At 52.1% G+C, this 63,137-nt stretch overlaps 1 protein-coding gene across 1 annotated transcript; it reads left to right on the forward strand.

Moving 5' to 3' along the window:
• The first annotated feature begins 6,830 nt into the window (after positions 1-6,830).
• TKT (transketolase) lies at positions 6,831-36,902 on the forward strand. The gene is made up of 14 exons (XM_003894290.3): positions 6,831-7,104; positions 20,429-20,546; positions 21,427-21,540; positions 22,325-22,422; positions 27,598-27,789; positions 29,424-29,542; positions 31,151-31,344; positions 32,051-32,215; positions 33,214-33,370; positions 33,505-33,635; positions 34,282-34,365; positions 34,492-34,585; positions 35,738-35,860; positions 36,619-36,902. Exons 1-14 carry the CDS (start codon positions 6,998-7,000, stop codon positions 36,792-36,794), a joined length of 1,872 nt encoding a protein of 623 aa, XP_003894339.2. The 5' UTR covers positions 6,831-6,997; the 3' UTR covers positions 36,795-36,902.
• Positions 36,903-63,137: the final 26,235 nt, after the last annotated feature.

Consider the following 63,137-nt stretch of genomic DNA (forward strand, 5'->3'; position numbering starts at 1 on the left):
TAGCTGGGCACGGTGGTGTGTGCCTGTAATCCCAGCTACTTGGGAGGCTGAGGCAGGGGAACTGCTTGAACTCGGGAGGCTGAGGTTGCAGTGAGTTGAGATCGTGCCACTGCACTCCAGCCTAGGCGACAGAGCAAGACTCTGTCTCAAAAAAAAAAAAAAAAAAAAAAAATTAGCTGGGCCCGGTGGCGCACGCCTGTATGCCCAGCTACTCAGGAGACTGAAGCACAAAAATTGCTTGAACCCGGGAAGCGGAAGTTACAGTGAGCTGAGATTGCGCCACTGCACTCTAGCCCGCAGGACAGAGCTAGGCTCTGTCTCACAAAAAAAAAAAAAAAAAAGAAGAAGAAGAAAAAGAAGAAGAGGAGGAGGAGGAGGAGGAAGAAGAAATTGAATGTTTTTAAAAAACAAAAATAAATTGAGTACAAGAGAAATCAGACATTCTGTGAATGAGTTGAACAATTTGTGTTCTCAAATGGCAGCTACATTATCAATAGAGGCATTTCCCTAAAAATGCCTCCAGAAGGAAATTTCAGGTATTGGGAGGAGAGATAGATGTATTAAAACTCAGTCAACCTACATGCCTCTTTTGGGTACTCAAGAGCAAGGCTGTCTACTCGGCACAGGAGGGCAGGAGCTGGACACTCACTCCACGAGGACTCCTCCCAGGCCCCTGCAGGCGGCCAGCCTTGGATACGAGTCAAAAACAGTGTCCTGAGGACCCAGAGCTGATGTTGGCTCCATTGCAAGCCCTGTGCTGACTTGGGGCTCCCAGACGCTGGCCCAAGCATGTTCCAGGAGCACACACGTGGGCCCAGGCCTGCCAAAGCGATGTCCAGTGCTGTCACTCAGGAATGCAGCTGCCCAGGGCCCATTCATGCCTCGTCAGTGCCTGCTCGGTGAACGTGCAGGAGCACATCAGGATGGCATTGCCCTAAGTTTTATGTGGATAGCAAAGTAAGGACAGGAGTGGCACCATCAAGCTCCCACTGCCTGGGGGTTTGTTCCCAACCCAAAAACATCCAGGGCAGCAGCCTGACTTATGAAACATGGGAGCAGCTTTACATAATCATAGGAAACCAAGAGAAAATGTGTGCTCACAAAAATGCAACCTGCCCCTAACTTCACTAGCTATTTTTTCAAGATAGAATTTTATTTTGCTTTTTTTCTTTTTCTTGTGTGTGTGTGTGTGTGTGTGTGTGTGTGTTTTGTTGTTGTTGTTTTGATATGGAGTTTAGCTTTGTCTCCCAGGCTGGAGCACCGTGGAGTGATTTAGGCTTACTGTAACCTTCACCTCCCAGGTTCAAGTGATTCTCCTGCCTCAGCCTCCCGAGTAGCTGGGACTACAGGCTCCCGTCAACATGCCCAGCTAATTTTTGTATTTTTAGTAGAGACAGGGTTTCACCATATTGGTCAGGCTGGTCTGTAACTCCTGACCTTAAGTGATCCACCTGCCTTGGCCTCCCAAAGTGCTGGGAGTACAGGTGTGCGTGCCTGGCCTATTTTGCTTTTTTTCTCATTAAAAAGTCAACCATTGGCCAGGTGTAGTGGCTCACGCCTGTAGTAGCAGCACTTTGGGAGGCTAAGATGGGCAGATCACCTACAGCCATGAGTTCGAGACCAGCCTGGCCAACATGGAGAAACCCTGTCTCTACTAAAAATACAAAAAGTAGCTGGATGTGGTGGCAGGCACCTGTTATCCCAGCTATTCGGGAAGCTGAGACAGAAGAATTGCTTGAACCCAGGAAGCTGGGGTTGCAGTGAGCTGAGATCGTGCCACTGCACTCTAGCCTGGGTGACAGAGAGAGACTTTGTCTCAAAAAAAAAAAAAAAAAGTCAACCATGTACATTGCCAATAAATTCCAACAAAAGAGAAAAGGGTAAATAAAAAACTGAAAGTCCGCCCAATTCTCACTCTCCAAGCCTCCCACGGTTTGTGAACCTGTCCCTGCAGACTCTCTGAGTGCCCATGTAAACTTACACACACCTACAAGCGTGCGCACAAGTGCACAAAGGCACATGTGTGCTTTTATTTATTTTTGACAGAAATAGGATCACCCTCTATCTGCTGTTCTCTACCTTGCTTTTACCCCATTAACAACGTATCACGGGCCTGGTGCAGTGGCTCATGCCTGTAATCCCAGCACTTTGGGTGGCTGAGGCAAGAGGATCACTTGAGCCCAGAAGTTCCAGCCTGGGCAACATAGTGAGACCTTATCTCTTAACAACAACAAACGTGAGAGGGTGTGTGAGCATCATCTGTGAGTGTGAGTGTGTGTGTGTCAAACAGTTCCTGCAATCTGGGATTCCTCATGCTTGGCCCAAGTGCAGCCCCCTCTGGGTCCCCAAAATACAGGGGACATGAAGAGGTGGGACATGACTTCCCGACACTGCCAGTCTCTTATGCCAGGTGACCCTGCCCAGTATGGTTAGACCAGTCCTGGCATTTCAGGCTGAAGGGCAATTCAGAACTCTGCTCCACATTCCACTCTAGGCAGCCACTAGAATCCATCAGCACTGTCTTGGTGATCAAAGCCATCGCCCAGTAACAATACTGGGTGGTATGGCACCCCTCAGGACCCCAACCCCCCTCAGGTCCCTTTTAGTGATCCTGGAGATCCCTGGGGAGTGGCTGTGGGGGACTCTTACGTGGGGACTCAGACTGTCCTGGCTCCTCTAAGGGTGACCTTCTCCCTAGTGCTGCACAGGTCCTGGGGGACAGCTCAGATTCCAGCATGTGGCTCTGCTCTCAGGTCACTGTGGCCTCTGCTGGCACCTGATGCCGGCCGTAGGACATTTCTGCCACTTCTTACCCTCCAACAGAGCACCTTTGTGTCTCGGTTTCTGGAAAGGTCGGAATGAAGGACACCAGTCTGAGTGGCCAGATTCCCTCCCCTGAGGCCTCCCTGATGCCTTCTCTGCTTGGGGGCAGCCCTAGCACTTGCTGGCTCTGTGTCCTCGGGCACATCACTTGACATTCATGCTTTCATTCTGCAGGCATTCATTGAGCACCTATTGTATATGAGACACAGTTGTAGTCCCTGGGGATAGAGCCAGGGACAAAAGATCGTATCCTGGCTCTCCTGGAGCTGACAAAAGATCATGCAGATAGGCAGAGACCCCTGCAGAGACCAAGACAGGCAGTGTGATGGGAAGCATGGCTCTAGACCCAGGCCATGTGAGGAGCCTCAAGAAGGGCTCTGCTGGCTCAGGGAGCAGCCTGTGCAAAACCTCTAGGAGGGAGAGGGCTTGGTGTTTTTTAAGGAATTCGAGGTCAGTGTGGCTGAGATGGGTGGGCCTGTGGGACCTGATTTTTATCGAAAGGGTGGAGGAAGGACAACATGGGAGTTAAACTGGGGAGGAAGAGTTCTCTGGCAGCCATGGGGAAGGTGAACAGGAGGCTGAGAGAGGATGGGGCGTGAGGGCAGCAGGGAGCCAGATTTAGCCGGAAGCCAGACAGGTTTCCAGGACTTTCTTCCAAGTGCCATGTGACTTCAGAGGTGTGAGGGTTTGAATAAAGACCCTGGGACCTGGGGACAAGGGAACCACCCTGGACAAACTGGGTGCTAGCAACACCCCCAGCTAGCCTAGGATTCTGTTTCTGAAGCTGGCCTTTGGGAAGACCAAGAACTCTTGAAATAAGGCTGAACTCTTGGGCCCTGTGAAAGGCAAAACACTCAAACTCTGTTTTTCCTCTGTTCTCACACCACAACAATTAACACAAAAGACTTCTGTGATCAAATGTGTGGGGGTTTCTCCCCATGCACCAAGCAAGCAAGCAATTCTGCAGCGACACCAGCTGGGTGTCCTCCAGCTCTATTCCATTCTGATGCTAATTACCTGGAGATAGCCTCAGAAACCACAGGTTGAGGATTTAGTCCTCCAAAACCACCTCCTCCTTCCCGTGAGTCCCACGATCCGGACTGACCAGCTTCAAGTTGGGGTTCCCACCACTCCCTCTTTGGGTTCAATTAATTTGCTAGAGCAGCTCTCAAAACTCAGGAAAGCACATTTATCGGTTAGTTACAAAGGATATTTTAAAGGAGACAAACAGCTAGGCAAAGAGATACATAGACGGAGGCCTGGCAAGGTCCCTAGTGAAGGAGCAGTTGTCTCCATGGAGCTGGAATGTGCCACCCTTCCAGCACGTGGATGAGTTCTTGTTCACCTTCCTGTGAACTTCCTTGTGTTCCGCTGTCCAGAAGCTCCTGAACCCCGTCCTCTTGAGCCTTTCATGGACATTTCATTGGATACACATGATTGACAGCCTTGTGGAAATGTGATTAGACCAAAAGTATATGATCTAATGCTAATTGACTGAGTGGGGAAACCCAGCAAGACCTGTGTGTCCTTACTCTTCTTGGCGTCTCTGTGAAGCTCATTGTCTGCTGAAAGGGCAGACCCTTGAAACCCTTTGAAAGCTCTGCGCCTTCCAACTCTGTGGCCCTTAGGACAGAGGCTCCCTAAGGGAGCGGCCTCAATTTCCCCATCTGCCTAACGGGACTCATCCTTATCACTCTGCACCCACTCTGATCTTCCCTTCTCATGGGTATGGGACAGAACCCCTTCTCATGGGGGTCTAATGACCTACAATTACACGAGGTTGGTGAGAGAGCTTATTTATGGCCAGCTCCAAGACAGACCAGCAGGAGAAGATTCTGCCAGGGGAGAGAAAGGAGCAGGTGAAAGGAGGGTAGGAGAAGGCCTGAGAGACTGTTTCTGGGCTCTGTTCCTGAGGCCTAAAGCACCCCAATGGTATAACAAGGGTTTGGGGGAGTTCTAAGTCAGGGACCCATATATGCGTATCATAATATCACAGGCCCCATTCATGTGGAACCTCAAGAGGAGAGGAAGCTGCCCTGAGGTCCCTGGAGCCCCAGGTGGTGGAGAGGGGCAATTTTATTTCCATTACTCCTAGATCCCCAGAGCCATGGTGAGTTCTGTGCCATCGTCAGAGACCAGAGTGGGTGCAGAGTGATAAGGATGAGTCCTGTTAGGCAGATCAAGAAATTGAGGCCACTCGCTTAGGAAGCCACTGTCCTAAGGGCCACAGAGTTGGAAGGCACAGAGCTTTCAAAGGGTTTCAAGGGTCTGCCCTTTTTCCAGACAGTGAGCAGCCTGAGGGTAGAGGTGGCACCTGCCAGGCCTCTGAGGGTGGCACACTCTGGGGACCCCCTCCAATCCTAGCCCGTAGTCCTCACCAGCCAGACACCATAGGGCCAGCCTCTGCGGGCTGGGCCAGCGGGAGCCAGGTGCTATGGGATGCCATACTTAGGGTCAGATTGGGCATCTGGGGGTCAGGCCAGCAGAGGAGCACCTGGAGGTGAGCTGGGGGACTCACTCAAATTCAGTCCATTGCCTCATGACTCAGAGCTCTCTGAGTATGGGCAATGCAGGGAGGACATAGAGGACACAGGGCGGCCACTGGTGTCTCTTGGCCGTCTCAGGGTTTTAGCTCCCTGCCCAGACACCCATTTGAGGGTCTTGCCTTTATCTTTCCTCTGTCAAATGGAGCTTCTTCCTCTGTAAAATAGGCATTGTAGGCAGTATGTACCTCACTGGCCAAGTGTGGTGGGCGGATTGAATGAAACAGTGTCTGTGATGAAAGTCCCTCCCTAATCCCACTCTGGAGAGCCTCATCCCTCTGGGGACCATGGGTTCTGATAACAGTAGTGGTGGGTGCCCCTGTCCCTACAGACCTGGAAGCAAACCCAATAATCTCCTTAAGAGTCGGCAGTGTTTCTAGGCCCTAATAATTTGTAAAGGGTCTTCCCCTAGTAATTTCTCAGTTATCATCACCTGGCACTGTCATGGCTACCACTATCCTACTCTCATTTTCAATAATCCCCCTCCCCTGTGCAGGGCTCTAAAGCCCTGAGTGTTTGGGCATGGTGGCTTATGCCTGTAATCCAGCACTTTGGGAGGCAGAGGAGGGCAGATGGCTTGAGCCTAGGAGTTTCAGACCTGCCTGGGTAAAGTGGTAAAACCCCATCTCTACAAAACATACAAAAATTAGCCGGGGTAGTGTGTACCTATGGTCTCAGCTACTTTTGAGGCTGAGGCAGAAGGATCACTTGAGCCCAGGAGGCTGAGACTGCAGGGAGCTGTAATCACTCCACTGTACTCCAGCCTGGGTGACTGTGGGTGACCCAGTCTCAAAGAAAAAACATTTTTTAATTATTAAAAAAAAATAGGGCCGGGTGCGGTGGCTCACGCCTGTAACCCCAGCACTTTGGGAGGCCAAGGTGGGAGGATCACCTGAGGTCGGGAGTTCGAGACCAGCCTGACCAACATGGAGAAACCCCATCTCTACTAAAAATACAAAATTAGTTAGGCGTGGTGGCCCATGCTTGTAATCCCAGCTACTCGGGAGGCTGAGGCAGGAGAATTGCTTGAACTCAGGAGGCGGAGGTTGTGGTGAGCCGAGATTGCGCCACTGCACTCCAGCCTGGGCAACAAGAGCGAAACTCAGTCTCAAAATAATAGTAAAGTCCTGCAATCTCTTGGGCCTGGGGTTGGTCGGCTGGGGTCAAGCCTGGCACCCACCAGCCTTGCGACCTTGATTGCCCTTGCCAAGCCTCAGTTTGTCATCTCTAAAATGGGATTAGCTGTGACAATTCCACGGAGGACTGTGTGGAGGAGGGAGACTGAGAGGCCTTCGAGTCAGGAGCCAAGCATTGAACCTTGAGTTGTTCGTTGTGTTATTATTGGTGTGTGTGGTTAACTGCTAACCTCGCAGTCCGCAGCGGCCCAGCGCCTAGCCGGGCAGGGGAGGGGAGCGGGCAGGCGGCGGCCCCAGGCGGGGCGGGGCCGAAGGCCTGGGGTGATCCGAGCCCCGCCTCCTCCCCCTGCCCCGCCTCTCCCCTCCCCGCCCCGCCCCGCCCGGCGTCTTAATGCGCCCCCGCTGGGCGCCGGGTCTCGGCAGCCGCCTTTTGCCGCTGGAGCCGCTGCTACCTCTGCGTGTCCGCGTGTGCGCCCGGTCCCTGCCCGCCGCACCATGGAGGGCTACCACAAGCCTGACCAGCAGAAGCTGCAGGCCCTGAAGGACACGGCCAACCGCCTGCGCATCAGCTCCATCCAGGCCACCACGGCGGCGGGCTCTGGGTGAGTGTGCGGCGCCGGCCGGGAGCGCGGCTCGGGCGGGGCCGGGGTCGTCTGCAGCGGCCAGAGTCGCCGCGGGCTCTGGGTCGCGCTGCGCGATGCCAAGACGAGGAAGGTGGCCCGGGCGCCGTCGGAGGGCGGAGACGCGCCTCGCAGGGCCCCGGGCTGCAGGCGGCTTCCGCTGCGTCGCCCTCTCGCCCTACTGCCCGGGCTCGGGCGCGTGGGCCTCTGGTCCCCCGTGCGCCTCAGGCCGGCTCTGCCCCACGCTGTTCGCGGGCCTCGCCGCTGCACGGTGGCGCGGGGGATGGGCTCGCGACTCGCCAAGTCTCCTCTAGGGCGATGCCGGGAAGGCCACCATTATTGCTATTCTAGAGAACGCGGCCCTCTTAACTCTCCCCACCACCTGAATGTATGGACGCCGCCGGGAGTATTCCCCCTTCCAGATGGGGAAACGGAGGCTCCGAGTTAGTCAGCTGCCCAAAGTTACACACAGGGAGATCTGGCATTTGAGCGCCAGCAGTCCGACTCTAGAGAGCCTGTTTTTTAACTCCTCTTGCAGGAGACTCGGGGGCCTGGCCTACCCACTTCAGACTACGCTCCCCTACCCCTGTCTCCTGCCACCCGTGGGTTGGGTCCGAGTTTGGAGCAGGGAGCTGCTGATACGCCAAGCAGCGGCGGGGCTGATGGGGGAAAGAGGAGAGGAGGACGGTGCACGTGGGTGCAGAACCCTGGCATCCTTTGTAAAAAGGAGGTCTAAGCTTTGACCTGGGGCGGGAGGAGGCGGAGGGGAAGGAGACTGAGAAGGCTGAGCGCCGGAAGGACGGAGTTCCAGGGCCCTAGCGCCGGGAGTGAAGTCCTGGGGTAGGGCCAGCCACCAGGTTCTGTATCTCCGAGGCAGGAGCTGGCGTGCCCATGCCCCAAGATCCTTCCCAGGCCAGCCCTTTTGGCCCAGAATGTGGACAAAGGCAGTTGCTGATCCCAAGGAGCCTCCTCTTCTGTAGCGGAGACAGGGATAATTAATGAAGGCCACCGTTCATGCAGCTGGAGGTGTCCACTGGGGGTGGGTGAGGGGGTCAGCCGGTGAATTACTTCAGAGCCTGCTTCCCGCACTGTAATGCGGGGACAGTAATGGTACTTACCACGCTGGGTGGTTTCAAGGACTCCACTGCTCTACTTGGAGGCTGCTGTGAGGCCACAGTGCCAGCAGTGTGCCGGGCTCATGACAGGGTTGTGAGGGCTGCGTGGTGGATAATTTCCCGGGACCTTCCCAAAGGAGCTCTGTGTTTCAGACAGACAAGATTCTGGCTTCTGGCCAATTTCATTCAGGATATATTATTAAGAAATAAATCTGTTCACCTTTCTGGGTGGATACTTATTCACTCTTTGTGCCTTTAAGACACCCTGTTCTCAGAAGGGATTAGATGTCTTTCGAAAGCCCTTCCCCCACCCACTCCCCCACCCACTCCCTTGCACACTTTGGACCTGTTAGTTCTCCTGGGTTTGTATCAGTCTTACCACTTATGTGGGGTATCCCCTGCCTGGGCAGGGGCCTGGCTTACTCTCAGCTCCCCCTTTGCCAGCCTGGCACACGGTAGCTCTGCACACCTTGTGTTGCTTGTTTGGTACTGTTGGACCTGCTACCTTTGGCCGTTTCAGGGGGTCTGAGGTCTAGCTGGAGAGAGGCAGCAATTAGCCAACTAAGTAGTATTGCACATCTGAGCATCTTACAGGGCTAGATAAAACATGCAGATGTTTACAGGGTTCCTGAGCTCCCCAGTAGGTATCTGGTATGACACAGCATGATCATTCGTTGCATCCTGAGAATAACCCTGTGAGATAGATTGTGTTGTATTCACATTTTATAGATGGGGACACAGGCTAGTGTGTTAAGTTATTTGCCCAAGCTAGTAATAGGTGGCCGTTCCATACTGTCTGGTTGGGGCTCACGCTGTCAGGAATGCTTCTTGGCAGGGCATGGTGGTTCATGCCTGTAATCACAGCACTTTGGGAGGTCGAGGTGGAGGATCGCTGGAGCCCAGGAGTTCCAGATCAACCTGGGCAACACAGTGAGACCCCATAACATAAAAAAAATTTTTTTTTTTTTATTTTGAGATGGATTCTTGCTCTATCGCCAGGCTAGAGTGCAGTGGTGCAATCTTGGCTCACTGCAACCTCTGCCTCCTGGGTTCAAGTGATTCTTCTGCCTTAGCCTCCCGAGTAGCTGAGACTACAGGTCCCTGCCACCGCACTGGCTAATTTTGTATTTTTAGTGAAGACGGGGTTTCACCATCTTGGCCAGGCTGGTCTCTAACTCCTGACCTCAGGTAATCCACCCGGCTTGGCATCCCAAAGTGCTGGGATTACGGGCATGAGCCACCACCCCTGGCCAAAATTTTTTTTTTAATTGGCTAGGTGTGGCGATGTGTACCTGTAGTCCCAGCTACATGGGAGGCTGAGGCAGAGGATCGCTTGAGCCCAGGAGGTTGAGGCTGTAGTGAGCCTTGAACATGCCACCACACTTCAGTATGGGTGACAGAGTGAGACCCTGTCTCCAAAAGAAAAAAAGAAAAACCAAGAAAAGAAAAATAGTTGGGCATGGTGTTACATGGCTGTAATGCCAGCACTCTGGGAGGCCAAGGCGGGAAGTTCGCTTGAGGCCAGGAGTTCAAGACCAGCCTGGGTAACATAGCAAGACCCTGTCTCCAAAAATAAATAATGGTTCAGCCAGGCGCAGTGGCTCATGCCTGTAATCCCAGCACTTTGAGAGGCGTAGGTGAGTGGATCACCTGAAGGTCAGGAGATCGAGACCAGCTTGGCCAACATGGTAAAACCCTGTCCCTACTAAAATACAAAAAATTAGCCGGGCATGGTGGGGAGCACCTGTAATCCCAGCTACCCTGGAGGCTGAGGCAGGAGAATTACTTGAACCCGGGAGGCAGAGGTTGCAGTGAGCTGAGATTGCACCATTGCACTCCGGCCTGGGCAACATAAGTGAAACTTCTTCTGAAAAAAAAGGAATGCCTCTTGGGCAAGTGGTCTGTGCCAGGCTAGAGAATGGTGAAAAAGGTGAAGGGGAAGGCCAGGTACAGCTGTGGTGGATATTAGTCAGCTTGAAAGGCACTTGGAGAGAAATAAGATTTACCAATCTAGGGTGCTCCAAAAGAGCGGAGTGTCAAGTGGGTCTCCTAGTTCTTTGTTAGACAAGGTCTGATTTCCTCACCGCCTTTACCCCTCCGGAAACATACTGTGGTGACTGTGAGTTACACCATGTTTACATTGTAATACCTTGGAGGGAGAAGCTCACTGAACTCAAAAAGTATCCATTTGCAAAAGAAAAAAAGATTATGTAAAATACAGTAACTGTGTGTGTGTATGTATATGTTTAAAATATGCAAAAAAGGAGGGAAAATTTATTTTTCAGAAGGAAATAACATTGCTATGCAACCCATATTTTGAAAGGTGTGTGCCAAGAGTATGTGTGTGTACACACACAAAAGCTAATCAAGGAAGACTTGAGACACAGGCAGTGTTCTGTTTCTGGTCCCCAGATGTTTATCTTGAGGCCCACTGTTCCCTCACTGCAATGAGGCATAGAGTGAAGGCTCAGTCCGGAAGCCCTGGCCCAAGCTGGGCTGTAGTCACAGTTAAAGTGACAATTTGTCAGAATGTCCCCTTTTCTGGGGGAGTTCACAGGACTTTGATCCAGTCCTTTTTCTTTTTTCTTTTTTAAAGACAGTGTCTTGCTCTGTCACCCACCAGGTCTGGAGTACAGAGGCACAGCCATGGCTCCCTGCAGTCTTGAACTCCTAGGCTATAGCAATCCTGCCGCACCCTTCTGGGTAGTTGGGACCACAGGCATGTGCTACCATGTCTAGCTTTGGTCCAGTCTTTTGCTGGCCACTTACTGAGACAGGATTCGTACATTCTGTCAGTGAGGACCCAGGCTCGTTTCTCGAGAGCTTTCCCATTCCTGTGCCATCACTGACCCGTGTGCAGTGAATCTCACCAGGCCCAGGAAGCAGGGACACTGGCCTCTGTCAGGAGTTGGGCCTGGAGGTGAAGGGGCAGGCCTCACAGAAGGCTTTTGTTGAGGCAGCACCCACAGTGGCCAGAGCTTCTCTGGGGTCATCTCCTTCCATGGGCTGAAGGAATTGTGGCAAGGGTTCAGCTCATCCTGAATTTAAAAAAACAAAACCCCAATGGCCTTGTCAGAAGTGACCTGGATGCTGAGGCTGGTGGCAAAGATTTCTCAGTTCTCACTTACCAGGGCCAGATGGTGGTGTTATCCAAACAGTACAAGTGTCATCTGAGGACTCCATCACAGTCAGGCCTGATTCAAAAGGGAAGGTGGTCTCTGCTTTCCACAAGTCCCCCAGGGTTTCTGACCCACAGCTTTGGGGAGGGTAATGTCTGGCCAGGCCTGGCTGGTGGACACAGGAGATGAGTCTAACCCTGGCTCTGTTCCTAGTGGCTGTGCCTTTGTCAGAAAGGCCCTTCTGGCCAGGTGCGGTGGCTCATGCCTGTAATCACAGCATTTTGGAAGGCCAGGGTGGGAGGATTGCTTGAGCCTGGGAGTTCAGGACCAACCTGGGCAACATAGTGCGACCTCATCTCTACAAAAGAAAGAAAAAGCTGTGCATGTGCCTGTAGTCCCAGCTACTTGGGAGGCTGAGGTGTGAGGATCACTTGAGCTCAGGAGTTCAAGGTTGCAGTGAGCTATGATCATGGCTCTGCACTCCAGCCTGGGCAGCAGCAAAACCCTGGCTCTTAAAGAAACAAAACAAAAAAACCTTTCTATTTCAGGGTCTCAGTTTCCTAGGCTGGAATGCTGTGGCATGATCTCTGCTCACTGCAGCCTCCGCCTCCTGGGCTCAAATGATCCTCTCACCTCAGCCTCCCAAGTAACTGAGACCCCAGGCATGAGCCACCGTGTCTTGGCTAATTTTTGTATTTTTTTTGTAGAGTTGAGGTTTTGTCATTTTGCCCAGGCTGATCTCAAACTCCTAGGCTTAAGAGATCCACCTGCCTCGGCTTCCCTAGAGTGCTGGGATTACAGGCCATTTTCTCCATCTTGAAAGGAGAGGTTCATGGATAGGTGATTTCAAACTGGGTGCCTTAGGAGTGGGGCTGGGGATGGAGTGAGTGGGCTCTGGGGTCCCACCACCCGCCATTGCTGATTTTACATCCTGGTGCTCTCTGTGCCCTTGAAGTGGCTGGGATTATATCCCAGTTTACCCAGCTCTGCCATCGGGGTGCTTTGGCTGAAGGCTTGAGGGCCTCCTGGGGTCTCTGGCCCTATGTGACCCCGCCTCTCTGGGCCTGTTTCTCTTTTTGGGCTGCCTCAGGACCCATCCTGGCCCTGACGCAAGAGCATGGCGGTTGAGATTGCCCCAGCAGCAGCATTTCCCCACTGAGTGTGAAGACACTGGCCGCCTTGGGGTGGCTTGGTTCTCTGCCGGAGTGACCTGTCCTCTGCAGGGCTGGTGGTCGGTGTTTTAAGAAACTAGAAGCGAAGTACAGCACCTGGTTAGGATCTGGCTGAGACTTTCTCGTGGCTTCCTATGGACTCTAACTGATCTCCAACCCCTGCTGTGGCTCTGATCCCTCAACATTCATTGCCTCTTGAGGCAGGCTTGTTGTCACTGTCACCTAGTTCCACAAAATCAGGAACTCCCTTCTTGCCACAGACCAATTATCTGCCTTGGGTGCTGGGGACACTCCTAGAGGTCAGGGACCTGCACAGAGCTGGGTCCTCAGGCAGGCTCTGCTCCTGCCCTGAATGGCGAGGCAAGGTAGGGGAGAGAGGATGAGCTGGGAGCTGGGGTGAGCCCATCTGCAGATCGGTGTTGCTCAGAAGTCAGTTGCATTTGTGCACTGGGTGGAATCTCCGAGGACTGCACAGCTGGAAGGGAAGTGTGGACGCCCAAGAGCTTCCTCTACTGAGCTCTCCTAGCACCTTTTTCTTCCATTTATTTATTTGTTTGTTTGTTTGACAGTCTCGCTCTGTCGCCCAGGCTGGAGTGCAGTGGGGCGGCAATCTTGGCTCACTGCAACCTCCACCTCCAAGGTTCAAGCAGTTCTCCTGCCTCACTCTCCAAAGTAGCTGGGATTACAGGTGTATGCCACCACCACCCAGCTAATTTTTGCATTTTCAGTAGGGATGGGCTTTCACCATGTTGGCCAGGCTGGTCTCGAATTTCTGACCTCAGGTAATCCTCCTGCCAGCCTTGGCCTCCCAAAGTGTTGGGATTACAGGTGTGAGCCACCAGTCCAGGACCTTTCTTTTTTAAAAACAAATTTTTAGGCCAGGTGTGATGGCTCAAGCCTGTAATCCCAGCACTTTGGGAGGCCAAGGTGGGTGGACCATTTGAGGTCAGGAGTTCGAGACCAGCCCGGCCAATATGATGAAACCCTGTCTCTACTACAAATACAAAAAAATGAGTCGGGCATGGTAGCAGGCACCTGTAATCCCAGCTACTTGAGAGGCTGAGGCACGAGAATCACTTGAACCTGGGAGGAGGAGGTTGCAGTGAGCCAAGATTGCACCACTACACTCTAGCCTGGGTGACAGAGTGAGAACTTGTCTCATAAATAAATAAATAAATATATAAATAAATATAAAAACAAATTTTTAGCAGCTTGATTAAGGTATAACTGGCGTATCATAACATTGTAAGTGATTTTAATGAATTTGCAGAGATTTACTACAAAAATTTACCACATCTCTTAAAAGATCTCTTCTGGACATTTGCTGTCACTCCCCATTTCCACCCCCAGTCCTGGGCAACCACTAATCTAATTCTCTGTCTCTAAATTTAGCTCTTCTAGACATTTCATGTAAATGCAATTATACAGAATGAGTTCTTTTGCGTCTGGCCTCTTAGCATAATTTTTAGAGGGTCATCCATGTTGTAACATGAATCAGTACTTAGTTCCTTTTTTTGAGGGGTGGGGGGCAGGATCTCCACTGTGTCCCCAAGCTGGAGTGCAATGGCTCAGTCATGCCACACTGCAGCCTCGACCTCCTGGGATCAAGTAGTCTTCCCACCTCAGCCTCCTGAGTAGCTGGGAGGCACTCACCACCATACATAGCTAATTTTTAAAATTACTTGTAGAGACAGGGTATGTTGCTGAGCCTGGTCTCAAATTCTGGGCTCAAATCATCTTCCTGCCTCCGCCTCTCAAAGTGCTGGAATTATAGGCATGAGCCACCACGCCCAGCCCTTCATTTGTTTTTATGGCTGAATATTCTGTTGTGTGGACATACTACATTTTGTTTATCCATTCACTAGTTTTTTTCTTAGCATTTTGCTCTTATCCTAGCTCTGCTGCTGGCAGGCTGTGTGACTTTAGGCAAGTCACTTACTTTCTGTGGACCTTAGTTCTAATATTTACCGAGCAATTGCTAATTTCTATGCACGGTCACGGTGCCATGTTCTGTACACACACACTACATCATTCAGTCAGATTCTTCTTTTACCTCAGTTTGATAGTGAGGAAACTGAGGCTCAGAGAGGTTACAGTCCCAGGGTGACTAGGATACATCATGTATTCATTTGTGCACTCAGTTTGTCCCTGGTACTCTTCAGGCCTACGGATACAACAGTGAAAGGCCCAAAGCTCTGTCCTCAGGGAGCTTGTATTGCAGTAGGGTAGACAGGCAATAATCACCTAATGTCAGGTGGCAAGCATGAGTGAGGGGAAGAAGAGCTATTTTAGATAGTGTGGTCAGGGAGGGCTTCTTGGAGGAGGTGACATGGGGCAGAGATCTGAAGAAACAACCTGAGGTCTGGAGCCAGAGGTTCCTTCCGGGCAGAAGCCAGCTCAGGTAGTTCAGGACACAGGAAGAACAAGAACTGCTTCTGATGTTCAGTTCCACCCTGACATCCTGGGATTCTCTCCTGAGTTTTTTTTTTGTGGTTTTTTGCTTCTTTGCCTGGCTTTTTTTTTTTTTTTTGAGGCGGAGTCTGTTGCCCAGGCTGGAGTACGGTGGTGTGATCTCGGCTCGCTGCAGCCTCTGCCTCCCAGGTTCAAACAACTCTCCTGCCTTAGCCTCCCGAGTAAAGTAGCTGCGACTAGTGGCCCCCACCACCACGCCCAGCTAATTTTTGTATTTTTGTAGAGACAGGGTTTTGCCATGTTGGTCAGGCCAGTCTTGAACTCCTGACCTCAGATGCCTCAGGTGAGCCACAGCCCCTGGCCTCTTCTAAATTTTTCTTTTTTTTTTTCTTGTCTCCCAGGCTGGAGTGCAACGGTGAGATCTATGCTCACTGCAACCTTTGCCTCCCAGGTTCAAGCGATTCTCCTGCCTCATTCTCCCGAGTAGCTGGGATTACAGGCACCCACCACCATGTCCAGCTAATTATTGTATTTTTAGTAGAGGGGGGTTTCACCATGTTGGCCAAGCTGGTCTCGCTCCTGACCTCAGGTGATCCACCTGCCTTGGTCTCCCAAAGTGCTGGGGTTATAGGCATGAGCCACCTGAATTTTTTTTTTTTAAAAGAAGTATATGCATAAAAAATAAGATAAATGATGTACTCCTGTCATGATTAATGAACCTGTGTGTAGCTACTCCCAGGATTAAGAACTAGTACATTACAGTGATTTTTGGAACTACAGTGGATCCCTCCCTCCTCATCTTCCCTTTCCCTGAGAAAGAACTATACCCTGAATTTTTTATCATTCTATTGTTTTCCTTTTTTTTTTTTTTTTTTTTGGAGATGGAGTTTCACTCTTGTTGTCCAGGCTGGAGTGCAACGGCGCCATCTCAGCTCACTGCAATCTCTGCCTCCTGGGTTCAAATGATTCTCCTGTCTCAGCCTCCCAAGTAGTTGGGATTACAGGCATGCGCCACCATGCCCGGCTAATTTTTTTTTTTTTTTTTGGTAGAGATGGGGTTTCTCCATGTTGGTCAGGCTGGTCTCGAACTCCCGACCTTAGGTGATCCACCCGCCTCGGCTCCCAAAGTGCTGGGGTTACAGGCTTGAGCCACTGCGCCTGGCCTGTTTTCCTTGTAGTATATACAAAAAGACTTGTACATAAATCAATATGGTCTTCTTTGTTAAACAGATCCTTCTGTACTGTGCTTTTTTCACACTGTATTTGGGAGAGAATATTGATACTGGATTTGTGAAGTATAACTCACTCATTCTTACTGCTGTGTAGTATCCCATTATATTAATATACTCCAGTTAACCCCGTCTATTGATAGACATATGAATGAGTTCCAGGTCTTGCAATTGCAAACAATGTGGGGCAGCCCTGTTTGTGTTTCCTTTGTTTTTTTGTTTTTTCTTTTTCTGAGATGGAGTCTCACTCTGTCACCAAGTCTGGAGTGCAATGACACGATCTTGGTTCACTGCAACCTCTGCCTCCTGGATTCAAGTGATTCTCCTGCCTCAGCTTCCCAAGTAGCTGGGATTACAGGTGCCTGCCCCCACACCCGGCTAATTTTTGTATTATTAGTAGGTACGGGGTTTCATCATGTTGGCCAGGCTGGTCTCGAACTTCTGACCTTAGTTGATCTGCCCACCTCAGCCTCCCAGAGCACTGGGATTACAGGCGTGAGCCACTGTCCCCGGCCTATATGTGTTTCCTGTAGAGTGTGTGGAACGTGTGTAGATTTCATGGTACATTCCTACTGGTGAAGTTGCTAGGAGTTAAGGAGTGTGCATCTTCGGCCTTCAGCTACTGATCTGGTTTATTTTTAATTCTTAAAATATTGCTTAGGTTCTGTACTTCTTGAGTCAGTTTTGGTAAATTATTGTCATTATTATTAGTATTTTTTAGACAGAGTTTCGCTCTGTTGCCCAGGCTGGAGTGCAGTGGCGTGATCTTGGCTCGTTGCAACCCACGCCTCCCAGGTTCAAGCGATTCTCCTGCCTCAGCCTCCTGAGTAGCTGGGATTACAGGCATGTGCCACCACACCTGGCTAATTTTTGTATTTTTAGTGGAGACAGGGTTTCACCATGTTGGCAGGGCTGGTCTTGAGCCACTGACCTCAGGTGATCTGCCTGCCTTGGCCTCCCAAAGTGCTGGAATTACAAGTGTGAGCCACCACGCCCAACCTGACATCCATTATCTCTTGAAGGAGCCCAGCTGAAGGGTGAGGGAGCCTCTCTGGCCTTTTCTTGCATAGAAACCTGTGAGCAGGTGGAGTGAGCACTAAAGCGATGAAAGAGATTCTCCTGGCCAGAGGACATCTGGAAGAATATGTGTTGTCCTGGAGGGGAGTGGAGAGGGGGCCTTTTTTTTTTTTTGAGACCGAGTTTTACTCTTGTTGCCCAGGCTGGAGTGCAATGGTGCAATCTCAGCTCACTGCAACCTCTACCTCCTGGGTTCAAGTGATTCTCCTGCCTCAGCCTCCCGAGTAGCTGGGATTACAGGCATCCACCACCACGCCTGGCTAATTTTTGGGTATTTTTAGTAGAAATGGGGTTTTACCATATTGGCCAGGCTGGTCTTGAACTCCTGACCTCAGGTGATCTTCCCGCCTTGACCTCCCAAAGTGCTGGGATTACAGGCGTGAGCCACTGCGCCCAGCTGAGAGGGGGCTTTAAGAGACTTTCTTTGGGCCTGGCTCTAAGCTTGCCACACCACTTCACAGGTTGAACTAATTGGGGTTGTAAGTAGACTGTTTTGGTCAAGGCAGGGTTTGTTTTGTTTTGAACAAACTGTCAAGTGTGCTTGTTAGCCCTGTTTATCACAGAGGCAGGGTGTACAGTAGGTACCCTGTATCCCCTGCATCATGCTCCTCACGCCATCTGTTGCCAGTGTTCACCCAGAGTTGTCATACACAGCACCGTGGGATGGGGCATCCGCCTGCAGTTGTGCAGGCAGTCTGGAATGGCAGGAAAAACTCTGGCCCTGAGGAGGCCACAGGCATAAATGTATGCCTTTGGCCCAAGTTGAGCTTGAAAGTAACTGTCTCCTGTGTGCTCTGTGCTTTACAGTGTGCAGAGCCCAGTCTCAATCCTTGGTTTATTTCTCCCCTCTTACCTGCATGTGGCCAGCAGGTGTGGGGGGTGTCACCATCCCTGCCTGTAGATAAGAGCTGCAGGTGCTGAGAAGGGTTAGCACCTGGTGCCCCAATGGGTGGTGGTGGCTGCTGGAGACCTGGGTACTGTGCGTGCATTATCTCACTGTATCTCCCAGACACTCTCCCAAGTGAAGAAGCTGAGCCCCAGGTTGACGAAGCTCTTGCTCAAGTCACGAAGCCCAAGTGGCACAGCTCACCTCCCCAAACCAGGACGCTCAGCCGAGGGAGAGCCCCAAAAGCTCTGGGGAGGGGTGTGGGGAAACCTGGCTCCTAAGCATTCTTTTGTGTGTGTTTACTTGATAGAAGTGAAGAAGAGTGGCCACAGAAGGCTGGATGCAGCCTTTGGAGGGAATGAAAGGCTGCAGGCCTAGCAAGGAAGGCTTAAGATCAGCTGCAGGTTCTACTTCTCATCCTTGGTCACCTCGCGGCTGACCTTCCTCTCACCACGTCTACTCTATCTGGGCGTGGGTGTGCAGAAAGAGCCTGTGCCACACCATTTCTCCCTGGAACCCCTTCCTGGTGGCCAGAAGGACTGTCATCCTGGGGTGTCGAGATGGATGGGGCAGGTGGAGCCCTGCACTTACCATCCTTCTTCCTCCCTGGAACAGTTTGGCCCAGTGTCCATCCACATCCTTCTCCCACCAAGGCTCCTTCCTAATGGGACCATGGCTTTAGAAATAGGGTCCCTCAGGGGCGGGGCTGCCCTTGGAGGTGGGAAGGATGAGAGGTCAGCCTGACTGGGGTGGCCTGTGGTTGAAGCTGGCACTGGGAGCGTGGGATTAGGGTCCTGCCAGGCAGAAAAGGGTTTCACGTTTACCATGTCCTCACCTCCCTCTTTCAGGTGTAGTGTCTTTTCCCATGACCGGGAGTTCATAGAAATAGTTAAGTATAAGATGATTGTGTGCGAGAATGTTGGTACTAAACCAGCATGGACAGTTTTCTGGATTTCTCTACTACTAACTTGTCTGCACTGAGCGTGACTCACCCCTAACCTGGTGGGAGCGCTGACTGGAGGGGCGGGAGGCTGGTGGTGTGAGCTGCAGATGGTGCATGTGCCCTTGGGCTTGGCATGGGGTGTGTCTTCGTGTGAAGGGCCTCTGGGAGCAGCGAGAGGGCTGCGCGCTGAGCTGCATGTGGAGAGGCTGTCCTGGGAGGCCTGTGCCCGGAGGCTGAACTGTTAACAAAGCCCTAGGACCAGAGGGCTTCAGGGCTGACCAGGACCTGCAGCTTCCCAGCAGGAAGTGCAGCCTCTAGCCCCTTTCCCAGGCAGGGGGCTGGATTGTGGATTATTCATATGGGTCCTAAAAGACCTGAATGAGTCCCATCTCTAAGATGTGATTTTTGCACTTTCTATTGCTCAGCAGCTGCTCGGTGATTAAAATGAGAGTCTAAAAAGCCAAGGGGACTCTGTGGACCCACCACTCCCAGGCTGGAAGGCAGGTTCTTGCTTTTCAGCCCCACCTCAGCCCCTGTCTACAGGCAGAAGGGGTTTTTATTAATACATGATTGTAGCCGTGTAGAAGATGAGATTGTGTGTCTTGCTCTGAAAATTCTGCACAAAAGCCTGTTTCCTAGTTGCTACACAGCCCTCAAACTGCCCATTTCTAAAGCTTTCAAGTAGCCCAGGTGATGCAATTGGAAAGCCCAAGGCCCAATTTTTCAGGCTACCACACCTGGTGTGTGGAGACTGTTGGGAGGTCTGTGGTAACTCCATGAGCCTCAGTCCCTTCCTCCCTGCTCCATGCGCTCAGAGACCCCTGGGTGCTGAGAGGGCAGGGTGCCCTTCACAGGTGGGCAGGGTCTGGGCAGTCCCGTCGGGATGTGGGGTCAGTTGTAGGAGTGCCGGCGCCTCTCAGCTGCTGAGTCATTAGACTCCTGGGGACCACCAGGCGGGAGCTAGGCCCTGCCCGACAGCAGCTGCCCGCTGCCGCGGTGCTAGTCTTGGGCTGCGTCTTCTGTGCTGGATCTCTCCTGGGCCCCTCCTTCCTTCTTACTCGAGTCCAACCCCAGATATTTTCAGTTGCCATGATTCTGAGGATCTGGTGCCCCTGGGAAGGTGCAACAGTCCCCAGCACCCCCACCAGCTGGCCCAGGCCCCAAGCTGCCAGCAGTGGCTTTCTTGAAACCCTGTGTCACCCTCCCAGGGAACAAGAGCGCATGGCTGTCTGATAAGCCAGGCCTGTGTGACTCCTCGCGACATGCACCCCCCGGGTCCCTACACAGCTGAGCACGATAGCTCAGGAGTGCAGGGCCGTGATGCATGTGTCTGTCTTCTCTCCTGGGCCACAGCCACCCCACGTCATGCTGCAGCGCCGCAGAGATCATGGCTGTCCTCTTTTTCCACACCATGCGCTACAAGTCCCAGGACCCCCGGAACCCACACAATGACCGCTTTGTGCTCTCCAAGGTAAGAGCCCAGCTGCCCACCGCCAGCCACACCTTGCCTGGGACTAGGGTCACACGGGCTCTGGAATGGTGAGTGGTCTCTGAGGAGGTCTGGCTGGGCCCACCTCTCCCAGGTGCCTTCTCCCTGCTCGTCCTGGCCCCTCCCTCAGTGTCCTGCTCTGCTGACCCAGCTGGCTAAGGAATACAGGACTGAATTGATGGGTTGCTCTGCCATGGAGCCCAGGTACATGAACAACGCTTTAACCCAAAGAAATGGAGTAGGGGACTACGGGAACGTCTGTTGTGTGTTCTGCCCAGTCTGGGTGTTGACAGGCAGGACTGGCATCTTGGTCTGGGTTGTGACTCCCTGCCTGCTCTTTCTGTGTTGTGCCAGTGCTCCCGAGGCCACGGCTTGCCCCCCTCAGGGGTAGTGGTATGCTGTAGCAGGGTTTTGGATGGGGACCCCCCTGACCCGCCCCTTCTGGGTGGAATCACAGCCACAGACCCCTGAAATCCACCTGTGCTCAAGCCTGCCTCTGTGGCGTCTGGTCTCTCAGGACAGGCTTTAGAGCTTAGAAGTCTGTCCAAGTTGTTCCCATGCCAGAAACCGGGGATTAGGGTAGCCGGCTGCCTGCTGGGGTTTTGGCTTTGTCCAGCCTCACAGCTGTGCCCCCTGCACCTGTCTTAGTGCCTGCCCAGCCTTGGCAGTGGGAACTTTGGGCTGAAAACCAAGAGGCTGAAGAGGGCTGAAAGGGGAGAAGTGGCCTTCACTTGCTTCCTCCCCTGAAATGGATGCTGCAGTTGGCCGACTCAGCCAGGCCCCAGGGGTCAGTGTGCAGTAGGCACAGCCCCAAGTAGAACTGCTCCCCACCTGACCTCACCCCATGTCCATCTCCCGGCAGGGCCATGCAGCTCCCATCCTGTACGCGGTCTGGGCTGAAGCTGGCTTCCTGCCCGAGGCGGAGCTGCTCAACCTGAGGAAGATCAGCTCCGACTTGGATGGGCACCCGGTCCCCGTAAGTGCTCCTGCCAGAGCCTCTCATGCCTCTACCTCCGCTTCCTGTTTCTCAGACATGCGGGACCGGGGCAGGGGGTGCCCACTGAGAAGCCAAAGGTATTGAAAGGCAGAGGAGAGCACTGAGACGAGGAAGGAACGAAGCAGGTGTTTTGGGGGCACGTATTCACCCCAAGCTGGTGCCAAAGGGGAAAGCCTTCTGAGGCCTCAGCCAGGGTGCCCTGGGATGACTTCAGGGAGGGCCTGTCCCCAAGCTTCCTTCTGTGCTGGGCCTCCTTGGCTGGGTAGCTACAGCTTGGGAAGAAAAGGGGCTCTCTTCTAAGGGGGTGGCTCTAGGATGCTGGTGACGCTCTGGGGAGGGAACCCGGTTTGTTCCTTGGGGTGCCAACTGGCATCCCTGCAAATGTTAAGACTTCATGGATTACCACAAAAACTGTCATGTGGTCTGGGTCCCCACAAGGGCCACATGTTCTATGTCAATTTTTTCATGATTCCCTCTCCCAGCCCTTTGTGAAGTGGGTGATGTGGGAACTGAGGCTCACAGAGGTTCAGCCCCCGGCCTGAGGCCTAAGGCCACGTAGCTGGCTAGTGGGCAGGGCTGGGATTTGAACCTACAACTATAATTAGTTCATTAGCAGAAGAAGTCACATGCTGGGTAGAGGCTGCCCTGGGGCGTGACCTGCAGGGGAGGGGCTCGCTGGGCTGGGTGGGAGTGTGGCTCCAGGGGCGGGTGAGACCAGGATCCCTTCTCCTCTCAGATTAACTGTGGCCTTCTGTTATGACAGAAACAAGCCTTCACCGATGTGGCCACTGGCTCCCTGGGCCAGGGCCTTGGGGCCGCTTGTGGGATGGCCTACACTGGCAAATACTTCGACAAGGCCAGGTAACACGCCTTCTCCCCACCCCCACCCTGGGTAGTTTTGGGGAGTGGTCCTTGGGTGACCTACCCTTCACTGCCGCCCCCAGACTCTTCCTCTTTCCTGGCTAGGGCAGAGTAATACATACGCGTGGCCTCTTTTGCTCTTTAAACATCTGCTATGGCTGGTGCCATGACCGGCCCCCTTTACAAATGAGGAAACACTCAGGAGTTAAGGGATCTGCCCTGGGTCAGCAGTGACTGGCAGGGCTGGGTTTGCACAGAGTACATGCTCCCAATCATGTGCTCTTCAGCCAGAGTGCTTAGGCTGAGGACTTCCTGTTTTGCCCCCAGCCCTGTGCCCAGACCCCAGAAGTCTCAGAAAGACCTACCCCCAGGCGCCTGTCTCACTAGGCACCAGGAGCCCAGGCCTGAGCCGCTTGCCTTTATCTTGGTAAAGGGGAGAGTTGTATGTTCTGGGGGGTTCTGGGATACCTGTAAGCCACCTCCTGTCAGCAGGGAAGAAACAAACATTTGAGAGATTGGGCCTCCAGAGGGTGGGTGGTAAGCCTGACCAGAAAGGTGTGCTGCTCCAGTGTCCACCAGGTGATCAGTAGGAGCAGCCCCCCGTGGCCCCCAAGGAAGGTTCTAGCCATAAGTTAGTCTCTGACGGTCAGATATGGCCTGGGGGGATGAGGTTGTAAACTGTTAAGAATAAGGTCCGGCTGAGGGAAGGATTGCTTGAGGCCAGGAATTCAAGACCAGCCTGGGCAACAGAGCAAGACTCTCTACAAAAAATGCAAAACTTAGCCAGGCATGGTGGTGCACACCTGTAGTCCCGGCTACATGGGAGGCTGAGGTGGGAGGATCACTTGAGCCTAGGGCTTCAAGAGTATAGCTATCCATGATTGAGCCACTGCATCCCAGCCTAGGCTACAGAGCGAGACTCTGCCTCTTTTAAAAAAAAAAAAAAAAAATCTTAATTTAAAAAAAAAATTTTTTTTTTTTTTTTTTTAAAGAATAATCATTGTATTAGTCTGTTTTCATGCTGCTGATAAAGACATACCCGAGTCAGGGAAGAAAAGGAGGTTTGATGGAGTTAAGTTTCACATGGCTAGGGAGGCCTCACAATCATGGTGGAAGGCAAGGAGGAGCAAATCACATCTTAAGTGGATGGCAACAGGCAAAGAGAGAGCTTGTGCAGGGAAACTCCCATTTTTAAAACCATCAGATCTCGTGAGACTTATTCACCATCACAAGAACAGCATGGGAAAGACCTGTCCCCATGATTCAGTTATCTCCTACTGGGCCCCTCCCATAACCCGTGGGAAGCTACAAGAGTTGGGTGGGGACCCAGAGCCTAACCATGTCAATCACTCATCAGAAGGGTTCCTTTGCCCTTTGGGGCCTAGGCCCTTTGCTTAGTGGTCATGTGCTGTATTGGGTTCCACCTTTAAAAACCCCCTATGAGTTGGGTAGTGGTTTGAGAACCGTGACCCGTCTTACAGGTGAGGAAGCTGAGGCAAGATGCTGGCCTAGGCCATTCAGTCAGTGGTGGAGGTATCCAGAGTCAGTATTCAGCATTCCCAGGCTGCTCTCGGAGAGGCTGAGGGCACCACAGGAGCTGGGGGAGTCCTGTGGGTGGGAAGCCTCCTGGAGGAGGAAGGCCAGTGGGGCAAGCCCACCGGGTGGGAGAAGGGCCCAGCTCTGCAGCTGGTGGCATCTCTACTGCCCTGTCCTCCACCCCTGCAGCAGAGGCGCCATGCCGGGGCTGTTGTGGAGCTGGCAGACAAGTAGGGTCTGGGATGACTGTGGGTCCTTGAAGGACAGGAGACTGCAGGGAGCACCTTCTGTGTGCAGGCCTTTCCCCAGGACTGGCTCTCCAAGGAGGCCTCACAGTCCCTTCCAGACCCCCTCAGGCCAGTGTCACCTGACCACAGTTTTCTTTTAGTCCCTGGCTGAGCCTTGGGGCAGGCTTGGCTACACCCAGAAATGATTCACCGTGAAGTAAAGAGAGAGAGACACACAAAGAATGGGATGCATGTTTAAGAGCATTTTATTTGGCAGAGAACCAGAGATGTGAGTTAATTATTCCCTACAGTTGCTGGAAATAATTCCCTGTGAAGGGGCATTTCCTGACCCTAACATAATGGAACAAGTCAGTGTAGGGAGAAGGAGTTTAGCTGGGTTCCCAGAAGCCAGGGTGGCTTGGGGCCAGGGTTGGCTAGAGCCTAGGCCCCTGACTGTACCTGGGGGAAGGGGCCAGGGCATCCAGGGATTATCATGTTAGGCCAGGCACCCAGATTGTGTCTTGATAGAGCAAATTGGCCTCTGCCCTGCCCTCCTGTTTAAAAAGTACAGAGTGGTATTAAGAAATGAACGTTTTCCTTATTTTTTTATTTTTATTTTTTCTGAGATGGAGTCTCACTCTGTCATACAGGCTGGAGTGCAGTGGTGCGATCTTGGCCCACTGCAACCTCTGCGTCCTGGGTTCAAGCGATTCTCCTCCTGCCTCAGCCTCCCAAGTAGCTGGGACTACAGGTGCATGCCACCACGCCCAGCAATTTTTTGTATTTTTAGTAGAGATGGGCTTTCACCATGTTAGCCAGGATGGTCTCAACATGGTGAAATGGTCTTGACCTCGTGATCCGCTCGCCTCAGCCTCCCAAAGTACTGGGATTACAGGCGTGAGCCACTGCGCCCGACCGGATTTTTCCTTATTCTTAACACACTGCCTCCCACCCCCAATTTAAATCTAATGATGTATTTTGTCCATGTTATCATGAAAAAAGCTTACATATCTGTAATCCCAGTGTGTGTGTGTGTAATATAAAACCTAGTATTGCACTTTAAACCAAGCCTTCTATCATGAGCATTTTCTCATGACATTAACAGTGGAGAGCTGGTTTTTGTTTTGTTTTGATATGGAGTCTTGCTCTGTCGCCCAGGCTGGAGTGCAGTGGTGCCATCTTGGCTCACTGCAACCTCCACCTCCTGGGTTCAAGTGATTCTTCTGCCTCAGCTTCCTGAGTAGCTGGGATTACAGGCGCTAACCACCACACTCAGCTGATTTTTATGTATTTAGTAGAGACGGGGTTTCACCATGTTGGCCAGGCTGGTCTCAAACTCCTGACCTCAGGACATCCGCCCACTTCAGCCTCCCAGAGTGTTGGGATTACAGGCGTGAGCCACTGCACCCATCCTGAGAGCTGGTTTTAACGATCACGTAATGTTCTGTTTTATGGGAGATGCTATAATCCATCTAGCCAGTCCTCTGTTGTTGGACATGTAAGGTAGTTTCCAAATCGTTCTGCAACAAATGTCGACCTTCTATTTAGGGTCCCCTTTCTTCAAATTAGTTCATGAATGGATGTTTGGAGCCCCCCACCCCTAACTCTTAACAGCTCAGGCAATATCAAGTCTCAGGGTTAGCCCAGGCTCCTATAGGCCCCTTCCTTATTCACAACCTCTTCCTTGGCATCTCCTTGGGACCTCAGCACACCCTCTGACCTGAGCCTGATGGCCCTGTAGGGCTTAGCCTTGTCCCTAGTCTCGAAGTCCAAAGCTGTGCTGGGCCTCCAGTGCTAGCCTGGGTTTGGCTTCCCTGGAGGTGGGTGTGGGCTTGGGGTGGGAGCCAGTTGGCTTCCCTGGAATCCCTTTCTGGGAAGTCAAGTTCGCTACAGGCCTCTCTGGCTCATCCCTATCATGTGGCCCCTTTCTGGAGCTGCTGTACCAGACCAGAGCCCCTCCAGGGTCTCTGGGCCCCCTCAAAACCTACAGGGGAAAGAGGAGGCGAGGCTGGGACAGGATAGGGCCTCTGAAGTGTGGGCCTAAGGCTTTGTCCTTCTGGCCATGGTACCCCACAGGGGCACCACCTCCTGTGGTGGGGGCCATAGAAGAGCAGCACGAGGCAGGGGAGGCTGCAGGGAGCGCTCCCGGCCTGCTGGCATGTGGAAGTGCTGAGTCATGCTGACAGCTCCGTGGCTGGCTGTCCCAGCCTCTTCCGGCTGCCCCTGCCTTCACCCTGCAGCAGGGAGGCCTGGAGGCTTGGACTGCTGAGCATGCAGCCGGGTTGAGGGCCTTTTCCTGTAGTAGCAGGAGGGCAGCCGTGTCCCCTCTGAGCCCAACCAGGCACCGGCCTCATTTCCTGGGGCTACACAGCTAGACACTGGGCAGGGTAAGGGGAGGTCCCCAAGTCCCACCACTCCTCACCCTACGTGCATGCCTGCACTGCAAGGAGTGGACAGTCTAGGCTATAGTCAGACCTGTGTTTGAATCCTAGATCAGCAACTTCCTGACGGCACGACCTTTAGACAAGTTCTGTGTCTGTTGCTGCCGTCCCTCTGCTACCCCCATCCCCTCACATCTCCCAGGCTGGGCTCAGAGTCCCTGAACTGGTCTCCCTTCCTCTAGCCTCACCCCCTCGCCCACCCTCCCCTGGGGCCCGGGAACGTTCTGTTTGCTGGGTAATTTATCCCAAGTTCAATGTTCTTTTTAACATGTCTCACTGTCTTGAAAAGATCATGGTTGCCTGTGTTGAAGGGAGGAGAAGGCCCCGGTGGTAGAGACAGGGCCAGGCCCAGCTTCAATCTTGGGGTCAAGAGCCAGTCTTGGAAGCTTGGGGAGAGCCTGTCCCATGAAGCACCTGGTCTTCAAGGGCCCTCCATGCTCCATCCTCCGCCTGAGCCCTCTTGCTCCAGGGTGTTGCCTAGAGTGCCTCAGGCCTCCCCGGCCCAGCTCCCTCCTCCAGGCAGAAGCAGAGCTTGGTTCCCAAGGTTCCCCTTTCCCACTGGCCCACCCAGCCAGTCCCAAGAACTCCTCCAACCTCTGGTTCACAGCGGGGTCCATCCCCTGCGGCAGGTGGCTCAAGCCTATTCACCCACTCTTCCTCACTTTCCTCTCGTTCCAACAACCCCCATTTTTCTTGATTTTATTGGCCAGATCCCTGTTGTCCTAGACCTCTGTTTCTTAACAGTCAGTACTTCTTCCTGAGCTCCTGATGGCTTCCTTCTTGGGGTGTGGCTTGTGGTGGACTGCAGGGACCTGGTGACACTGTTGCCCTTTGAGTGTAAATGCCGTCTGTTCTGCATATCCACGCATGGCTGCTCCTTTACCCAGAGTGCAGGCTCCTTGAACGGGTGGGGGTGGGAGCCAGCTGGGTCCAGGTGAAAGGGACTGGCCTGACTCACTCTCTGTCCACAGCTACCGAGTCTATTGCTTGCTGGGAGACGGGGAGCTGTCAGAGGGCTCCGTATGGGAGGCCATGGCCTTTGCCAGCATCTATAAGCTGGACAACCTCGTGGCCATTCTAGACATCAATCGCCTGGGCCAGAGTGACCCAGCCCCGCTGCAGCACCAGATGGACATCTACCAGAAGCGGTGCGAGGCCTTCGGGTACGTATGAGGCTGTGGCCTGAGTGTGATCACAGCTTTGCAGGTGCAGGAGCTGAAGCTGGGACCTTAAGCCCCATCTAAAGGTCCCTTTCTTTAGCATTTGACTCACAATTTCAAACTCTAGGCATTTAGACTTAGTAACTCAGGCTACCACCATGGATATGTGGGCCAGGCCCAGTTTTAAGTGAGTTTCCTTATTTCCGTAGTCATGGCATGGTGGTTCTCAGAGCTTCCACACGCCATCTCACATTGACTCACTTTGTTCTTGAGGAAGGAGGGTTCTTGAGGGATAGGGGCTCACTCGGTAAAGCTAAAGGACATACAGCTGTGGAGAGGTTTGAACCTCAGTTTGGTGGCCACATCCCGTGCCCAGCCCCAGCCAGCCTGGGGAGGAGGAACAGGCTCCTGGTGAAATGGGAGAGAGGGTTTCCAGATGGCTCCCTTCGGCCTTGATTGGTTACACATTCAGGGTCAAAGGGCACAAAGCAGGGAGGTCAGTCTGCATGGGTGTCAGCCAGAGGGGCCCTACCTCAAAGCCTCCACCTGTGTCCCCAAACACAAGCTGCTCTGCACAGGAGCCCAGCATTGGCTGAGGAGGCTGTGGAGGGGAGGGAACAGGGCAGGTGCTGTGCAAGGCTTTGGGACTCAGGTCAAGCCTCCAGGGCTGCGTTTTGCAGATGAGCCCATGCCTGTGACTACACTGAGTAACATGATGCTTGGGGTTACCTTGCAGTAGCATAGCAGATGCAGGCCTGTGTTCCTTGATGACTGACCTCAGGAAGGGAGAGGAGGGAGGAAATAATCTCCGTTGGACAGACGAGAAACCTGAGCCACAGGGTCCTCGCTCCACAGGCCTCCCCAAGGCCACATCGATCTGGGGACTCAGAGTACAACCCCAGCAGCACCCCTAGGACCTGTGTCCATAAACCTGTGATTCAAGCCAGATTGCTGAAGTCCTGGCTCCACTGCTAACTTGCTTTGTGGCGTGGGTCACGTTACTCCACCTTCACTGTCTCAGTTGATTGTAAAATGGGGCCAACTCAGCACCCAGGCATGGCGTGGTGAGGCTTCAATGGGCAGTGCTTGGCATGGCACTCAGTTTGAGTGGTGCTATTTTTATTATTCTTATGCCAAAAAGAGTCCCCAAAAGGATAGCTTTTCAAGAGAGAGCCTGCTCTGCCCCGGCTCCTTCCTGTATATTTGACAACATGGTGCATTTCAAAAGTTTCCAGCATCTGTGATCAAATGTGTTCCCCCAAATAAAAATTGGGCCAAAAAATTCATCAAGAATCTAATAGCAGACAGATTCCAAACCCGGTGTGCTGACCCCAGAACAGCTTTCAGTAGGAAATGAGCGGATCAGGAATGAAAGAGACAATAAAGGAACTGAGCTCTGGATTACTTAGGAAGAAGAGGAAAACCTGTTCAGAGGCAAACAAAAGGAGTAAAAATAATGGGAAAAAGAAAAGGATTAAAAAACCCAAACTGGAAACCAGAATGTTGCAAGCTTTCTACTACTCCAGCTGAGGCCGCAGTTGTGGGGTGGAGCCTGGGCAGACCTTTCCCTGGGAGGCTCCCAGAGGCTGTGGCCCCTGGGAATTGCCCCTCACTCTCTGCCCGCCCCCCATCCCCAGTTGGCATGCCATCATCGTGGATGGACACAGCGTGGAGGAGCTGTGCAAGGCCTTTGGCCAGGCCAAGCACCAGCCAACAGCCATCATTGCCAAGACCTTCAAGGGCCGAGGGATCACAGGTCAGTACGCATGAGCCGCCCTCCCCACCTTCACCCCTGGCCTGGACCCTGTAGCTACATAGCTCTTACCCTCACATCCAGGGAAACACCAGCTCTTGCTGCACACTGATTGCACCAGGCTCCAGGGAAGGGGAGCGGGAGACACTATGACTCAGTGACACCCCGTGGCTGAGCCAGGATTTGAACTCGGATTTGTCTGGCCTCTGCCAGTGGGGGCATGTACAGGCAGGAGGAGAGGAGGGACTTGGAGGGTATGTGGGTGAGAGGAAGGGTGTGGAGTGAGGCAGCCCCCGTGCCCCACCCTGGCTGGTGCCTTTCAGAGCCGCAGCTCTGTACACTCTGTCAGCTCCGGCCACGTGCTCCAGCTGAAGAGCCAACACAGAGCCGGGCAGGGCCTGGAGAGGCCTGTTCCCTCCAGGTGGTGAGTGGGGTACTCCTCAAGCAATGGCAGGTGCTGAGCAAGGCCTGTGTGGGCCGAGAACCTTGAGGGGTTTGGAACCTGGCTTCTGCCCCAGGCCAGAGAATGAGACAGGCGTAAGTCACTCCTTGGCACCCAGGTGCGGGCTTCAGATTCCTAGGCCTGGGATGGCCCTCACCCATTTTAAAGATGGGAAAATGAGGCTTCAAGTGGTCAGGGACTTGCCCCGGGACAGAGGAAGTCTGTGGCATGGCAGGGGGCCGATTCCAGGGCCTGGGTAGGCTTCCCTCACAGATGCCCCTGGCTGTCTACCTGCCTGCTCTCAGGGGTTGTGGCTTGTTCTGCCCATGTAGACTCAGGTATATGAGGACGTTCTGAGTGGGGGTTTGGCGGTGCTGGGTGGTGTCTGGGAGGAGGTGGATGTCAAGGATAGGGCTCTGGGATATTGTCATGGCTTTGGTGCTGCTGCCTGGCACTGCCCTCAGGTGTTAGTAATACTGGGCAGGATCTGGACCACTTGCAGCTTCTGGGGGGCTCCTGAAGTCTTTGGGGCTGCTGGGTGCTACCTGAGAGGTCAGTCTGTTCTTCGCCCTGGCCAGACTCTAGTGACTACTGAGGTGACCTCCAGGGAGAGGGATATTCAGCCTTGCTGGCCCCACACAACAAGGCGCCATGGGTGGGCAAGCCTAGGTACTTATAGACCCCTCTGCTGCCCACAGATGCATCGGGTGACCCTGGAAGCCTTGTTCTGGCCTTGGGTTCCCCTTCTGATGGCCAGGGTCCCTTCCAACCCAGTCGACAAACTGAGTATTTCTGCAGCAGACACCACCTCTGTGTGACCCTGTGGGTAGGGTTGTGGGGAGGAAGAGAAGGGACACATTGGTGAAGGGATGGGGCAGCAGGCCCAGAAACACACACCTGCCCACGTCTGACCCCTCCTTTCCCTCTCAGCTGTGAGTTCCGGGAGGACCAGGCAGTAGACAGTGAGTGGTGGGCGCATAGGAGTCTATCCTATTCACTGCGACCCTCCTTTCCTGGCCCCCGTGCCTGGCTGGGCTCCTCCTGTCTGGGATGATGCCATTCCTCCCTTGCCCTCGGCAGGTGGAGGGCCAGGCTCCTGGGGCAGCCTCCTGGCCCTCTGGGAGCTTCTGTCTTACACATTCCTCTGTCCTCCCATGTTGGGCTTGCAGGAGTAGAAGATAAGGAGTCTTGGCATGGGAAGCCCCTCCCCAAAAACATGGCTGAGCAGATCATCCAGGAGATCTACAGCCAGATCCAGAGCAAAAAGAAGATCCTGGCAACCCCCCCGCAGGAGGACGCCCCCTCAGTGGACATTGCCAATATCCGCATGCCCAGCTTGCCCAGCTACAAAGTTGGGGACAAGGTACAAAGTGGGGCTTGTTTCTCTGGACCTGTAGTTCTCAGGTTCCCCAAGGCTGTGGCCCAGATGCGCCTTCTGGAGGGCTGGGAAAGGGAGGAGAGCACTTCATTTAGGACAAGGAGTGATTCCTCAGGTGTTGTTCCTGCCACTTCTCTCAGCAGGACAGAGAGCTCTGGAGTTGACCTGCAGAGGCTCAGACAGGGCAAGGGAGTTGTCCACTTAGCAAGCTTAGCAAGCTACTGACAGAACTGGGATCAAAGCCAAGGACTCACTCCCAAGTCCTTGCATCGCTGGTCCACGAGGGACCCTTGGCCTGAGCAAGGCTAGGCAGAGCTGTCCTGCTCCAGGTTTCTGTCCCAAGGGAACCCATCCATGCAGCCTGCGTCTGGCCTTGACTCCCAAGCCTTCTGTGTTCCCGTGCAAAGTGGAATAGGTTCATAGACCTGGTGCAGCCCGCAGGAAGTTGGGGCTGGTGGGTGTCTTCTGTAGCTTATACCTTTCACAGCCATGCTGGGGCCTCCAGGGGCTCCCAGACATTGACCGTAGTCATTGGCAACCTTTCAGCAGTTCAAAGTCTCCACAGGACCTTGCGCTCTTGGGCTTCTGTTTTTGGCCCTGTTTTAATCTTTCTCTAAAAGCAGGGCTCCAGGCCGCAGGCGTGCACACACCCTCAGAGGGGTCCAGAGGCTTCCCACTCTCTTCCTCACAGATAGCCACCCGCAAGGCCTACGGGCAGGCACTGGCCAAGCTGGGCCATGCCAGTGACCGCATCATCGCCCTGGATGGAGACACCAAAAATTCCACCTTCTCGGAGATCTTCAAAAAGGAGCACCCGGACCGCTTCATCGAGTGCTACATTGCTGAGCAGAACATGGTGGGTGCCGGGGCCGGCTGGCAGGGACAGGTCCACCCAAGGCTGCAGGCTGTGGTCTGAGGGGTGTGGGGCAACCATTTTGGCAGGGCCAGGTGCCTGCTGTGGGCCAGCCCAGGGAGACTATAAGAAAAGCCAGAACCCAGCATTAACCCCGGACCTTGAGTAGCCAGAGTTTGGGAGGTTCTGCCGAGGTGCTAATGTCCTGGACAAGTGTGCACGCGGGGGAACCGAATGGGACTGCAGGTGCTCTCAGGAGGAGCTGCGTGCAGGCCAGGCCTGGTGGTGAATGGGGTCTCTTCCAGGTGGAGGGCAGGCCCAGCCAGTAGGTGGGGCTGTGATGGGTATAGCAGCCAGTCTGTTGAGCGCGTGTAGTGCACACGGCTCTGGCCCTGCCACCCTGAGGGATGCAGAGATGAGGGAACTCTGGGCCCCTGACATGTTCCCATCTGGGGAAGCAGCTCCGTGTCAGGAACTGAGGTTGTGAAGTAAGGAACAATGTTTTGTCCACTTTTTCAAAATATCTCCTCATGGTGGTCCAGGAGCCCAGCCTGGCTTGCAGGCCCCTAGGGACAGTGAGCTTCCTCTCTCTGGAGGGCACTCACATCTCCAGAGTTCTTCCAACCGGACCTGAAATTATCTCTGGTTTCCAGAGACTGCTCTGCAGGGTGTGGGACTGGGGAAAGAGGCCTCTTGTTGGCTGGCAGATTTTGGAGCCTTGAGGGGCAGCTGGTTTGGAACTGATGACTGTACTCAGTGCTGCTTCTGGATGAGTGATCTGGGGACTGGAGCCTCAGCAGGCATGAGGCTACTGCCTTTGGACCCTGGGGAGGGATTGGGAGGACCGGTCTCTGCAGAAGGTGGTGGGGGACACATTCGGAAGCTCAGAAAGGATGGACAATCTATACACAAACTGTGGCCTTCTCCACGAGAGGGGTCCTAGGCTCCCCAACCACCTTCTGCCTGCCCCTTTGGGCTGACCCTGCCCCACCTGCCCCTAGGTGAGCATCGCGGTGGGCTGTGCCACCCGCAACAGGACGGTGCCCTTCTGCAGCACTTTTGCAGCCTTCTTCACACGGGCCTTTGACCAGATTCGCATGGCCGCCATCTCTGAGAGCAACATCAACCTCTGTGGCTCCCACTGTGGCGTTTCCATCGGTGAGTTTAGCCAGGGCACTTACACCTGGAGCTCCCTTGACTTTTGTACCAGGAGGTATGGGAGGAGGGTGGGCGAGGATTCCAGCCCATGGACAGGGGGTCTTATTTCTGCATATCCTTTCCCCACACCCCAGGGGAAGACGGGCCCTCCCAGATGGCCCTGGAAGATCTGGCCATGTTTCGATCAGTCCCCATGTCAACAGTCTTTTACCCAAGTGATGGCGTTGCTACAGAGAAGGCAGTGGAACTAGCCGCCAATACAAAGGTAGGTCGCATGGCTGTTCTTTCTCCTGCTGGCAGCTATCGCTTCCTGAGGGAAACAAGAGGAGGCCAAGAGCTGGTCACTCGCTGCCCCAGGGGGTGTTTCCTGACCTTGCGCCTGGTGTTTGTGTAGCTTGTGGAAGTTAGACAAGAAAAGATGAAATACATGCCCCACTTACTGCCACGTGGCAGACGTTGTCAACTGATTGCCACAGTCTGTCTCCGCTGAGAATCCTGGCAGCCCTGGCCGGTCCGGCGGTTGACACCTGTCCACCCTCCTGAGTTGGGTTCTCCAAGACAGGCAAGGATGAGCTGAGCCCTGTGGTCCAGGCCCGGAGCTGCACTCCATAGACACAGTGTACGTGGTCCTGCCCCTCTGCCTGGTGCACTCTGCAGGAGTAGCCCACCTGCAGCCAGTTTACCTGGTGGAAAGTTGCCTTCGGCCTGGGGCTGCAAGGGGCAGGCAGTTCTCAGAGTGTTCAAGTGGGGTGCAGGCGGCCGAGGGCAAGCAAGGCCCTTTTCCCTGCTGGAGTAGCCAGGATGCAGTGACTGATGCTTCCATGGGAAGGGATGGCCTCTCTAGAAAGACCTCGTCTCTGAGGTTGGGTGTGCCACATCCTGTATCCTCAGTTTATCTGTTTCCGTCTCAGGGTATCTGCTTCATCCGGACCAGCCGCCCAGAAAATGCTATCATCTATAACAACAATGAGGACTTCCAGGTCGGACAAGCCAAGGTCAGTGCCTCACATGCCCCAGGAGCCCACAGAGCTGCCTGGACCCTCCCTGCTGTGACTGCCAGCAGTCAGGGCCCACCCTGTCCCGAGGCCCTGAGCCTCACTTGCCCTCTGTGTCACCCCCAGGTGGTCCTGAAGAGCAAGGATGACCAGGTGACTGTGATCGGGGCTGGGGTGACCCTGCATGAGGCCTTGGCTGCCGCCGAGTTGCTGAAGAAAGGTGAGAAGGGGCCTCCAAAGTCATCAACTGAATGGCCACTGCATGCTAGGTCTTGGGGTTCTTTCTTTCTTGAAGAGCTCACAGCTAAAGAGAAAGAATTTCATTTAATTAAATAATGATGGTAATTAAAGCCATCCTTTGAGCACTTGTTCTGTCTGGCATGATGCTAAGTCCCGGGACTGCAGTGCTCACAGTCCCTACCCTATGACTCTAAGAGATCCCCCAGCACGGTGGTCAGATCAGTAGCCTGGAGCCTGCCCGCAGGGCTGGAATCACTCAGCCAGACACTAATTAAGGAAGTTATCCCCTACCTATCACCATGCCTGTTTTCCCATCTGTAAAATGGAGATACTCGCCCCTTCCCCGCAGGGCTGTCCTGAGGGTTACATGCATGTGACCTGGTATTCTATTATTATTACTGCGAGCTCACAGTGTTGGCTAGTGGTTTGTAGGGGAGACAGGCATTGGCCTCTCCTGCAATAGAATCACACAACAGATGTCATGTTTTAGCACGAAAGAGCGGGCAGGTGTGGCACCTTCCAGAAAGTGGCCTCAGAGTGGGTAGGAATTGATTGGTAGAGAGGGGAGTAAAGGGAGGCCGGAGCAGGGCCAGGCAGGAGCAAGATGGGGCTGGAGGAGCCAGGGGACCCCATCGCCAGGCAGGGGGAGATCCAGTGGGGTGAGCTTTAAGCAGGGCCTGGCAGGCGTGGGTTTGTCCTTCTGAGAAGGTGCTTCTGCTGCTGGGGCCGCACCTGGGCCTCTGATCACTCCGCTGGCTGCAGCTCCCCCACATCACCACATCAACCCTCACCTTCTGTCAGGCCAGATACCTGGAGTGTGTCCTCTCGCATTCCCTTTGTCTTCGAGGTTGTGGGAGGATGAGGGAAGGTGCTCAGGGCCTGCACACTCCGCTCTGGGTTCTTGGATACTGCAGGCAACACAGCTGGACCAGATGCCCCAGTGCAAGGGGTTGGCAGGCATAAGCTCAGCCATGGGAACAAGGTGGCAAGTGGTTCTCCCTGGGACAGGGACAGGCCCGCAGGCTGAGCTCTTAGCTAAACGCAGTCCTCAGGATGTCCCACCAGGCCCCCACCAGGGCAGACGGTGGTGCCCAGCCCTCCCCTCAGCCATGCCGTATGCTCTCCCTCACAGAAAAGATCAACATCCGCGTGCTGGACCCCTTCACCATCAAGCCGCTGGACAGAAAACTCATTCTCGACAGCGCTCGTGCCACCAAGGGCAGGATCCTCACCGTGGAGGACCATTATTATGAAGGTAAGGAGGCCTGGGGCAGGCAAGCTGGGCAAGGGGCAGGGCCAGAGAGCCCGAGCATTGGACGTGCCTCTTCTGTCTGAGCCCCAGGAGGGCAGCGGTGGCCCAGAACCCCCAGAGCTGTCCCTCTAGAGCAGCTGGGACGTGGTCTCTTAACAGGCCTCAGGCTTGGCCTGGAGACCCAGCTAACGCACAGCTGCTGGTGAGCTCTGTGGAGCTCCTGCTGCCCAGGAAGCTGGCGAGGATTCCAGCCTCGCTGCTAAATGGTGGATGGTGGTGTCCCTGAGGTAGTGGTGAGTCCTTCACACAGCAGGCTCCCTAAGTACACACCAGCCTCTCTAAGGAGGAGGCCCCAGTGGGAGAGATGGGCTTTGACTCTGGGGTCAAATCTAGATAATCAGACTATGGACAGTTGCTGGCCAGAGGATGGTGTTTGAAACAAACATTTAGAGGCCACGTTTGGGCCTATAAAAATAGTTTTGGGCCGAGTGTGGTGGCTCACGCCTGTAATCCCAGCAGTTTGGGAGGCTGAGGATGGCAGATTTCTTGAACTCAGGAGTTGGAGACCAGCCTGGGCAACGTGGCAAAACCTGACTCTTTAAAACAATAAAAACAATGAGTTATGTGATGGGCTCGTGGCTGCAGGTGGAGAAAGGCGGTGCGTATGCAGCTTCCTCCATCCTTGACTAAGGCTGACAGAGGGCTGGGCCCACCACTGCTCACCCTGAGGCCTCGTCTGACTCCCCTCCTTTCATTTCTAGGTGGCATTGGTGAGGCTGTGTCCAGTGCAGTAGTGGGCGAGCCTGGCATCACTGTCACCCACTTGGCAGTTAACCGGGTACCAAGAAGTGGGAAGCCAGCTGAGCTGCTGAAGATGTTCGGTATTGACAAGGATGCCATTGCACAAGCTGTGAAGGGCCTCATCACCAAGGCCTAGGGCGGGTATGAAGTGTGGGGCGGGGGTCTATACATTCCTGAGATTCTGGGAAAGGTGCTCAAAGATGTACTGAGAGGAGGGGTAAATATATGTTTTGAGAAAAATGAATTGGCCCTGAAATGTTTTCTTCTTTGATGTGTTTGCAGCCAGTGTGGGTTCTGGGGAAGAAGGGTAGAGGGTATGCTAGGGAGGCTAGTGTCCTTGGCCCTGGGCCAGGACCTGGGTGTCCCAAGTCCCCTTGGAATCACCTGCAACTGCCCTTAACCTCCAGATCTATCACTGCCTCCCATTCATCACCAGGTGACATTTGACTGCAACCTGCCTTCTTGCTGAGAGGCTGAGACCCACATCCCTCATTGTGACCTCAGTCTGCCCGGCCCTGAGGGGGCTGGGGAACTGCCTCGGTCTGGAAGCTGACGGGGCACTCTCAGGGCTGCCCCACCTCCCCCAAGTCCCCACAGCCTTGCAGTCAGGTCTCAGGGTAGAGAGGTTCACTTGCTTACTGTCCCTCGTCCTTGTCAGACCCTCTTAACTAGGCATCTCAGAGAAGCAGAGACAGGGCAGCCTTCGTCCTGGGGGGAAAGGGACCCTCAGGATGGCATGAGAGGTCCTCAGTCCCAAGTGTGGAACTGTCCCCCTCAGCTTGTTAAAATGCAGATTTCTGGGTCTTGCCACTGGGGCCTGGGACTCCATATGACAACTGGCCCAGGAGCTTCTGATGTCATACACAGAATTCTGCAGTCCCCAGCTCCAGCCCCGTCCTACTCTGCTGTTCCTAGGTGACTGCCCTCACACTGCCGGTTTCTCCCCCCTGCTGCTTGGGCTCAGCTGGGGTCAACCCTGCTTCTAAGGCCAGTTCTGCAAAACCTTGTACTGGCCAAGAACAAACTAGTGCTGGGGGAGGAGGGCTGGGTGTCCCGGCCACTGGTGGGATCCCCAGGAAATCCTCAGAGCTGTTGCAAGGAGACACATTTGTGGACCTGTCCACCTGTCCTCCTGACAATCTGGAGAGAAAAAAACCTGTCAAAGCCGAGGTCAGACAACTGCCCCCACCACTTAGCTACCCAGCCAGTCTGGCAGTGCTGGGGGCTGTGCCTGTGTTTGCCTTAACACCAATTTCAGAGGGAGCAGGCATGGGGTGACGTGGTTGGGTCCCAGGGAGGTGCCCTGGGCTAATGCCTGTTCACCAGTGTGTTGAGGGCAGACCTGGGATTGGGACCTGGGTCTCTGTGAGTCTAGAGATTCCACCTTCTGTACCCTACTGCCCCTGGGGCCCTCAAAAGAGAATCATGCAGTAGGCTCCCTAGAAGGGCCCTGGTCGCACAGGATGATGGGAACAGCCCGGGGCGCAGGTCCCGTGCGTCTCCAGAGCCCACAGGCCCCTGCAGAGAATCTAGAGGCAAATACTGGGACAAGGACAGCTGAGCCATAGACACAGGCCCAGCCTACAGCCTGGTGAGCCCATCTACACTGGCTAGCCATGCCCCAAGGACCTGAGAGGCCCTGGTTAACCCAAAGCAGAAGGACAGGAGCGGCAGCTGCCTTCACCCCCAGCCTGCCTGGCCTCTCCCAGGCCCACACGGCTTGTGAAGGAGAGGACAAGAGCCTGGGCAGCAGGTGCCAGGGCCTGGGCAGGATGAGGGAGGAGAGCAAGACCCCTGATCCAGTCACCCAGACCCAGTCCTGGGACATCAAGGCCACAGGAAGCTGGGACATTCAGGGATCCCAAGCCATGGTGAGCTCCTGAAACTCTGCCTCCTTTTTGGCGAGAAGACTTAGTGTAGGGCGTGCTTGGTGCGGAGTGTGCTGGAAGCCATCACTGGGCCTTCATGGGAGGCTGACGAACTTGTCATTTCTCCCTCAGCCCCTGCTCAGGCAGTACAGGAAGCCAAGACAGTGCCTGAGGCCTAACTGGAGGCTGGTGTGGCCTGACCTGCCAGCTAGCAAGGCCTGGCGGGGCCTGATGGCAGAGGCAGCTGAGCAGGAGGGCAGCATGGCCCCACGGCAGCCTAGGACAAACTTTCCTGGCACCAGGGAAAGCCCCTCCCACCCCCACTGGTAAAGGGGAGGCTGAGGCTACAATCCACACAGCCATGAGCCGGGGTGCAGCTGCAAGGAGGGCGTGCTGGTGATACCTCACGTCCCTACCCACTCGGGCGAAGGCTGTGGCAGCTGAGCCTGACAGGGGCGGGCAGGGCTGGGGGCAAACTTCCCAGACCAAAGCCACCCCACCATCCTCTGCTCAGTACATGGGGCAGTCCTCTCCCCAGGCCTCAGTTTCCTCATTTGTTCAGTGGGAATCTTTTTTTTTTTTTTTTTTAGATGGAGTCTTGCTCTGTCACCCAGGCTGGAGTGCAGTGGCCGGATCTCAGCTCACTGGTAGAGACGGGGTTTCACCATGTTAGCCAGGATGGTCTCAATCTCCTGACCTCGTGATCCGCCCGTCTCGGCCTCCCAAAGTGCTGGGATTACAGGCTTGAGCCACCGCGCCCGGCCTCAGTGGGAATCTTGACGGCCTCACAAGGCCGTTGTGAGAATGAATAAGAGAAGTATTAATGCCTTTAGAACACTGCTAGGCAGATACGGGCTCAGAAGAAGTTGGAATTCCTAACTGTTCACAGGCAGGGGCACCTGGCTGGAGGGTGCCTTTGTCACTGCGTTGTGTGACTACAGACACTTAGGAAGCACAGACTTCTGCCCATAGCAGCCCAGGCTGGGCAGTCAGGGCCTGGCTCTCAGGGGTGGTGGCCCAGCACACAGCTGGGTTTTATTATTCAATGGGGGTTTATTTTATTTTTTATATTATATATTTTATATTATTCAGTGGGTTTTAATATATTCACCAAGTTGTGCAAGAACGCCACAATCAGTTCCAAAATATTTCCATCATCCCCAGAAGGAACCCTCTACCAGCCCTCTGCTGAGGGCCACACAGACGCCTCTTGCTGCAGAGCTGGGATCACAGCTGTCCCCCTGCTCCCACCAAAGGTCCCCTCCTAACATGGGTGTGTGTAGGGCAGGATCTGGGTCCTGCCATGAAGGGAAAAAACCACTTCAAACAGCTTGTCCTGCTTTCCTGCCTGCAGGACCTGGGTCCCATGTGTCCCCTCTGGTCCTCTTTGGGAGGAGGAAGAGGGGAGAGGACCTGGTGAGGGCTGTTGCGCTGGGTGGGATTCCAGAAATCACCGACGCTCGGGGATGTGGGTTTTACAGACATACGGATCTGCAGTATGAATCATGAAAACACCTACACACAGAAGGTGGGGAAAGGAACAGCACAGCAGAACAGAACGGTGCTGACTGCAGGTTCCTTCCCCTGCCCAGGGAGGACCCAAAGCCAGGTCTGCCCCAGTCTTCACTCCAGAGAAGGGAGATTGTCCAGACATGGCCCTAAGGGCAAGATGAGGAAAGTTTCTCACTGAGTTGGGCCCAGGTGCTGCTGGCAACCCAGGTTGGACACTCAGGGCCTGTATTCACTCTGGTTTTGGTGCTGGTTTATTCTAGGTCAGGCACAACCTTGGGAAGAATGAGCCCTTTGTTCCTGGTTCAGCTGGCAAGACAGGAAAGGGCTGCCCTAGGGTCAGGGGTCCTGCCGCTGCCCCACAGCCTGGCCTGAAAGCTGCCGAAGCCCCAGTCGGCTCAAGCTGCCATGAGACAGTACCATAGGCTGGATGGCTCAAATAACACAAGTGTGCTTCTCACTGTGCTGGAGGCTGGCAAGTCCAAAATCCAAATGTTGCCCCTTCAGTTTCCAGCAAGGCTGTCTTCTGGGCTTGCAGGTGGCCTTGCCTCTCTGTGTCCTGGGGGCGGGAGGAGCCAGCCCTCTCTGGTGCCTCTTATAGTATAAGGACACTAATCCCATCAGATCAGGGCTCCACCCTTACGACCTCGTTTAACCTTAGTTACCTTTCTACAGAAACTCTCTCCAAATACAGTCACATTAGGGGTTAGAGCTTCAAATTATGAATTTGGGTTCGGTTGGGGGCCACAGCTCAGTCCATAGCAGCCTTCAAATCTGCCAAGTTCACAGTTCACTTCTCTCCCAGGGGCACACTATTCTGGATGTTGGAACTTGAAGTATGAGAGAAAAATGAAACTACCTGAGATTTAAATGAGAAGAGGGGGCTGGGTGCAGTGGCTCATGCCTACAATCCCAGCACTTTGGGAGGCCAAGGCAGGAGGATCACTTTTGCCCAGGAGTTCAAGACCGCCCTGGCATCATGGATAAACCCCATCTCTACACAAAAGAGGATACAAAAATTAGCCAGGCAGCAGCATGCACCTGTGGTCTCAGCTACTCAGGAGGCTGAAGTAGGAGGATCACTTGAGCCTGGGAAATGGAGGTTGCAGTGAGCTGTGAGCACACCTCTGCACTCCAGCCAGGGCAACAGAGCAAGATTCTGTCTCAAAAAATAAAAAATAAGAAATAAAAACTGGGAAGAAGGAGGGTTCTTTAAAAAGGGAACAGAGGCCAGGCGTGGTAGCTCATGCCCATAATCCCAGCATTTTAGGAGGCCGAGACAGGTGGATCACCTGAGATCAGGAGTTTGAGACCAGCCTGACCAAAATGGTGAAACCCCATCTCTACTAAAAATACAAAAATTAGCCAGGCATGATGGTGTGCACCTGTAATCCCAGCTCCTCAGGAGGCTAAGGCAGGAGAATCGCTTGAACCTGGGAGGTGGAGGTTGCAGCGAACCAAAAACAGCAGCAGAAACCCATCAGCAGTCCACTGAGCACCCCTCCACACACATCCAGGTCCAGGGCAGGAGAAAACCCCAATCCCCCTCCCAACAACAACAAAGTTTCCAACACTGGCAAATGCTTTCCCCCAAAATGTGGGTTTCTGCCTCAAGTCTTCATCAAAGTACCTCAGGTAGTGTTAATTAGTACAGCAAGTTGTACATGGTATGTCTTTATGTTTTTAGTGATTTCAGATCTGAGCATTCTATACACATGTTTTTCACATGTTTTCACAGGAGGAAGGGACAACCAACCAGAGCGTTTTTGTTTTGTTTGAGACACGGTCTCACTTTGTGGCTTAGGCTGGAGTGCTATGGTGTGATCTTGGCTCACTGCAGCCTCGGCTCCTGGGCTCAAGTGAACCTCCCACCTCAGCCCGGAGTAAGCTGGGTCTACAGGTGTGCACCACCGCACCCAGCTAATTTTTGTATTCTTTGTATGCACAGGGTCTCCCCATGTTGTTCAGGCTGGTCTCGAACTTGTGGGCTCAAGCAATCCACCAGCCTTGGCCTCCCAAAGTGCTGGGATTATAGGTGTGAGCTGCTGCGTCTGGCCTACTGACCAGAGTTTTAACAAAAACTTCCCATCCATACGCTACACTTTAAATTCTGGAAGTTTCCATCTCTACTCCTGTATGTCTAAAAGACTGAGAAATCCCCACCCGATTCAGAACTGGATGAGGTGCTTTATCCCTTTAAGAATTTACTTGGAGACAAGCAGAGACTTCTGCACATGCCTGAGCCCAGGTTCCCCAGGGTTGGGGGGATAAAAGGCTTTGACATTTCCACCCCACCAGGAATTTCATTTGAGCTGATCTCGGCAAAACAGATCTCAGCAATTGCCTGTCCATTCATCCTCAGAGGCCCACACTGCATTGCTTTGCAGGTGGTGGTGGCCTGCATGGAAGAGGAGCCTGCAGCGCCACCTATAGGGCTTGGGAGGGATGGACTCATGGACCAGAGATCCTGGCTGCAGCAGTGCCTTCTGGTCGTCGTTACACAGAACTGAAACTGCAAGGTGCATGCTGGGACAAAGATGTCAGGCAATGATTCACTCCCTGTGAGACTAGGCAGGGATCTCTTCCAGTAACACCGGAGCCCATTGACTTTACTTTTTCCTTACTTTATTTTTTCTAAATTTTATTTAATTTTATTTTTTGAGATAGGATCTCACTCTGTTGCCCGGGCTGGAGTGCAGTGGCATGATCTCACTGCAGCCTCGACCTCCTAGGCTCAGGTGATTCTCCCACCTCAGCCTCCTGAGTAGCTGGAACTACAGGCACATGCCATCAAACCTAGCTAATTTTTGTATTTTTTGTAGAGATGGCGTTTCACCATATTGTCCAGGCTAGTTAAATTTTACTTTTTAAAAGGCTAAACTCAAAACTTCTGGGCTCAAGCAATTCTCGCACCTCAGCTCCCCAAGTAGCTAGGAGTACAGACATGTGTCACCACACCTGGCTTATTATTTTTAAATGATGTGTTTGCTTTTATTTAGTTTTTTTCTATTTTTGGAGACAGGGTCTTGCTTTGTCACTCAGGCTAGAGCACAGTGGTGTAATCATAGCTTACTGCAGCCTCGAACTCCTGGGCTCAAGCAATCTTCCCACCTCAGCCTTTCCAGTAGCTGAGACTACAGATGTGCGCCACCACACCCAGTTTGCTTTTATTTTTTATTGACACATAACTGTATATATTTATGGGTTACAGTGTGATATCTTAATACATGTATACAATGTGTAGTGATCAAATCAGGGTAATTAACATATCCATCACCTCAAACACTTATTTCTTTGTGTCGGGAAGATTCAAAATGCACTCTTCCGCTGGGCTCAGTGGCTCATGCCTGTAATCCCAGCACTTTGGGAGGCTGAGGAGGGCAGATCACAAAGTCAGGAGTTCAAGACCAGCCTGACCAATGTGGTGAAATCCCGTCTCTACTGAAAATACAAAACAAAAATTAGCCAGGCATGGTGGCACTCACCTGTAATCCCAGCTACTCAGGAGGCTGAGGCAGGAGAATCACTTGAACCCGCGAGGTGGAGGTTGCAGTAAGACAAGATCGTGCCACTGCACTCCAGCCTGGGCAACAGAGCGAGAATTTGTCTCAAAAAAAAAAAAAAAAAAAAAAAAAAAATTCTACTCTTCTAGCTATTTTAAAGTATAATCCAATAACAATAAGTTGTTAATTACGGTCAGCCTACGGTGCTATGTAACACTAGGACTTATTCCTCGGACCTAGCTGTACTTTCATGTCTGTTGACCAGCCTTTGGTGGTTTTACTTCCTAAATGATCCCAAGTGTGCCACCTTCTGCCCTCATCCTGGTCCAGACCTCCATCATCTCTCCTGAGAGACAGCAGTCAATGGCCTCCCACTTGCCTCTTGATCTCCCTGCTCCCCCTGCTCATTCTCTACACAGCAGCCCAAGGGAACCTTCTAGAACCTGACACAATGGCTCTTCTGCTCACACATCCCTGCTCACACATGGCTGCCAGTGGATGAAGCCTTCTCTGACCCTTTTCAGCCTCATCTCAAATCTCCTCCTCACTTCCGAGACCCCAGCTCTGGCCCAGCTCCTCTTAGTTCCTCAATGGTCTCTCTCACTTCCTCTTCTGCCTACCCACCACCCCCCAGTCTGAGTTGGTGCCCGAATGCTTAGGACTGAGGAAAACAAAAGTTGGTTTGGCAAGAGGAAGGATGGTGACCCAAGATGGGGAAGAGAGGGCTGGATGGTATGGGAGGAAGGGGGGTCAGGAAAGGCTCCTGGGAGGAGAGGGCATCCAAGCCAAGGCTTCAGGTATGGACTGGGGGTCTGGGAGTGAGCTGTGGGGGGCTGGGGATGGAGTTGGGGTGCCCTTTCCAGGAGGAGTCCTATTTGGGTAACAGCAAACATCTAGTTTGACTAGAAGGTACATGTAGGCGGCAGTGAAATGAGTGTGGGAGACGGAGCCTTGAATGCCAGGGACTAGAACCTGGTCAATCACAGGGAATCAGATTCCAACCCCAGGTAGCCTCAGGCAAATCCCCCACCCATCAGAAGGGCCTCTGCTTCCTCATTGATAAGACAAGATATTGTTGGCAGGGCACTGTGGCTCATGCCTGCAATGCCAATACTTTGGGAGGCTAAGGTGGGAGGATCACTTGAGCCTGGGAGTTCAAGATCAGCCTGGGTGACTCAGGGAGACCCTGTTTCTACAAAAAAAAAATACAAAAATTAGCTGGACGTGGTGATGCACACCTGTGGTCCCAGCTACTGAGGAGGAGAGCTTGAGGTTGGGAGGTCAAGGCTGCAATGAGCCATGATTGAGCCACTGCACTCCAGCCTGGACAACAGAGTGAGATCCTGTCTTAAAAAAAGAAAAGACAGGATATTGTCACAGTCCCTACTTTACAGAAGATTGCACACTTTATAGCTCAAATAATACTCAGGCCAGATCTCAAGGTACTAAACACACATTTGGGATGGAGGTGATGGACAGGCAGAGACTTGAGCCGGGGCTGCCTGGTTAGCCACTCCAGGTGCCAGTGCCAGCTTCCTCACCAACCACTAAGAGATCCCAAGCATGTCCTGCCCTCTTTTGTCCTGGTGTCCCCGAGAGAGAGAAGAAACAGAGTCCCCAGGTATCTGATAAGAGTCCAAAGCTGCCTGTCCCCGGCTCAAGATATCTCCAAGGAATCCTCCGAAGATTTTAAGGGTAAACTTAAAATTCCTGCAGATTTTGCCCTCTGCTCTATAACATCCAGTTTTACTAGAAAAATAATATTTTGCATCACTTATTCATATATTTGATATTATTCCTTTCTTAAATGTTCAATGGAATTCTCCAGTGAAGCCATCTAGGTCTGGAGTTTTCTTTGTGGGAAAGTTTTTAACTTCAAATTCAATTCCTTTCATGGATATGTGCTGATACGGTTTGGCTCTGTGTACCCAAATCTCATTTCAAGTTGTAATCCCATGTGTCAGAGGAAGGACCAGGTGGGAGGTAACTGGACGACAGGGGCAGTTTCCCCCATGCTGTTCTCATGATAGTGAGTTCTCAGAGAGCTGATGGTTTTAAAGTGTGGCACTTCCTCATTCTCACACTCACTCTCTCCTGCTGCCTTGTGAAGAAGGTGCCTACTTCCCCTTCTGCCATGATTGTAAGTTTCATGAGGCTCCCACAGCCATGCAGAACTGCAAGCCAACTGAACCTCTTTCCTTTATAAATTACCCAGTCTCAGGCTTTTTTTTTTTTTTTTTTTTTTGAGATGGAGTCTCGCTCTGTTGTCCAGGTTGGAGTGCAGTGGCACGATCTCGGCTTACTGCAGCTTCTGCCTCCCTGTAGCTGGGACTATAGGTGCGTGCCACCACGCCTGGCTAATTTTTTTTTTTAGTAGAGACAGGGTTTCACTACGTTGGCCAGGCTGGTCTTGAACTCCTGACTTCAAGTGATCTGCCCTCCTTGGCCTCCCAAAGTGCTGGGATTATGGGTGCGCACCACCATGCCTGGTTAATTTTGTATTTTTAGTAGACACAGGGTTTCATCGTGTTGGCCAGGCTGGTCTCAAACTCCTGACCTCAGGTGATCCACCTGCCTCAGCCTCCCAAAGTGCTGGGATTACAGGCGTGAGCCACCGCGCCCAGCCAAGGTTATCTGTTTCTTGAGTGAGTTTTTGAAGTTTGTATTTTTCAAGGAATTTGTTCATTTCATCTAAGCTGTACTGAGCATCCCACAAATTCTGAAATGTCATATTTTCATTCCGTTCAAAATGCTTTCTAATCTCCTGTTTGATTTCCTCTTGCTCCAAGGATTATTTGGAAGTATATTGTTTAGTTTTCAAATATTTGGGGACTTTCCAGAGATCTTTCTATACTGACTACTAATTCAATTCCACTGTGGTTAGAAAACATCCTTTGTGTGTCTTGAATTCGTTTAAATGTATTGAGAATTGTTTTGTGACACAGAGTATGTGTACTTGAAAAGAATGTGTATTCTGCTGTTACTGAGTCAACTCAGAGACAGTGTTGTTCAAATCTTCTCTATCCTTACTGATTTCCGTCTACTTGTTTTATTATTGAGAGAGGGGTGCTGAAATTTTCAATGTTAATTGTGAATTTGTCTATTTCTTGTAGTTCTATTCATTTTTGCTTCATTTATTTTGAAGCTGTTATTAGATTTTAGGATTGCTAGATATTTTTTAAGTGAAAGCAAGTTTATTAAGAAAGTAAAGGAGGCTGGGCACAGTGGCTCATGCCTGTAATCCCAGCACTTTGGGAGGCTGAAGCGGGCAGATCATGAGGTCAGGAGTTCAAGACCAGCCTGACCAACATGGTGAAACCTCGTCTCTACTAAAAGTACAAAAATTAGCCAGGTGTGGTGGCTCGCGCCCATAATCCCAGCTACTCAGGAGGCTGAGGCAGGAGAGTTGCTTGAACCCAGGAGGCAGAGGTTGCAGTTAGCCAAGATCGTGCCACTACACTCTAGCCTGGGCAACAAGAGCAAGACTCGGTCTCAAAAAAAGAAACAAAAAAAAAAAACAGAAAAGAAAGTGAAGGAATAAAGAATGACTACTCCATAGGCAGAGCAGCCAGATTGCTAGATTATTAGGATTACTGGGTTTTTAGAATTGTTTTTTTTTGTTTGTTTGTTTGTTTGTTTGTTTTGAGACGGAGTCTCGCTCTGTCCCCAGGCTGGAGTGCAGTGGCCGGATCTCAGCTCACTGCAAACTCCGCCTCCCGGGTTTAGGCCATTCTCCTGCCTCAGCCTCCCGAGTAGCTGGGACTACAGGCGCCCGCCACCTCGCCCGGCTAATTTTTTGTATTTTTTAGTAGAGACGGGGTTTCACCGTGTTAGCCAGGATGGTCTCGATCTCCTGACCTCGTGATCCACCCGTCTTAGCCTCCCAAAGTGCTGAGATTACAGGCTTGAGCCACCGCGCCCGGCCAAGAATTGTTATTTGTTATGTTCTCTTGATAAATTGACATGTTATTTTGAAATGACCCTCTTTATCCCTGGTAACATTCTTTGTCCTGAAATCTACTTCCTCTGGTATTAACATAGCCACTTCAGTTTTTTTAGATTAGTGTTAGCATGGTGCATAATTTTCTGTTCCTTTAGCTTTACACTATTTGTATATTTATTTTATTTCTTTAAAAAAGTGGTGGGGTCTCACTCTTGCTCAGGCTGGAATTCAGTGGCACAATCATGGCTCACTGCAGCCTTGAACTCTGGGGCTCAAGTGACTCTCCTGCCTCTGCCTCCTCAGTAGCTGGGACTATAGGCACATGCCACCATGCCTAGTATTTTATCATTTATTTCATTTATTTTTTATTTTTTTGATACATTTTTTGAAAATAAATATTATTTATTTTTGAGACGGGATCTGGCTCTGTCACTGGGCTGGAGTGCAGTGGTGTGATACTGGCTCACTGCAACCTCTGCCTTCTGGGTCCAAGCGATCCTCCCACCTCAGCCTCCCGAATAGTTGGGACTACAGCCTCATGCCACCACGCCTATTTTTTTTTTTTTTTTTTTTTTTGAGATGGAGTTTCACTCCTGTTGCCCAGGCTGGAGTGCAATAGAACAACCTCAGCTCACCGCAACCTCCGCCTCCCATGTTCAAGCGATTCTCCTGCCTCAGCCTCCCAAGTAGCTGGGATTACAGGCATGTGCCACCATGCCCAGCTAATTTTGTATTTTTAGTAGAGATGGGATTTCTCCATGTTGATCAGGCTGGTCTCGAACTCCTGACCTCAGATGATCTGCCCACCTCAGCCTCCCAAAGTGCTGGGATTACAGGCATGAGCCACCACACCTGGCCCCCTTATTTTTTATTTTTAGAGACAAGATCTCACTATGTTGCCCAGGCTGGTCTTGAACTTCTGGTCTCAGGGGATCTCCCCCGCTCAGTCTCCCAAAATGCTGAGATTATAGGCACAAGCCATTGTGCCCAGCTTTATATTTAATGGAGGTTTCTTACAGTTAACACACAGTTGGGTCTTGCTTTTTAAATCCAGTCTAATGGTCTCTTCCTTTTAACTGGGTGTTTTGACCAATGACTTTTAATGTGATTATTGGTATTGTTGGGTTTAAATCTACCATCTTGCTATTTGGGTTCTATTTGTCCCTCTGTTTTTTTGTTCCTCTTTCCTTTTTTTTTTTTTTCCCTGCTTTCTTTTGAATTAATTGAATATTTTTGTGATTCCTTTCACTCCTTTGTTGGCTTATTAGTCACAACATTTTGCTGTGCTATTTTTGTGGCTGCTTTAGAGTTTATAGCATACATCTTTACTTTGTCAGTCTACCTTCAAGTGATGTTACTACCACATCATGCATAGTATAGGATCCTCACAATAGCACACTTGCATTTCTCCACTCCTGGCCCTGGAGCTATTGTTGTCATTTTACTTCTATTCATGTTACAAACTCAACAAACTCTTATAGGATTTTGATTTTGCTTTATACCATTTATTATTATATATTTTTTAGATGAAGTCACACTCTGTTGGAACTGCAACCTCTGCCTCCTGGATTCAAGCAATTCTCCCGCCTCAGCCTCCTGAGTAACTGGAATTACAGGCGCACGCCACCACACCCAGCTAATATTTTGTATTTTTAGTAGAGATGGGGTTTCACTATGTTGGCCAGGCTGGTCTCAAACTCCTGACCTCAAGTGATCCACCCGCCTCAGCCTCCCAAAGTGCTGGGATTACAGGTGTGAGCCATCACATCCAGCCTATTGTTATTATTACTGACAGCAGACCAGTAGAATATCTGTCAGAAAAAAACAGAGATTGTTGGCAAGTATCCCAATAAAAATTTGTTATACTTTTTTGTTTCATATTTATTTTCAACTTCAATGAATCCTGTCCTAGTGTATCACAAAATATTTTTAAACTCACAATTATAAATACAAGTTGAGTATTCCTAATCCAAAAATCCAAAATCCGATATGCTCCAAATTTCAGGCCAGGAGCAGTGGCTCATGCCTATAATCCCAGCACTTTGGGAGGCCGAGGTGGGTGGGTCGCCTGAGGTCAGGAGTTCAAGACCAGCCTGGTCAACATGGTGAAACCCCGTCTCTACTAAAAATACAAAAAATTAGCAGGGTGTGGTGGCACGCACATGTAGTCCCAGCTACTTGGGAGGCTGAGGCAGGACAATTACTTGAACCTAGGAGGTGGAGGCTGCAGTGAGCTGGGACCGTGCCATTGCACTCCAACCTGGGTGACAAAACAAGACTTTGTCTCCAAAAACAAAAAAACCCACAAATTTCAAAGTTTTTTGAGTGCAGACACGATGCTCAAAGGAAAATGTCATTGGAACATTTAAGATTAGAAATCTTCAGATGAGGGCTGCTCAACCAGTAAATATAATGCAAATATTCCAAAATCCAAAAAGATTCTAAATCCAAGACACTTCTGGTCCCAAGTGTTTTGGATAAGGGATACTCAAACTGTATTACATTTATCTCATTCATTCAGACTGTTTGACTTGCCAATTTAAATCAACGTAAACAGAGTCTTCCACTTAACAGTTCATTTGAATTCATTTGATGGCCAGTAAGCACATGAAGAGATGTTCAACATCACTAGTCATTAGGGAAATGCAAATCAAAATCACAAGATACTACTTCACACTCACTAGGATGGCTATAATTTTATTTATTTATTTATTTTGAGAGAGGGTTTCACTCCTGTCACCCAGCCTGGAGTGCAGTGGTGCGATCTCAGCTCACTGCAACCTCTGCCTCCCGGGTTCAAGTGATTATCCTGCCTCAGCCTCCCCAAGTAGCTGAGACTACCGGCACAGGCCACTGTGCCCAGCTAATTTTTGTATTTTTTGTAGAGACAGGCTTTCGTCATGTTGCCCAGGCTGATCTTGAACTCCTGAGCTCAAGCAGTCCACCTCGTGGTGGCTCACACCTGTAATCCTAGCACTTTGGGAGGCCGAGGTGGGTGGATCACGAGGTCAGGAGATCGAGACCATCCTGGCTAACATGGTAAAACCCCGTCTCTACTAAAAATACAAAAAAGATTAGCCGGGCGTGGTGGCAGGTGCCTGTAGTCCCAGCTACTCGGGAGGCTGAGGCAGGAGAATGGCGTGAACCCGGGAGGCGGAGCTTACAGTGAGCCAAGATAGTGCCACTGCACTCCAGCCTGGGCGACAGAGCAAGACTCTGTCTCAGAGAAAAAAAAAAAAAAAAAGAGCAATCCACCTGCCTCGGCCTCCCGAAGTTCTTAGATTATAGGAATAAGCCACTATGCCTGGCATGATGGCTATTAAAAAAAAAAAAAAAAAAAAAGAACAAGTGTTAGCGAGGATGTGGAGAAATTGGAACCTGTGTATGCTGCACAAACGAAAAAGGCTGCACCTGCTGTGGAAAACAGTGTTGCAGTTCCTCAAAAAGTTAAATATAGAATTACCATATGACCTAGCAATTCTACTAGGAATATACCCCAAATGAACTGAAAGCAGGAACTTAAATAGGTCCTTGTACACCTATGTCCACAGTGGGATCATTCACAATCACCAAAAGATGAAAGCAATCCAGGAGTCCATCAACAGGTAAACAAAACACAGCACACACACACACAATGGGATATTATTCAGCCTCAAAGAGGGAAGAAATTCCGACACATATTACACAGATAAACCTCAAAGACATTATGCTAAGTGAAATAAGCCAGCCACGAAAGGACGTATACTGTGTGATTTCTCTTATTCGAGGTACCTAGAATAGTCAAATCATAGAGACAGAAAGTAGAATGTTGGTTGCCAGGGTCTGGGGGAGGGGAGAATGGAGAATTATTATTTAATTTCAGTCTGGGACTATGAAAAGTTCTGGAGGATGAATGGTAGTTGATAGAGTTTGGACATTTGTCCCCTCCAAATCTCATATCAAATTGGAATCTCCAATGTTGGAGGTGGGGCCCGGTGGGAGGTGTTTGGGTCATGGAGGCAGATCCCTCATGAATGGCTTGGGCCATCCCCTTGGTGATGAGTGAGCTCTCACTCTGAGTTCACAGGACAGCTAGTCATTTAAAAGTGTGTGGCACCTCTCCTCACCCCACACATGCTCTCTTGCTCCTGCTCCGGCCACGTGATGTGCCTGCTCCCACGTTGCCTTCCACCATGATTGTAAGCTTCCCGAGGCCTCCCCAGAAGCAGATCCAGGTGCTGTGCCTCTTGTACAGCCTGCAGAACTATAAGCCAATTCAACCTCTTTTCTTATAAATTACATTGCCCAGTCTCATTGCCATTTCTTTCTTTTTCCCCCTATTCTTTTTGAGACAAGGTCTTGTTCTGTCATCTGGGCTGGAGTGCAGTGGTGTGATCATGGCTCACTGCAGCTTCGACCTCAGCAGCTCAAGTGATCCTCCCACCTCAGCCTCCCAAGGAGCTGGGACTATAGGTGTATGTCACCATGCCCAGCTAATTTCTGTATTTTTTTGTAGAGATAAGCTTTTGCCATGTGGCCCAGACTGGTCTTGAACTCCTGGGCTCAAATGATATCCCTGCCTCAGCCTCTGAAAGCGCTAGAACTGGTTGCACCATGAAATATACTTAATGCCACGGAACTGTACACTTACAAATGTTTAAAATGGTAAATTTTATATTTTGTACATTTTACCTCACAAAAAATTCATTTGAAATTACTTATTTGGAATCAAATTTTTTCATTCTCTCATATATATTTATAATTTAAAAAACTGAGGCGGAGTCTCAATTTCCAAGGCTACATTGAAACTGCCTTTGCAGAAATTATAACAGCGAGAAAATTATGACAGTGAAATCTGATCTAACCAACTCCATCTTGCTTTTAACCTCCAAACTGCCCTTGGTCATTCCTGGGCATGGGACTCATTAACCTTGGGAGAAATTAGGTTTGTGGTTTAAATGATAGTAATCCTTCCCAAAACTAAACTGCCTTTGTAAAACTAATGAAAGGCCACCAAGTTAGGAGGATGAAAGGGGCCTGGATTCTGCTAAGAATAGTATTATGTTGGTGCAAAAACAATTGTGGTTTTTGCAGTTAAAAGTAACGGCAAAAACCGCAATTACTTTCACACCAACCTGATAATTAAATGATTACCAGCCATTATTCTGGAGATCACAAGATTTAAAACTTCCCCGTTACTCCTATAAATAACATCACAAATTGGCCCTTTGAGATATCTTTTCATGCTTTTTTTTTTTTTTCCTCCCAGACAGAGTCTTGTTCTGTGACCCAGGCTTGAGTGCAGGGGCATGATCTTTGCTCACTACAACTTCTGCATCCCAGGTTCAAGTGATCCTCCCACCTCAGCTTGGAGGCGAAATAGCCGAGTAGCTAGGATTACAGGTGCCCGCCACCACACCCAGCTAATTTTTAAATATTTTTAGTACAGACAGGGTTTTACCATGTTGGCCAGGCTGGTGTTGAACTCCTGACCTCAAGTGATCCTCCCTGCCTCAGCCTCCCAAAATGCTGGGATTACAGGTGTGAGCCACTGTGCCTGGCCTGGTCTTGAACTCCTGACCTCAAGTGATCCGCCAGGCTTTGCCTCCCAAAGTGCTGGGATTACAGGCGTGAGCCACCATGCCCTTCCTCTTTTCAGGCAATCTTGGCTCACTGTAACCTCTGCCTATCAGGCTCAAGTGATTCTACTGCCTCAGCCTCTCAGGTAGCTGGGACCACAGGTGCCCACCCAACACCGTGCCCAGCTATTTTTTCTTTGTATTTTTTTTTGAGATGGAGTGTTGCTCTGTGGCCCAGGCTGGAGTGCAGTGGCGCAATCTTGGCTCACTGCAACCTCTGCCTCCCAGGTTCAAACAATTCTCCTGCCTCAGCCTCCCGATTAGCTGGGACTATAGGCGCATGCGACCACGCCTGGCTAATTTTTGTATTTTTATTTTTTTTTATTTTTATTTTTTGAGGCGGAGTCTCGCTGTTGCCCAGGCTGGAGTGCAGTGGCCGGATCTCAGCTCACTGCAAGCTCCGCCTCCCGGGTTTACGCCATTCTCCTGCCTCAGCCTCCCGAGTAGCTGGGACTACAGGCGCTCGCCACCGCGCCCGGCTAGTTTTTTGTATTTTTTAGTAGAGACGGGGTTTCACCGGGTTAGCCAGGATGGTCTCGATCTCCTGACCTCGTGATCCACCCGTCTCGGCCTCCCAAAGTGCTGGGATTACAGGCTTGAGCCACCGTGCCCGGCCCTAATTTTTGTATTTTTAGTAGAGATGGGGTTTCACCATGTTGACCAGGCTGGTCTCGAATTCCTGACCTCAGGTGATCCACCCGCCTTGGCCTCCCAAAGTGCTGGCATTACAGGCGTGAGCCACCGCACCCGGTTTTTGTTTTTTTTTGACAGGGTCTCACTCTGTCACCCAGGCTGGAGTGCAGTGGCACAATCACAGCTCATTGCAGTCTTGACCTCCCAGGCTGGAGCGATCCTCCCGCCTCAGCTTCCCAAGCAGCTGGGACCACAGGTGCACCATCATGCCTGGCTAACTTTTTAAGAGAGGGAGTCTCACTATGTTGCCCAGGATGATATCGAACTCCTGGGCTCAAGTGATCCTCCCACCTGGAAATTATAACACAACTCACAAAGCGCTGGGATTAGAGGGGTGAGCTGCCACGTTTTCCTAATAAGACAACTTGTTAGATAAATCACTCATTTTCCCTCATGCCAGGTGCCCTTCCATCCCCTGCAGGTGCAGCACCCTGCTGAGGCCACAAGCCCAGTGCTTTGGTTTGACTTCCCATCGCCAATGCAGAAAACCACTAGAGAGTTCAACTAACAAATTTTTCCTCTTCTCTTGAAGTTTGTCTTTTGCTTCCACTGAAAAAATTCAACTTTCCTGCCACCCTTGCCTGTGCTCCGTCTCCTCCAATCTTCTAAAAGCCCCCAGAAAAGCCTGCGGAGCTGGCTGGGGAGCCGTCAGTGGTACCCCTGTGGGCACAGCTGCCCCCATGCCTCCACCGGTGGCCGCTGCTCCGCCCTCTCTCTCCAGACAGGTTGTCAAGCTGCCACTGCCACGAGTTCTCCCATCAGCACAACCACTGCCTGCCGTCTCTCACAAGAAATGCCAGGCTCATTATAACCTCCACCTGCTGGCCACAGCAACCGCCTCTTAACCACACCAAGTGGCGGTGGTTAAACTACTTTACTAAACCCATCATCTCACCTCCACTGGCTCCCCTTCCCTGAGAGCTCACTTTTGATCCAGCCTCACACAGGCTGAAGTAGCACTAAATTAGGCCTGGCCTCGGCAGTGCAGGTGCTGCATCGATGGCTGTTCGGGGTGGGAGCGGAGATGCTGTTCCTCAGGGGACTGCACGTCCTTGGGCCAGGGTGCCTGGTTGTTGGGCCAGAATTCCCAGAGTCATGCACACCCCAGCCTTTGTCCGGCTCCCCGGCCTTTGCTCAGGCTGGTTCCTCTGCCTGGGACTGCCTGACCCCAGTGTCTCGCCTACTCATTCTTTTTAACTTTTAAAAATTGTGAAATGTCATATCCATAAAGAAAAGCACATAGAACAAAAGAACAGTGTAACAAATTATTATAAAAGGACACCTGGGTAACCAGCCATCAGATCAAGAATCAGAACACCTACATGTTCTTTCAAAGACACTTTAAAAAATTATGGATCATTTAGAACACAGAGATAAGCACAGAGACTAATACAGGCAACGAGCATCCTCATCTGTGTGACTCTTGAGGCCACCGCCAAGGCAGCCTCCAGCAGGGACACTGCTGGTCTTCAGTGCTCACAGAGTGCCAAATGACTTTCCAGGAGAATGGGGGCAACTTACGTTCCCACTGCTGCGAATAGCACCTCCCCGCTGCCCCCGCCCTGCCCAATACCTACATCTACCACCAGCACTGGGTATTATCAGACTTGAAAAGTTTTGCCAGTCTGACTGTGGGACCTACTCATTCTTTGGGTCTCAGGATGACATGTTCCTCCTGATGCAGGGCAGATGAGCCTCATAATTGGGGCTTAGCCTGGGAGGGTTCTTGGCTTTACCCAGGAAAGAATCTAAGGCCAAGCAGTGGTGTTAGACAGCAATTTCTTTTTTTGAGACAGTCTCCCTTTGTTGCCCAGGCTGGAGTGTAATGGCATGATCTTGGCTCACTGCAACCTCTGCCTCCTGGGTTCAAGTGATTCTCCTGCCTCAGCCCCAGAGCAGCTGGGATTACAGGTGCCCACCACCACATCTGGCTAATTTTTGTATTTTTACAAAAGTAGAGATGGGGTTTCACCATGTTGGCAGGCTGGTCTTGAACTCCTGAGCTCAGGTGATCTACCTGCCTCTGCCTCCCAAAGTGCTGGGATTACAGGTGTGAGCCACCGTGCCCAGCAGACAGCTATTTTTATGGAAGCAGCAGTGTACAGCAGCAGCAGAGGCACTGCTCCTTGCAGGGCAGGGCTACCCCACAGGCAGTGTGCCCTGAGTAGTCACTCAGAGGTAGTTCTGCAGGCATATTTATACCCACTTTTAATTACATGCAAATTAAGGAGTGGATTATGCAGAAAGTTTTAGGAAACGAGTGGTAACTTCTAGGTCATTGGGTTGTTGCCATGGAAAAGGGTAACGGCTGGGTGCTGCCGTGGCAACAGTAAACTGACATGGCACACCAGTGGTTGCATCTTACAGAAAACTGCTTGTCCCCTCCCTGTTTTAGCTAGTCCTCAATTGGGTCCAGTGTCTGAGCCCCATCTCCAGAGTTCAGTCCCACCTCCTACTTCACCCACTTCCAGGAGACCTTCCCTGGTTGCCACGGCCCACCCAGGAAGAGCCAGCACCTCCTCTGTATGCCCACAGCCTGGGTGGGCACCCCTAGTCACCACATCACCACGTACTGTGATTGTCTTTACACATCTGCCTCCCCACTGAGGCCATGAGTTCTGTTCCTTGATTGCATCAGCTTCCCACCACCCTGCAGAGCCCCCAGCATGCCATCACAGAGTGAATTAATGAGTCCAGCCTTCATTTCAAGGTCAAGACCACTAATGCACTAAAGCCCCCAGTACCAGATCTGCCCTTAGCAGCTGCTCAAGAAACATCAGCTCAACCTGCATATTCATGCCTCAGATGCTACCAGTAGGGGGTACATTTGGGGGTCTCCAGGTTGCTCTGCAGCTGAACCTCTGGAATAGGCTGGGGAAGATCATGAGAGTGGAGGCAGGGAGCTCAGTATGGGCTGTAAGACCAAACAGGGGCAGAGAAGGGGCCATGTCACAGGTGTCAGCTGCTCTTTCTACTGCTGCTGTAGCTTTCCATGGAATTTTGTGACAGTGGTAATTACCGCCTTTCCTAGGGTTTGATTTTAATTTGTGCTAAGAACTGGGGTATTTGACATTCAAATTTTCTCACAATTTAAACTCACATGAGACCCACTTGCTATTCCTATCAATCTTAGACACATTTTCTGCTGTGGAGCTGGCTGCTGGCCCAAAGCTCATGGTGAGAGGAGAAGTGAAGGTCCCTGTTTCAGGGACTGGAGCCTACTGCTGATTCATGACTCAGGGCTCTGTATCCCACTCCCAAGCTAGGAAAAGTGTGTCCCCTTCCTACAGAATTCCTTACACTTATAGCATTGTTATGAAGAAATCATGTATGACGACATGCGAAATGTTCATGGAGTTAATCACATTCTTACATTTCTGGGTGCTTGGTTGCAGTATGAGTTTTCCATGCATTGACCTCTTAACAATCATATAAAGCAGGTACTATTATGCACACGCTGCAGATAAGGAAACTGAGGCTAAGAGAGGCTGAACAGCCTGCTCAGGGCCGCACAACTGGGATGGGGCAGGCAGGTGTAGACCCAGATCTGACTCTGAGCCCTTGTCCTATGGTTTGGCCATCAGCACTGCCACTTCCTGGCACATGCCCGGCAGAGTATGCATATGGGTCCATTATAAACAGGGGCATTTGATATCAAGCAATTGACAAACCTGAGCTAGGGTTTAAAGACTTTTTTTTTCAAAACATACCTTTTTTCCAGACAGGGCATTCGGGAACAATTAAGGTAACAAAATCCATTTTTGATTCAATGCAAATATTTTGTGAAGCACATTATTTTTAACTTATTACTCATGCAAAGTGTGTCTAATTGGCTTAACTGTTTCTCAACTCATGATTTACAACCCAGAAAGTGGCTTGGAGAAGCCTTGCCAATGCTACTGATGGCAATGGGCTGCCTAATGGGCTGGGGCCTGCTGCCACTGCCCTTTATGAGACAGAGTCTCGCTCTGTCGCCCAGGCTGGAGTGCAATGGCACAATCTCGGCTCACTGCAATCTCCGCCTCCTGGGTTCAAGAGATTCTCCTGCCTCAGCCTCCCAAGGAGCTGGGATTACAAGCGCCTGCCACCATGCCCAGCTAATTTTGTTGTATTTTTAGTGGACATGGGGTTTCACCATATTGGCCAGGCTGGTCTAGAACTCCTGACCTCAAGTGATCCGCCTGCCTCTGCCTCCCACAGTGCGGGGATTATAGGCGTGAGCCGCCACGTCTGGCTGCTGCCCTGCTCTTGAGCCGGGTCCCCACCCTCGGCTGGGCCAGCTGGCCTCCACCACCCACCTGCTGGAGGACATGAGCTCTAAGGCCCTGGGTTTTGGTCACCTGCCACCGTTAATACCACAGGCAGCACTAGAGGCCACTCCTAACTTTACCTACTTCTTATCCTTGTCGCTCCCCATACCAGAGCAGGGGAGGGGAAGAGAGAGAGAGAGGCAGGCTGTGCTGGGGTGGAGCGAGCGCTCAGTGGACACTCAGTATTCACTTACCTGTGCTCATTCCTCAGCATTGACTGGTCACACACCACGTGCTGGGCTCACTGTGGGCTTGCAATGGGTGGAAAGGACACTGAGCCAGGATTCTGCCCTCTAGGGGGCGGCGTGTTGGGGAGGCAGCTGGCTGTCCTCTTTGAGGGTCTCCCTTCATCCCTGCCACTACTTTCCTGTGCAACCCTGGCCCAGCCCCTTCTCCTCTCTGGCCTCAGCTTCCCCACTGTGAATCCACGGAAATTCCCACTAGAGATCCATAATCTCCCAGGGTCCTTCCAGCTCCAAGTCAGCCTGCCTGTGCCCATCATTGGTGCCCTCTGCTGTCCCTGCCTGCCACTGGCTTACTTCTCTCTTATTGGATCCTCTGACGACAGGACCAGGGTAGGGGCCCTCGTGTTCTCTGACAGTCCCTAAGCAAGACCAGGAAAAGATGGGAGAATGTCCTGTTGTCTCTACAAGACACATGACAAGGGAACCAACTCACAGATGGAAGGAGCTCCCATTCCAGAGCTGTAGGCCACATCCTTCAACCTCTCAGAGCCTGGGTTTGCTCACCGGTAAAAGGGGAGAGTCCCAGCTGTTTCCTCACGGGGCTGTTGTGAGGGTGAACTGCAGGCAACCATGCAGGAAAAGCATCAAGCACAGTGCTTGTCCCAGGGTGTTCTGACATGGGCTCTCAGGTCACACGCCATGAGTGCCAGGCACAGTCATGCCCGTTGAGTGATGCTCGTCAAGGTCCTGGCACACAGCAGTCACCTGTTCCATGAAGGAATACACAAATTTGGGAACAGAGCACAGCACTGCCCACCCCACTCACAGCTCCTGCGTCCACCATGCCAGGTGAAATTGATAGAAAGCTAAACTCCCCTCTCCTAAGAAGAAAAAGGAAAAATACCTTCTCCAAAGCTCTGAGCTTTGTCCAGTGCCTAATGTGGGCTGAGCAGCAAATGTCAGGGCCTTCAGAGTTACGTATTTCAGGATAGGGACAGAGAAGAAATTAGGGGTCTTTGTATTAGTCTGTTCTCACACTGCTAATAAAGACGTATCGGCCAGGTGCAGTGGCTCATGCCTGTAATCCCAGCACTTTGGAAGGCCGAGGTGGGCAGATCACCTGAGGTCAGGAATTCGAGACCAGCCTGGCCAACATAGTGAAACCCCATCTCTACTAAAAATACAAAAATTAGCTGGATGTGCTGGCAGGTGCCTGTAATCCCAGCTGCTTGGGAGGCTGAGGCAGGATAATCACTTGAACCTGGGAGGCAGAGGTTGCAGTGAGCCAAGATTGCATCACTGCACTCCAGCCTGGGCGACAGAGCAAGACTCTGTTTCTAAATAAATAAATAAGGCCAGGCACAGTGGCTCATGCCTGTAATCCCAGGACTTTGGGAGGCCAAGGCAGGAGATCACCTGAGATCAGGAGTTCAAGACCAGCCTGGCCACATGGTGAAACACCATCTCTACAAAAATATAAAAATTAGCCGGGCGTGGTGGCAGATGCCTGTAATCCCAGCTACTCAGGAGGCTGAGGCAGGAGAATCACTTGAACCTGGGAGGTAGAGGTTGCAGTGAGCTGAGATTGTCCCATTGCACTCCAGCCTGGGTGAGAGTGAGACTCAGTCTCAAAACAATAAATAAAATAAAGACATACCTGAGACTGGATAATTTATACAGGAAAGAGTTTTAATTGACTCACAGTTCTGCATGGCTGGGGAGGCCGCAGGAAACTTACAGTCATGGCAGAAGGTGAGGCAAACACGTCCTTCACGTGGCAGCAGCAAGGAGAAGTGCAGAGTGAAGTGGGGCGGGGCGGGGGGGGGGGGATGAGGTGGGGGAAGCCCCTTATAAAACCATCCAATCTCGTGAGAACTCACTGACTATCATGAGGACAGCCTGGAGGTAACCACCCCCATGATTCAATTACCTCCCACTGGGTCCCTCCCACGATTACCTGGGGATTATGGGAACTACAGTTCAGGATGAGATTTAGGTGAGGACACAGCAAAACCATATCAAACTTCTAAGGCCCACTTAAGAAGCCTGATTTCAGAGCTGGCATTCAAGTTCTGAAGACTTAAATCACTGAGGTTATGTGAAGGGCTGATTCAATCTGACAACTATACCCAAAGAGTGCCCCAAACCTCACACGTCTGGCCTGGTCTGAGTTGTGCTGCCTCAGACCTGGCTCTTACCTTTGGGGGCCTTTCTTTGTCCCCATTCCCTTTCTTTGCTGCCGGATCTTACATTTTCAGCTGCATGTATCTCCCCCCCTGCCCCAACCTAAGGAGATAAAGTGCCTGGGAGGATGGTCAGGACTCAGGAAACCACAACCAGCTCCCCAGCCTCTGGCATCACACAGGGTAGTTGTCCGGGGTCACATGCTGGGCACAGTCAGGGTGCAGGAGGGAGCTGAAGACCCCATCCAGCTTGGAGGGAGGCCAAGGAAGAAGCAGGTGCACAGTGAGCTCATGGGCATGGTGGCTCACGCCCGTAATCCCACCACTTTGGGAGGTCGAGATGGGAGGATTGCTTGAGCTCAGGAATTTGAGACCTGTCTGGGTAACTTGGTGAAACCCCATCTCTACCAAAAATACAAAATTAGCCAGGCAGGGTGGCACATGCCTGTGGTCCTAGCTACTCGGGAGGCTGAGGGTGGGAGGATTGCTTGAGAAGCCCACGAGGTCGAGGCTGCAGTGAGCTGTGATGGCACCACTGCACCCCAGCCTGGGTGACAGGTCAAGACCCTATCTCTAAATAAATTAATAAATAAATAATAAATGGGTGAATGTGGCTGTGACGTTGGAATGGTTGAATTTAGGGCCGTCTAGAGATTCTAAAAATACCAGGGAGCTGTCTAGCTGTAACCTCCACATCTCTGAACCTCTCCAAAATGGTCCCCCAGTATCTCTTTGTTGAAATATTTCCCCAGGGAGTAGTGACATGAAGTGGGAAAGCCAGCGCTCCCTTCCACGGAGGTCCTCCCCTGCTGGGGTCTGCGACCTCCGCGGCGCCCGCGAGCCTTCTGGCCACCAGAGGGCGCTGTAGCCCAGCTGGGGCCGCATGCTTTCCGCACTGTCCCTTCCTGGCCACCAATCCTCCGCCCGTGGTCTTCCGCGCAGGCGGCGCGCAGGTTGCGGAGCGGGTGCTCGGGCCTCTGCGGGCCGCGGCTGGGCTGTACAGGCGGTTGACTTCGCCTTCCAGGGTGTGGCCTGTTCAGAGTAGCATTTTCTGGCTTCACCAGGGTGACTGGGCAAAATGCAGATTCCCCAACTGGCTCTGGATTTTGGAGCAGGTGGGACCGCAGGGGGCAGCTTTCAAAGTACAGATGCCCGGGCCCTCCGCAGATCACCGTAGACCAGGGCAGCCTGGCATCGGCTTCCAGTGACAGCCAGGACTGAGATCCGCTGGTTAGAACTTGACACAGGACCAGCACATGCTGAAGTTGAGAGCCACTGCCTTAAAGGGACCTGGGGTCTGGACAGTCCATTCATTCATTCATTAATTCATTCACCCATCCATCCATCCATCTGTCCGTCCGTCCGTCCTTCATCTCTGCAGCCCTTCCCTGTGCCTGAGACTTTGGGTGCCTTCATGAGCTGGCCCATGGAACCACAGGGTAGAATCTGGCTGCATCTTTGATTCTCTCAGTGGCTCTTTTTGCCGATCACTTGGCCCTGCACCACTTTCCACGCCAGGAGAGTATTTAACCAGTTCCCTGGCTGCTGGGCCTTCTGCTTGCTTCCCGTTTTTCCCAATTAATCCATGCAGTGGTGGGCTTCCTGGCAAGCCTCCTGGGGCCCTTGGGTGAAGTTCCCAGGTAGCTCTGCCTGAAAGGCACCACTGGGTCATGGGTGGGTGCATTTAACTGCCCACCTAGAGTCCAGTTAGAGGGCTTGCACTCGAAGTGCAGTGTGCAGTGGACAGGTCTGCTCTCCTGAGCATGTTTCATCCCACCGGAGCATGGGGTCACAGTGGCTGCTGTTTCCTATGCACCTAGTGCATGCTGAGCTCATGCCCTGCACTTAGAGACATCGTCACAGTCCACAGCAGCCATCATAGCAATCCCCATTTTACAGTAGAGGAAGTTAGGGTGCTGGAAGGTTAAGTCATTTACTGAGGTCACACAACCAGGGACATGCACAGTTCGAACCCAGGGCTGTCTAGTAGCCAAGCCCGTGCTCCTGCCTTCAGGGCCTCCTGCACCCATGTCGCTCCGCCCAGCACTGATGGGGGACCCAGCTCTGTTTGGTCCTTGCACAGGGGGACCAGGCTGGCTGCTGCTCGAATACCTACTTGGCAGGTGGGAGGCAGAGGGCAGTCTGCCTGCTTCAGGGTCCCCAGGTCCCAGCGAAAGTGTGGTTCAGGGCCCAGCCATAAGAGGCATTTCCTGAGGCTGCTGGATCAGGCCTGGCACCCACCCAATGGCTGGGAACCGGCCTGGAATGGTGTAGCCTCCCAGGTGATTTGGCAGTGTCCTTAGCAGCTGCTTCCTGTCCTGGGCTGCTTGAGGTGGACCTCACGGGCACAGCCCCTGTCCTTTCCTGGGCTCTGCCTGGCACCACTGAGTATCAGCAACAGTCCTACAAGGGCCCGCCAGAGTCAGTTCCATGAGGCAGGGGATTAATGGTCTGGTTTTACGGATGAGGAAACTGAGGCCCATGAAGGAACTCGAGTGCATGGTATGTAGGCGGCAGAGCGGAATTCAAACCCCAGGCTTCTGATTCCAGGCACCATGTTCTTCCCACCACCCTCCACTGCCTCTGGCTGATAAACAACCTATTCCCCCGTTCCACACTGGAGAAAACTGGGCTTGAGGTGCAAGGCTCCACTTTGGTGCTTCAGGA

Source organism: Papio anubis, chromosome 2 (genome assembly GCF_008728515.1).
Source record: "Papio anubis isolate 15944 chromosome 2, Panubis1.0, whole genome shotgun sequence".
Classification (NCBI taxonomy): Eukaryota; Metazoa; Chordata; class Mammalia; order Primates; family Cercopithecidae; genus Papio; species Papio anubis.

Coding starts and splice junctions, on each gene's coding strand:
- TKT (XM_003894290.3), top strand. CDS start 6,998: ATGGAGGGCTACCACAAGCCTGACCAGCAGAAGCTGCAGGCCCTGAAG. Junction 29,543..31,150: donor CAAGGGCCGAGGGATCACAG/GTCAGTACGCAT, acceptor TTGGGCTTGCAG/GAGTAGAAGATAAGGAGTCT. Junction 33,636..34,281: donor AACTAGCCGCCAATACAAAG/GTAGGTCGCATG, acceptor TTTCCGTCTCAG/GGTATCTGCTTCATCCGGAC.